At 35.7% G+C, this 72,089-nt stretch overlaps 4 protein-coding genes and 1 non-coding gene across 6 annotated transcripts in view; 2 read left to right on the top strand and 3 right to left on the bottom strand.

Moving 5' to 3' along the window:
* The first annotated feature begins 3,638 nt into the window (after nt 1-3,638).
* LOC128990442 (uncharacterized) lies at nt 3,639-7,228 on the top strand. Its single transcript, XM_054412806.1, has 4 exons — nt 3,639-4,069; nt 4,501-4,687; nt 5,716-5,844; nt 6,504-7,228. Exons 1-4 carry the CDS (start codon nt 3,643-3,645, stop codon nt 6,808-6,810), a joined length of 1,050 nt encoding a protein of 349 aa, XP_054268781.1. The 5' UTR covers nt 3,639-3,642; the 3' UTR covers nt 6,811-7,228.
* Nucleotides 7,229-29,799: 22,571 nt separating this feature from the next.
* Nucleotides 29,800-29,883, bottom strand: Trnal-cag (transfer RNA leucine (anticodon CAG)). Its single transcript has one exon. It is a non-coding gene; the product is annotated as a tRNA-Leu (tRNA).
* A 4,322-nt stretch (nt 29,884-34,205) lies between these two features.
* On the bottom strand, nt 34,206-48,526 carry LOC128990527 (uncharacterized). The gene is made up of 2 exons (XM_054412925.1): nt 48,281-48,526; nt 34,206-34,827 (listed from the first exon to the last, which is right to left on the bottom strand). Exons 1-2 carry the CDS (start codon nt 48,456-48,458, stop codon nt 34,343-34,345), a joined length of 663 nt encoding a protein of 220 aa, XP_054268900.1. The 5' UTR covers nt 48,459-48,526; the 3' UTR covers nt 34,206-34,342.
* A 5,985-nt stretch (nt 48,527-54,511) lies between these two features.
* On the bottom strand, nt 54,512-55,858 carry LOC128989301 (uncharacterized). Its single transcript, XM_054411179.1, has one exon. The coding sequence runs from the start codon at nt 55,856-55,858 to the stop codon at nt 54,512-54,514; it is 1,347 nt and encodes a 448-aa protein (XP_054267154.1).
* An 8,202-nt stretch (nt 55,859-64,060) lies between these two features.
* LOC128989763 (fatty-acid amide hydrolase 2-A-like) overlaps nt 64,061-72,089 on the top strand; it is a 17,028-nt gene continuing 8,999 nt past the window's right edge. The window contains exons 1-3 of one of the 2 annotated variants that reach the window (XM_054411800.1): nt 64,061-64,163; nt 70,777-70,953; nt 71,426-71,645. In XM_054411800.1, the coding sequence (XP_054267775.1) occupies nt 64,128-64,163; nt 70,777-70,953; nt 71,426-71,645 (433 nt within the window). In that variant the 5' untranslated portion in view covers nt 64,061-64,127. Of the gene's footprint in view, nt 64,164-67,740; nt 67,824-70,776; nt 70,954-71,425; nt 71,646-72,089 lie in introns of those variants that run through there. The other variant, XM_054411799.1, reaches the window with a different exon arrangement.

Below are 72,089 nucleotides of genomic sequence, written 5' to 3'. Positions count from 1 at the left end.
AAATAATTTAAGACGATGATAAGAGTGTTGTGTAGTACTATGTGTGTATTAACATTGTATAGTATCAGTATTTATTACGCGTTTATTCATAACAACTAAATAAATTAGATTCTTCATAATTTTTTCCAAATTATAGTTGGCCAGAGACAATTTATTTTCAAGCGAGGAATTCAACGTCGACCTTTGAATAAGGTCAAAGGTCGTCTTCATTTCAACTTCGTTGTAATCCTGATAAATTCAATCTCTAACTATGTAATCTTCTTAATAACATAAAGTATAAAGTGTAATAAAACAATCAATTAATGTGTAACATTACTTAGTTCTTATTTCAGATATATAAAATACCTGTGGGTAATTGATTTCATATAATTTTGAAAAGACTTTTATTTTCCAGGAGTAACAGGTAATTTTATGTAATTACATCTTTTAATACAACATTTGTCATTCTAGAGTACAGTATTTTGGTTTCGGATCACAAGGATTTTACAACATATGTACTCTAACAACTTAAAGGACTATTATTTTATATTTGTATTAGACGTTGTACCTGTCGATCTGTGATTATCTGTACACTTTTAATATCAAACGAGAACCCTTGCTGGCAAAATGTTTCTTTTAAAATACCCCTGCCGCAACAAACCTGCTGACTAAGTCAATTCCCATTTGCCTGATCGGAATTTCTCTAAAATATTCCCTTAGACAGGCTAGATTTATTCTCCATTTACGTAACATTAGGCTTAGTGAGTTGCTGTTACAAGGAATGTCATGAAAAGAGTTTTTTATTTAAATGTTAATGTCTTGTACTTAGATAAATAAATTGATAAAATTGTTAACTTAGACCATAAATAATTTATTTTTCATAAGATTATCACTCAAAATACTAAATAAGGTCTATTTGGTGTTTAAGCTATTCAAAATATTCTAAAATACTGTGAAATTGAATATTTCTAGGGTTAAAATGGAAAACAAATTTGTATTACATAAAACCCCAAATACAAATAAAACCCCGTTCAAATTGTCAGATCATGCTGGTTCGCGAAGTAGTGACGGGTCTAAGTCTTACCATGACACCAATGTAAAAGGTTATTCCATATGTGAGATATTCGCTAAAATATCGTGTTATTTCTTTATTTTCCTTGTCTCGAAGAGCCACGGATAGAGCCTTATAGCTCGCATAAATGTAATTCCTTCTTTACATTGAGTTTACCACACTTGTGTTACAATGTTCAAGTTAACTGTTATTTTGGCTTTGTTAATGTAAAGTGTATATAGGTCTATGCCCTATGATTAGGAACAGGATAACTTTTTATAATATAAGTGATAAACAACAGGATGTCAACAAATATACGCAATCAAACCACAAGCTCACCCAATTACCATTGGTTACATGATGGTGGTCGGCTGATCTTCGGAATTAAATTATGATTAACTAACATTACAATTACTAAGAATTAATTATGCAGTAACATTTATTGGATCAGAAAGTTTTAAAATGAACAACCCGGAATTAACTAATCTGTTTAACCAATCAAAATAAAATATTTGAGTTTTGTGTCAATAACCTACACCCCTTAAAACTCTAGTTAGTAGAGCTTTAATAGTTACGTAAGTTACGTAAGATATAGTCACTAAAAATAGTAAAAAAAAAAACTAAAATAAAAACAAATAAATTAAAAATATATACCCCACCACAGCCTGTAGACTAAGCGAGTTTCCACTTTCCTGCTTGGATTTCCACTAAGATATTTTATGTAAAAAAGATCTATTTCTATTTAAAAGCTTATTATTTAATGAGTGTAAATCATAATAATATCCATAAACAAGCAAACTAAAACTTGCTGACTCTCCATAAAACACCATACCAATTTCTAATGTACAGTTTTAATTCTAATTTGTTTTATAATATTCTCCGTTACCATTATGCGAACAACAACGATTCAATATACTGTACAGTACTTGTTTCTAAACTCCAAAAAATCGCCAAGCAAGAAGTTGCTTAACTTTGTGGGCGAAGAATGGGAATATATTTCTGAAATAATTCAATTGTATTTGAATGATTACCCCATAAAACCTCATTCTCACAGTGCGATCATGTTGGTTCACGAATTCGTCCGAAAACAAATTTACACCATTGGTGTTTAACCATATTTTGTAGAGTTAAAAGGACCATATCATATTAAATTTTAATGAAAATAGTTTGAGCTGGTTTTGTGAAAATAGTATATTCCGTGATTTTATGGGTTGTTATGGGTAAATCAGCACTAAATATTTAAGTGAAAAAATGAAAAAGAACGTCTGGATATACTATGGTTACCCACATACCAAATTAAATATAAATTGGACAGCTTTACACATCAGCACACCGACACCATCCTGAAAATACTTTTTGGTGTTCTGGAGGACCCATTGAATATTTTGACAAAATATTATGCTACTTTCTCCATTATAGGGGGAAAGTAAAATTCTTGTCACAGTTATTTTATATTTATTTCTATTCCGGAATAAAACTGCTCTAACGCAAGATAATGTTATAAATGATCTAAAATCAATATCGAATGACAAACTAACCGACCAATCACAATAGCTTACCGCCCTCACTAGCACGTAAGTCAGTAGATATTTCCATGTAGCTGTGTACAGATTATACAACAATGTGGTTGCCATGACGACGCGGAGACACGTCCCACCTTGACGACGGATTTACATCACATCTGTACCTACCTTGCCTGCTTCACTGCTCTACTCTGCTCTGCATTTTGATACATCTACAAGCCATTCCACACAAAACTGCGAAGGGATGAGATTATTTTATCTTTTTGCAAGGGTAGAACTTATGTTTGTGTTAGTAAAAGAGATGTGATCTCTATGTGAATATAATGGTGTTAATGTCCTACCTTCACATCCCACGACGCTAAGTCCTTGTCCAAAAACGTTCGTACTTCAAGGCTTAGAGAACATAGGTTATATCCAGTGGTGGTTGGTGTGATTTAAACCTAGAAACTCGGGACCATGATGCTAAAGTATATTCACGTTAATGGAAACAGTAATGTTTGGACGTTAAGTGAAGCCCGTGAAATATAGTTACGATTTTTATACATCTTAATTATTTCATAGTATCAGTTGTTTTGTTATATATTGCGTACAGAAACATTGGACAAATTGCGACTATTTCATGTTACAAACAGCTTGTTTAATGATAACGATTATGGGCGCATTGGTGCTGATACCCAAATGAAAAACAATTTTTTGAACATAATTCTAACTGAAATTTCAATTAGTTTGATTACAGAAAACAATTCAATCTGTAGATATTCTAGTTGGCACTGATTTAAATTTTTTTGAATACGCCACGATTTATGCAATTTCATAGTGACATAGCTGATCACAGTCAACATGATTTAGATAAAGATGTTCACACTGATAAATTGATTTCACCTCTCTCCATCGTTGACATTTTCCCTCTAGGATTACCGACTCGAGCAACACGTTTACTAAATAAACAATAAATCCATAACACGTAACTGGGTTAATCCGATTCGTTAAATTCCCGAGGCTCAATCACAGAATCCTCTTGACTCGAGTGGCTTACGTAATCAAACAATACAAGATAAATCAGTGCTGTAACAAGCTGTGTGAGTTACAATGGTACATCGCCCAGGAGTGTCAGTCAAGTTTGTGGCTGTGTGTGCTGCAGTGATCGTCTACGCTACGGTGATTACCGTGCGTCTATTCACCGCAGACTTGTACTGTAGAAAGACCTGTGTGAGCGAACCACGAAATGAAGCTGTGGTGACTACTCCGCCAAGATCTGAAGCTCTGGTCACTATTCCACCATGGGAAAGACACATGGACTTCGAGGGCTTCAACAACGAAAGCGGCACCGCGGACGGTCACTATATAGTTCCCAACCATGTACACTTCATCAGGTTCGGCCAGCCAGAGTTCAGTTTTGTACACGCATTTTGTGTCATGGCAGCCTTCAAGAATCAGAGGCCGGAGAAACTGTATATCCACACGGATCTGGACGGGTTTCACGGTTACTACTGGGAGGTCATGATGAATTTGACAGGTAATGGAAAATACCGGGATAGAGAATTCGAGGCTAAGTTTACTTTTAGTAAAGTGCATTTGCATAAATTGCCTGTCAAACATTATTTGCAGCAAAGCTTTTTATGTTTTACGTCATTTTTACGTTCTTGATCAACAATCCAATACAACGACAGTAGGTAGAATGCTGCCCCCTTCAAGGTTTGGGTTGCATTAAAGAAGTTTCACAAAAATGCCTTGCATACTGCCATTGATCTCTTTGACATTTTGGCCAAGACAACTAATGAGTTAGATGTAACGACACCAAAATGTTTGTTGTTTATACCAGGCGAAAGGGAATACAGCAATCAAAATATGGTTACTATTCATGAAAGTACCACTGAAACATTAAAGCTTGAATATGAATACACCAAGTTTGTATTGATATTGAATACATTAGACATGATCTTTCAGGCTTCAAGGATGTACTTATCATCAACAAGATGAAGGTCCCAACGGAGATCTTCGGTCAGCAGTTGAGGTCAAAGTGGAAGAACTACCACGGAGGTGACGTTGCTCGGCTAGAAGTGCTGAGGAAGTACGGAGGCATCTACTTGGACAGTGATTCATACATTGTCAGGAGTCTGGATGACTTTCGTAGGTTAGTATATATTGGACATTGGTCTTGGCCAATTCCATAGCTTGTAGAATGAATTGGTTTTTAACTACCAATAAGATGACGTAACCAGAATAGAAGTCCCGAAGAAGTACGGAGGCATCTACTGGATTCTACTCATTCATTATCAGGAGTCTGTATGACTTTAGTAGCCTATGTCATTATTCTAAACATTAGTCTTGCGTAGTTCCTCCACTTACAGTATGATACCTACTATGGGGATAACGTATACTCGGAGTCCAGACAAACGTACGGATACCTCTGGACGGTTACGCTGTAGCTACTGTAATGAACATCTAAGTTTCTGAAGCTGTCTTGGAATTGGACATTACCTACGCTAATTACTAATAATGTTAACAAAACATGGTTGCATAGTTGTCTTGGCAGACCCCCTTCCATTCCTATCTGTCTTTCTCCTCAGCCAGCGTAGGCATCTATTGGACAGTAATGCGTAATTTGTCTTGAAGATATTTTACTGTAGGCGAGGCTTGGCTCCGGGAGTGATCTTGCTGGATACCATCCATTCAGTAAAATATATTCTACGGGGAAGACGTATTGACGTATCCATACTGTATGAGCTTAAGGCATCTACCAGGATATTATTTTGTCCCACCTTCACAACCTAGGAAGAAGGCTTTGGCCCGGAACCATTTGTTTGTAACGTTATCCCTTGTACAAAAAAAGTGTTTTTTTTTTATTTAACCCCGAAGTACCGCGCTCTATCAATAGACACTTTCACACACATGTGTAGTAATTAGAACATATAAATACATTCGATCACCAAAATTTGAGTTACGTATTATTATCGCTGTAATATCCAAGAAATAGGATACCATGGAGGTATTAGGACTGAAATGTAGCCAACGAGTAACTTATGTACAGTGTTACTAATAGGGTAGGTTAGGACAAGTAGTCTTGATGCTTTACTAGTTAAAAGCTCAGATAATTGAGGACATCGGAATAGACTAAACAATGGCCAAACTAGTAAACTATAAGTTTCTTGTTTGTTTCAGATACGAGATCGCGCTGGGTTGGTTCCCTGGGAAGGACATGGGCAACCAAATCCTTGTGGCTCATAAGGACGCAAGGTTTCTCAGGATATGGTACGAGTCGTACAAAGACAACTACGACCCTTCATCATGGTATGTGAAATGCATGTTTTTGTTTAGGTTAATTAAGAAACACTCAGTACACAGACAGCGAAATGTAGTTATAGCCGGTCAGGTTATGTTGAGCCAGGCACCCTGACCGGATTTTAGAAGCAGCATTTTCTTTCTTAGCCATATTTTGAAAGCTATTTAGGCAAGTAAATGGTTATACCGGATTCAACCATTTTAGTTTCCTTAGAGCTGTGAAACAGCTTACATAGAAATACATTTATATTTGTAATCCCACAACGAAGAATGTACTATAATGGCAAATTCAATCTTCCTCAAATCCTTGAATTAAGATATCAATTATTTTAGATTGGGAAGCCACCTGGGTGCGTATTTGAACCCAAATATGAGTCAAGGATGTGTGTAATATTTTCTCTGTAGCTTTGTTACTGGCTGAGATCAGTTGTTTCATCTGTCAAGATCATTTATTTAAATCCCAATGATCAGGAACAGCTGGGTCCAATTTCCAACCATCAAAAAGCTACTGATTTTTTCAGGATCCAACTGGCATCCTTTTGTTTGTCAAGCGAACACTTTAACCACTCAGACACCCAGCCTTGATGTTTTTTTTATGTTTCTTGATGTTTCTGCTATCTCGCCTTGTCATATTCCACCATAATCTTCAAATTTCACTCTCTTCCCAGGTATTACAACGCCGGAACTTACCCCACTCATCATATACTAGACTACCAGCCTCATCTGGTCCACAGAGTAGAGAAGCTCTTCGGCAACTACGGCGTCAAGTGGAAAATATACATGACTGACTTTCCCGAGTGGCACGACTACTACACCTTCCATCTTCTCAGCTCCCGGCTAAACCGTGGTCTCAAGAATCTCTCCCCCAAGCTTAGGTATCCCGTGGAGTTCGATCACACAAATGTCCTGGAGTACCCGGTGGCTTTCCGGGAGATGTGCCTTGAAGTGTATCCTTATCCCGAGAAGAAAACGTGATAACATTTTTTTCAATAGCTCAAAAAGTCTTTTGTACCTTGACGAATACTTGATTATTAGTGTTGTCGAAACGCTTTAAGACAATATTACTGATTGGAAGGTTATTTTACGAAGGAGAATTGGTTTTGGACTAGAGAAGAAAACTTGAAAGCAACCTTGGGGGTTACTACGAGCGCGTTTGTCTAAATTAATTTCATAAATTGAAAGGTGTTCTTTTTTAAGAAAGGCTGGTAATAAAACCACGATCATATTTATTGACTTAAATCTTCATTGCGTAAAAGTTGTTGTATTAATAGTCAAAGGTAAAAGATACAAAACCAAAACACACAACTTTTGCAACCATGGAAAAGGAAATAGGTTCCAATTTCTAAGCTGCTTTGTAGGGTTTAGATACCCTGTTAATTTCTAAATCAATACAGAACTAGTGTACCTGTTGCTCGAATTCGAGCAATTGCGAAGCATTACAGGCGACTCAAAGATTATGGAAATACTCACGATCTACACAACAGTTAGATACAATCAAAATCCTTTGTAAATATCTTATCTTTTTTCAAAAAGCTTATCTTGTTTTTTTAGTGTTTTCTACAAATTTTTCCCTCTCATAGCCGCATTAGGTTGTCTATGACAACGATTATAAATGAAACAAAAAATTATTTGTATTTCTTCTACTTGGTTGTGTTCTATGACTTTTTCTATGTTTCCATTGTTTGCAAATCGATTATTTCAATGATTGCTCAAGAAATGTGTTGATTCAGTTTTATTTTTAGCCCATATCAAATTGTCCAGGATTTCTCGCTTTTTTCCATTGTAATAATTACACCAACCTAAGTTTCGTCTACAGATGCAATATGCCAACGAATATCACCTACGTACAATCTCCAAGAAGAAGTAAAAAAGGCAGAAACCAACCCATACAATAGATATAAGTTAACTCCAAATGAAATAATTTTAAGAGTTACTGTGATATTAGGATTTTCCACTGATTTGGTAATAGAATAGAACATTATATTGCAAAACATGACACGATGCAGAAGAAAATCCAATTTAAAATCAGAAAAACCCATTGCAAATACTGTACTTCATTTTGACAAATTCAACAAATCACAATTTAAATATTAACAGCTGTTTCATTAAAAAGTAGTGTAGAATTATACATATGGTCGTAATGTAAACAAATCTGAAGAGGCAACTTTAAAGGCTTCTGGGGCAGAGCCCCAAGGGAATTTACCTCATTCGTCTTTTGATGGCTCATCTACAGACCAAGACCTTTCTTTAGAGACCCCTTCCAAGTTTCTACGCCCAGCCGTTCTCTCAAATTAGCTGTGACAAAAACCCCGTTTTCCTCCATAAGAATAACATGGGATGGGAATTTAAAGGCCACTGGGGCAGAGCCCCAAGGGAATTCACCATGTTTCTCTTTTGATGGCTCATCTACAGACCAAGGCCTTTCTTTAGACACCTCTACCGAGTTTCTACACCCAGCCATTCTCTCTAAATAGCTATGACAAAGAAAAACAGTTTCAAATTAATATATAGATTATTTACCATTCCCTAGTTGTAAAAAAATTTAACAATGAATTAACAAAAATTTTTTATGTTAAAGTTATTGTTATATCTTATGCAACTATTAATTTAAAACAAACATAAAGTACCAACTAAATGTCGAAAGGTTAAAAACTTCTTATCTGTTTTTAGACATCTGAATAAGAAAAGTTGGTCTGTGTAAATCATGACGGTTATACTAAGTAACTCTTATAATAATCAATAAACATGCAGATTAACACTACCATGTATTATCTTCTGATGTTTACCTTTTAAGTTAAGTATCAATATTGTTATAAAACAATCCATGTGAGAGGAAGTTATGAGAATTGGGTAAAACCATTCATCTCATCTATTTGTAAAGTATGTTAAGTACTTACGTCTTCGCTGTTTTCTACGTATTTTGTGCAATGAGAACAATTAAAATACATGTCACAAGAAAAGTATTCTTCGACTAGTAGGAAATTCAATACTTTTTTAAGACACTATTACCATATTACTTAGTGCACAGTAAATTAATGGTTTCATCACGGATTTCATTCCCTTTTTTTACCTAAAATGAACAATTAAAATATATATTTAGTACATATATGGTAGTTTGGTTAATTAATCAATGGATTAATACAAATGACGGCTATATTACTAAAACAAACTTGTTTCCCATTCCATTAAAGTATCATCATTATGAATCTTTATACGCTAACATGTTACAATAAAAACATATACAAAATTAAATAGTCAAATACGAAACCTTTTACAAACAATATATAAACTTAAATTTAAGATAACCTAGTTATTCTGTAATTCAATCATGATCAAACTTTTACTTTCTCCATACATAGTATAATGAAGAAAGTATTGTTTTTAGTCAACATTTTCTTGTTTGAGTTTTGGGTGCGAATATACATTTCGGGCCTCTCTGAAAATAAAATTGGGTTTGTAAGTGATGTCCGTGTGTGTCTGTATATTGTGTGTGTAAATGTGTACAGAGCTACTGACTACACTTGTGGTCCGATTTTGAAGATTTTGAAGAACCTTTTTGTATTTGGATACTAATCCATGGTATATATAGGAATTTATTTATTTTTTAAGAAATTATGAGGTCCAATTGTGATTTTCCATAAAACTCCATAAAATAATTGTAATATCAATTTTTTTAAATATCGGCTTGAATATTATTTATTACAATTATGGATGTTTAACTTTAAACAAAATAGTACAGCACCCAATTCTATAAAATTCGGGTTCAAAGGTTATTGAATATTTTGTGATTCATCGTTACTTACACCACTTATCTATCTATTATAAGGGTTGTTGACAAGGTATTGGAAGAAAATACTGATGCCGTTTATTTTTTTAAGAGGACACTCTTAACTAGCTAAAATTTTAACGGTAAAACTACTTAGTAAATGGGGTTGTTACACAATAAAAAGGCAAGACAATTAATTAAAGTTGAAGAATTGTAGAAGTGTTTGTAAATTTAAAATTACTCCTACATAGTATTGTTTTGTGTTCTTGTTGTTGCCCTCAAGGATTCATTTAGCTTCTCTCCTTCTGAAAACAAGATATTTTAGTCTCTCCTCTAAAAAGGTCTGTTTCCAAACAACTAGCTAAATTAGGACTCCAGATTCCAGGACTACGTCCAACTACGTACGGTCTTGGCACGACAGTGGAATCTCAAAACCATAATTTTATACACGAATGCAAAGAGATTAAATTCCTTAAATGCAATATTAGTCAAGTTTACGTAACCTACTATATAAATAGACTCAAGAGTTTGGAGAAATTTGCCTTAATTCTTTTGTATTCGAAGAAAACTACTGCTTAAAAGGGATATTCAAGTGGGGAAGATAATGGTTTAGTCTTATTTTTGACTACTGAGTATGTAGCTGTAGCGGATCTTTATATCCAAGTAGAATTGATTTAGTTGTGCTAGTAGCAAAATATCTTTACTATTGAAAACACTTTTTCCCTTTACTAGAACCATTGACGTAGCCAGGGGTGGTCCTGGGGGTCCGGGCCCCCGCTTCCGGTCTTAAATATAATATTTTTTTGTTAAATTTAATGTAAAATTATATAATCATACTGTATTGACGTTGGGGTAGATTATTTTCAATGCCAAGAGAGCTAAAAAGACCGTTTTAGGGCTTATATTTTAAAAAATTTCCCGGACCCCAATTTTACCTGGGGTATGGAATACCCCCAGCCCCCCCCCCCACCGGTAAGTCGACCCTCCTATTTTGAAATCCTGGCTACGTCACTGCTAGAACAAATTGGTTTGCCAGTCGTTTATATTTTCTCACTAGAAAATAAAACGACTGGCAAAACAATTTATTCTAGTTCTATCCTAGTTTGAACACACTCCCTCATAAAACTACGATATTTCAATCGGTTGGAGACAGCAGCTTTATTGACTGGTATAGTATGCAAAAAGTGAACCCCACACTTTTACTCTAAATATTTACTCGATTTAAGTAGAAAAGTACATCATATCTGACATTTACGTACAGGGTGTCCCAAAAAGAATGAATCAAATCTACAGCTTAATATAGTGTTACCAAGGGTCGTTGAAAAGTCAACTATGACTAGTTTTAAATCTTGCGTCTCTACAGTTTTCTTATTACCCTTCAACAGTAATCAGCTGTTCCATTGTTGTTAGCACGTTTGAATTTTCAAAACAAAAAGTTGTAATATGGTGCACTTGAAAGCGCAGTTATTGAATGGGTTATAGAGACGAAATCTGTGGTCTGATTTGTTTCTCTGGGGGATTTCTGAAGGATCAAGTGTATCTATTGTTAACCAATTTGATACTGTAACCTAAATCAAAGATAAAGTAATCCTTTGGAGAATGAAATGCTCCACAATGTGTGGTCGGAGCTGGAACACCGATTTGACTTTCTTCGGGCAAATAACGGAGAACATGAAGTGGTTAGGCGGTGAATGGAAGTTAAAGACTTAAGAAGTTGAAAATTGTATTATAAATTTAACTTGTGTTCTTAAATAATAAAGTGTTTATGCCAGTTCACGTTTGGTCCATTCTTTTTGGGACACTCTATATACGTATTTAATAATAGCGTGTTCAAGCGTTACTCGAAACATACTAAACAATCTTGAGATTTAACTATATGTTAAGAAGTTAACTAGCAATAACCAAAGTGAATACTTATGCAATTTTAAATTTATTGTATGGATATAGTAACATCTATGAGTTAACTTAAATTTTCAATCTAAAACTTGTAGTTAGCCATCGTAGGCTATGTCATTTTGTTTTACTTAGCTGATTTGATTTATTTCATGTCAATAGGTGAAGAGATATGACCCAATATATTTGCGTCTACTATCAAATGAATCGCCAGGTTAGGGTAGACAGTGAAATTTCACCTTCATATTGAAGCCATAACAAACAACTGTAGCTCAATTTTATGGGAGCCAATTGCTTAAGACCCAGGTGGCGAAGAGTTCAGTATTGCGATGTAATAGCTTTTCCGATATTTTAATACCTCTACTGGAATTAGACTTAGGATTGTTAGTCTTCTAGAGAAGGTGTTAAGTTAGTGTAGTAGTTTAGTAGAGTAGTTAACGGTTATTTCTGCTATTATACTCGTTTGAAAATATGTCACATGCAATGGAAAGGCTTAAAAATGCTATAGAATAATTTACTTAAATACTATATAACTTATATTGGCAATCTCAGGGATTAGGTCATTTTAATTCGTGATTGTACCAAAGAAATGTTAAGTAGTTTAACAGTTTACTACGGATAGAACTTTATGTAGCGCATTTATGTTGGTTTTGTTTCTAAAAGATCATTTAGAAATAGATGACTTGTCTCATGTAGTATTTAAAAGTCAATCACATAAATAGGTTATCTCATAAATCAGGTGTAAAATACCTTCATAACATTTCCCCATTGTAGAAAGTAAATTCTTCCCATCTCATTATCATGGTTATATTTTTATATTGATCTACAAATTCCCCGAAACATTTTCCTTTAGTCCATGATTATGTACAATGAAAGCAACAATACTTCTAAAGACATCTCTGAGAGTAAACATGTTGTGTTCGTAGGCAGAGCTCGTGTGGGTGAAGTTTTTCATGCAACAATGCATGCAAAGTGTTACTCATATTTTGAGTTGAGTTTCCGCCCCAACTAGAGTGTAAGAGCAAACTGTTATTTTATTCCGACTCGAGCCCAAATCTTCCGACCATTTTTCTCCGCCATCAACGTTTTCACTTCTATGTTTCACGCTTCGAGAATATTCTCCGATTGTCTGAGCATTTTAGAAATTCGAATTTTTGCTAAGTCGCATGCTTTGATAAACCTTTACTTATTTGAAGAACCTAATGTAATTTATTTGCCTTTAACATGGATTTATAAACATTTTAGAGTTTGTTCACTCACCAATTTGAGGAGAATGTAAACTTCTACCATTGTCTTTATATTCTACTCTCATTGGAGTTAGTTCTTCTTTTTTGTCGGATTATTTATAAACTGTAACAAATCATAAATATCTTGGGTTACACAGTTATGCAACAAAATGTGGTTTTGGAGCGGTGTTTTTATTGAAAATGTCACACTCTGATTGTGCATAACCCAAATCGAGTTAAAACTACAATCAAAACAAACCAAGTTTGAAATGAGTACGGCTTCCCTCTGTACTTCACTAAAAAGTATAAACATTCCTATTACAAATATATAAAAGGTTTAATGTAACGGTGTGTTTATCTAAAAGTTTATCAATATTTCTTTAATGGTATTTAACACGATTTTTTCGTACAAGGTTCATAAAAGTGGCCACATTTATTAATCCGTTCTACTGTACTATGTTGTTTAAAAAAGGTGTTTTAACTTTTAAATTATATACAATCGATTTCGCAATGTCCTAAAGTTATTCCAAAATCAATATTTTCAGCCTACATATCCCAATATTTGCACTGTAATCCCTAGATACAGTTGCCGAAGGAGAGGCCGGTGACCGGTGACTGCTCGGCGCATGCGTGATGGTATCTTCTGCTCCGGCAACGCGCAGGCGCAGTCGACATATTCATAAATACAGCGGCGCCTCTCCACTAAGTGGCGCAGTTCCCACACTGCTCTGGCCTACCTGACCTGAGCCCTACAAAGTGTCAGGTCAAATCTACCAAGTTTGAGGCCAGTATGTTGGGTCAATCTAAAATATCAGTGGTAAATCTAACATTGTACTGGGTTGATGTTCAACTCATTTATCGCTTTGAGTTCGACTTGAAATGACCAGGTAGTCCTTATGCTCACCCCAGCTTTTTTAATCTGTATAGCCTCAAATATTGCATTTATTATGTTTTTATCGGTACGAAGGGAATTTGACATGGAACTTAATATTTACAGTAAGGGCGTAATATTGCTACATTAAACGTTTCAATTTGCTCGTGTGTTTTCGCCAAATTTCGTCCATTTTTTCTTTTGGCTTCAAAGAAATGTTTGACGTTTTTGGAAATGATTGATAAATTGACCACACTACTTACTGTATCAACCAATGTTTTTTCAACGCAACCCGATCTTTAAATAGCATTAATTGGTACAACAATTCGCAACATTCATTGTAATCAAGACACTGTGGTGGAATCTTACTAGATTGTCAAATCAATGCTTTGCTAAATAAAAAAAACTGACTTCTCTTAGCGTCGTATTGCCTCTGAAAAGTCAATAAAACTATAAGAGCTTGTCAAGAGTTGAGTGACTATTTACTGATAACGATTGAAACTCTAGAACGAAAACAAAGTGGCATCTAGTAACTGTAGATCAACTATCTTGTTATATTCCATCTTTATCAGTAATAGCATAGAACTTCATCTATGGTAATAGTATAATACGTTCTAGTCCTGGACGAGTGTGGTCGTTTCCGTGCGAGACGAAGTCGAGTGCGGGATTACCATACGAGTCCGGTAAACACATTTTGGACGAGTGGCGTACGATATGTTACGCCATCCTACTGGAATTACTAAAACATATTTGGTATCAAATTAAAGCTCCGACTTCCTAGATATGTTTCTCTGTGTTAAGAAGAAAATTCATTACTCGATGTTCCGACCAATTACCTTTTAAATGTTATGTCAGTGCAATGGAATGATTTTTTTACAACTAACCGGTTGCTATTTTATATAATGCAAATTTGTTTTTAAATCAACAAAGTTAAAAAAATATATTATTTATCTCTTGATTTCAGGTTCTTGCAAATTTAATGAAAATTTAATATTGTAAAGTTCAAAGCACTATCCTGGTATCGATTACCATCCTTACTAATTTGTATTGTTAAAAAAAATATAGTCACACGTTTTATGAACTACAGTAAATAAGCTTTTGCCTCGAAGATGTACAACACCAACAAAAACAAAACCTTCATTCCTCTATGTTTTCATTTCTCTATAAAACTGTAAACACTGCGAACTAGATATCCTTATAAGTTGAATCGACCAATTCAGCTGAAGTAACATAACGAGGATGTTAACAGTATTGTTAACGCCGACTTCTGGGAAAGCAGCAAGTCAAGTCGTTATGTCTGACGGTAGGTGGCGACACTTCTGAAGGCGTTAGGCGTCCCATGTGTTAAAAGTGATACGTTTATTAAATGAATATCATTCAGTTATTTGTTCGTGTCGTGTATATGTATTTTGAATAATTTTATTTGTTGATTTAAAGTAATTTACGCAACGATCGTGCAAAGACTATTTATGCGAGTTTCGTACACTACTTTACCTACGACCGTTTTTTAATTACTTACAATCACTACTCATAACGTCTAAGATAATTATGTTTTAGTTTGTAACATCTAATTGCGACTGATTTTGATGCAACAAATCATTTACCCAACCGTGTCTTAACAGCTGTTAAGTTGGCCTTTGAAGTAATTATTAAATTGTTTTATTATTTTCTCTCAATCCTTAAACCTATTTAGTCCAAACTTGAACTGTGAAGTAAAAAAAAATGTTGTTAAGTAAGCAAACAATACTGTTAAGTGTATCTTTTCTAAGAACTGACTTGAAAAAGGCCAGTTTAAAAAAACTTTTGATGGCAAACGTTTTTTTATATATTTAAAATAGCGGAATAGAATTTTTACATTAATTATTATCTCTATGGTTTGTTAATTTGACTGACCAATTTACAATTAGTTTTTGCTTGACGTTTAAATGGAGAATTTCCAAGTATTTTGCGTCATTTTTTGTTGCTGGCTTAATTAACATTAAGCTTTGTTACTTGTTACCAAGTTTGTTTGAATAAGTCATGTTCTGGATATTTAAATTAACTAGCTTTAGAAAGTCTTTTATCTCGTTATAAAACTATCCGAGAATAAAAATTAATTCAAACAATCGAATACCACTCCTACACACACAGGTAATTATGTTTGACTGAAGTTTATCCTAAATCATCAACTTATTATTTCTGTATGGGTGATATCAATTAGCATATAAAGCTAATCGCATTATGTTGTGTGGGTCGGATGGGAATCCTACATTGTTGAATTTCCCAATATCGATGATTTATTTACTGATGTCGAGCTGAGTAGGCGTAACTTCAAGAAGCGATATATCGATATGAATTGTAATCGATATAAATCGATTATAAAAGCTCCCGGTACAGTTGTGAGATTAACTAATGAACAATTTTAATCACTTTCAAAGGTGTTTTAAATGTTTCACGTATTTTCTCTGTTATATTGCATAGATTTTTTTCATAAGACGTGTTTCTAGTTTTTGTACAATTAATTTTAATTCTTCGGTTAATGTTTTAAAGGTATGATATATGTATTTAAATTGCACACGATCAAAAAGGATTTTCACTTGCCTACCGTTGTGTAAATCCATATATAAATCCAAAAGTGCCCATGAACTTTTGAGAAAACTACAAGTCACACCCCCAAAAACCATATACTTAAAATGTTCGTCATGACGAGAAACCTTGCGCAAAACTACCCATTATTTCATAAATTGCCCTTTTAGGTCGTTATTCCTTTGTAAAGGGAACTTTCCATGTACCTATTGTTAAAAATACCTCAGCTGTACTTATTTGTTTGTTATTATTTAAATGTATTACCGAGTTAAAATCAGGTGTGATTATTTGTTTGTATTACTGTATTATGTTTTGTTTATTTAAGCTTCTGTGTATAGTCAATGGCTTAACAATCAATAGTTTTATTAATACAGTACTTATGAAGTCAAATGGGGTGAAGCCCGTGGGTAGCAGCATAGATAAAAGGAAAGGGTTATTACTCTCTCCCCCTATACATAGTACATACAGTATATGTAGAATGTATTGTTTTCTAACCTAACCTAACCTAACCCATAAGGCCAATGTTGATAGGTTTGGACTTTCAACTTCATTTTTTCCACGTAAGTAGATTTTTCTTGGCAGTTTAAACTGCAGTAAACAAGTTTTTATGCCAGATATAGTTTACAACATTTGAAGGAAATCTTTGAAGCCTTTTTCGAGGTCTTTGTGCAAGCATACAAACATACAAGCAAACATTGCTCATTTAAGAGTATAGGATGACACATCTACCGTATATTGGAGCTCCTTCTTTATATTCTTATTCTTCTTAAATCAATGCAAAGGCCAAACTTAAGTTTAATAAGGTAATGTAGCCAAACTCGGCTCAAGCTGAGTACATCTATAATGCAGCTAGTAACACGGGTTGGCTATCTGTTGTCATAGCAACACACAATCTCCCTCTCTCTCTCTCTCTTCCCCCCTCACTCACTCTCTCTCTCCCTCTCTCTTACAGATCTCATATCGCGCCCTCTCTCTTCTTCTCGTGCACATTGTCAGCCCTAATTTGTTTACACAATTCCGGATTCATGGAAGGTTTTAACAGCTCTGAATATCATTAGGACAAAACGTTTACTCTGTAGCTTTGGTTTGAGTTGGAAAATCATTTTAATTGTTGTGCACAATAATTGAAATTGGGTAAATTAATGAAAATGTTCACTTTTTATTTGAAATTTAATTGAGATGAAAGAAGCGGTATGTATATAGTGTTCTGTGGAATATAATAAATAGGATGTATAGGAGTCAACACCAACAGCAGAAGCGAAAACTGAATACGGTAATTATACATGATTAAAATTAATATATAATAGCTTATTCCCCATATGGGAAATTCGATAAATATGAACTCTCACGACCTAAATGAAACCAAACTTTACCGAGTGGCTGAAAAGTAACTTGCACCCTCCTTAACTTTTTAACCATTTGTGATATTTGGAAACGGTTTGCTGCAACCTTCTTATGAGGGAATACAATAACGATGGTTTATTTGAAAATTTTTGCCCTTAAGGGTAGGAGTAGGGGTTAGCTCAAAGTTTTCAATAGAAAATTATAGTTGAGTTTGGTATCATTTTACAGGACTTGATAAAAATACACAATTTACATAAAGAAAATAAGAATCGGCTTTCTAATAACGCATTAATCTATTCAGTATAAGTAATAAAATTCAGAGAAGATTAAAAGATATTATGTCTTTGTAAAGTAATATTATTAAAGTCATACAACAATTCTGGAGCCGTTTTAGTTTATAAATTACATTTAACACAGTAAATATAGCTTAGGGAAGTCTTATGCGCAAAATAAACTTATTTAACAATTCCAATTAGTCATTCTAGGTAAAAGGTGTAACGTTACAACCTTAAGCTATTTTATTACATTCAATAATAAAAATAAATTGTCTACACTTTCTCGCAATGATAAAGGTAAATACTGTAGAGGAAAATTATTTAAAAGCTTGTTTACCATCAGGTAAACCTGAGGATAACAGTAATAAGGATTTGGGAAAGACCTTTAGTGCGAAACCTTTACTGATAAACTAATGCAATAAGGAAATTCTACAGAGGAAATTTATTTTAATTCCTGAGTAACTTTTAATATTAACACAGATTTTGTCAATAATTCAATAAATTATAGTTATTTATGTGTGAAAATATGTAATGTAACACGTAAAACTTGTTACACCAGCTTATTAACCGATTCTATATTGTGTTGTTTAAAGTAATTTAACACATTACAAAACTGTATATACATTATGAAAAATTTATTATATCGTGAGATATTTAAATATATTTAAGATAGTATTTTCTTCAATCACTTAAAGAACATTTATTTTAAATGTTTCTAGAACATTCGGAAAGCTTTGTAATCCCTAAAAATATTTTTTTACCAAACAAATTTGTCTTTTACAAATCTTTTACTAAGAAATAAAATAAGAATGAAATTACCCTTTAAATAGTATTTCTTAAGGATACTACATTTTAAAGGTTATACTGATATAAGTTGTCTTTAAAATGTGTAGGCTATACATTTTTACCATTTTAAAATACACATTTTCAATTAGGCATTAAATTTTAATTAACTGCTTAGAGTTTCAATAACAAAAACTTGTTTCAACCATTAAATTATTTAGCAAAAATTCACAAGTTTATATTAAATGAACACAAATAAAGAAAGTTTGCAATAAGATAAGCTACTGGGTTCAAGATATTTTTAAATTATTTAAATAAATTATTAAAAAATAAAATAATAATAAAACTACCTTTTTAATAGTAGTTCTTTTGATATTACTACTTTTGAAATACTATAGCGATATAAGTAGTCTTTAAAATGTGTATACAATATAACACAACATAACTCCCATAAATTTCCGTTGCCACAGTCCGATCATGATGGTTCGCGAAGTTTGTACCAAATTTCATAAAAATTGTACCATATATTACTATAATGCTAACGGACATTTGAATTGATGGTGTTTTTGGCCTCTGGGTACCTCAAAACCAAAAAGTAAATCGCTCCCGGGGCAAAGTCTTACTACGGACCAACGTTAATAGCTTATTCCTTATTAGGGAAATTCGCTAAGACCAACAATAAAGTTGTCTAGCAATTTCCTCAGAGTAGACAGAATCAAACCAGATGTTTCAAGAGTTTATTTCAAGAGCTATGAAGCCGCCGGTCACATTCATAATGCAACAGTGCCGACTTTGGTCGTCATGGATACAGTTCTGTCTCACTCTCTCCTGTTAAAACCCGCATAACACCCTTTTTGTCGCACACCAGAAGAAAGATTACAAAATATCGTGTCTACGGTGTCTACAGCTTACTTTGTGTAGGAATACCGATTTAGGTTTTAAATGTATAACGGGCGATTGGGTAGTATATTAAACGTTGAAGAATTGCCGAGGATTTGAGAAAGGTAGTGTGTGTACATAGCATAATCTGAGAAAGGTAGTGTGTGTACATAGCATAATCTGAGACAGGTAGTGTGTGTACATAGCATAATCTGAGACAGGTAGTGTGTGTACATAGCATAATCTGAGACAGGTAGTAGCACTTAGTACAATAACGGTTTTCTGCAACATTCCTTTTCACAGATTTTTAAGCTTATGATTCAGTGGAGGGACATTTGGTAAGTAGAAAAGATAATTTAGGTAGGGCTTAGGCCCTTCGACTTTCATCTTTTTAAAAACGAGTGCTGTCGAAGACCCAATGATGCGGACTAATTTTTGTCCAACGTTTTGAAACCTTGGTTGTATTTTAACAGCTGACCATACAGTTGAATATTTAACCACAGTCAAATAACAAAAGTTTATGAAAACGGATTTCAAAAAGACTAATGTTATTAATAATTGTGACCTGATGGAGGTAAAGCAAAACATAAGCGGTAAAAGAAATTTTAATCAAAATCATTTGGGCCATTTTTGTGAAAATCACGTTTTATCACTATTTTATGGGTTTTATAGAAAAATCACAGTTAAAAATGAAAATTTCAGAAAATGTTTGTTATACCCTTCGTGGTACGTACTATAAATACCTTATACATTATATCTATATAAATAAAATTAGAGTTTTGTCTGTACATTGCTCAGAATCATACATTTTTAGGTTATTTTTACGTTTTATACATTAAAGAAGCCGAAACAAGTCTCATCTAAATTTCTGTCTGTCTGTCTGTCTGACACACTCAAGATGGCATTTTACGCAATCTTCTCCAGGAAAACGAGAGTACCTATCAAGACCCAAGTCATTGTAATGTATTCACTGGATTGGCGAGAGTGTCTTTAGCCATTAAAATATGGTCTCACTACTTTGTAATTAAAATTACGGCCGTTCAAAAATGCAGTTTTGTGCGATTTTTGTCAAGTTTTCTTCCAATTTGTATCACATAATCATCTATGAAACAACGAACAGCTGTTCGGATCAAGATTATTTTTTCTAGCTGTCACTGAAATGTTTACAAATGTTGTTTACAAACACCACAACCATTTCCGATCACGTTTTGAAGGCAAATCCCATCCAAGTGAGATTAAAAACGTTAAAAACGGATTTAATTAATCGCATGTGGAATAATATAGTGTAACCGTAAATTAAATAACTAGGCATCATCCAGGTCAGGAACCAGAAATATGTGTATAAAATTGTTTTGGAGTTTTGATAACCAGAAAGAAGACATTGAATCAAGATTGAATCAGTGTTGTATACGGCTGAGAAACTTAAATTTACTAATGACCGTCGCCAATAGCTTAGAAACAATGTTCCACTCATTGACGGCTCTTCAATGGCGGTTGTGTAAAGTGTAAAGCAAAAAATTACAACTGCAGTGGGTGATTGTAACAGAGGTTTACGGATGATGCTGAACTCGATTTTCCAATGTGTCACTTTCTGTTCTTACCATTGACTATATAAAGTCAATAGTTCCTACTCACCGTGTGATGCAATCGCTGGACCATACAGACAATAGGCCCATAGCCCTTCTCTTGGGTACGTGTGGTACGTATGCTTACCCAATTATTTATAACAACACTTACGACAACGATCCTTGATACCGGTACTTTTCCATAGAATACATGGCCTACCTAGGTACTTAAGAAATAAAATTATAAACGTCCAAAAACCCAACGTTGTGTGATTTTTGTCACATTTCCTTATAATGTTAATATATATACCAGCAACCATTGTTTAGAGAATACGTAATCTATTAAATAACAGAAAGTTATGTTGTATAAGGTTTTTTTTTCAAACTGACACCGATAAGTTTACATTAAGAGTTGTGTACAAATAAAGCAATTAATGGGAAATAACTTTGATTGCCGATAACTTTTTACGAGAAAATCCAAAACCAAGAGATCAATAACCTTGATTAACGCATATAATTGGTCGGCTGTACTACAGTTCTTAACTGTAAACGTTGGTTTTTGGTACGGTACTGGTTCTTTTCCTTTTAACCTTTAGTAGCAGCAAGAATCATTTTTACGTACCAACACATCACAGTAATTTACAAATTAGTTATCGTTGGTGTTGCACCTTATTTATTACAGGCGTAGGCCTATTCAATTTAATTGATGTCTTAACTGTATAATTTTTGCTTTTTCTGTCTGGATTCCAAAATGTTATGCTAAGAAAACTATAACGCATTTTAGTAAAACATTTATTCAGCAAACCATCATGAATTGTTCAAACACTTTGAACGTTGTTTATGTATCAATAGTTCGTGGCCTATTTTGGTAATTTTTATTACAAATTACCAATCTAAATCGTCTATAAAGGCCTACTGTACTTCATTTCATATAGCAAACCGATTCAGATAGCATTTCAACAGAATTTCGAGTCATCTCCGGTCCAAGCAAATATAAATTGTTATGATCAAATTTTATGGCATTAACAAAGATTTCAAGTACTAATTTTATATGTACCTTTTTATGCTTAAAGCGTAGCAGATTCCCTAATTAAGTTCGGTATTTTTGTGTGTATGTATGATGGTAACGCATTAATGTCCTTGTTTCTCAATGTTTCACGGAAAGGACAAGAGCGCCTTGATAATGAAAATGTCAACCCGAATAAAGTGTTAAATTAAGAGGTTGAGGTAGTACCTTAAATACTTTTAACCATTATGTTATAGTCCTTTAAATTCTGAACAAAATTGTACAAATCCCATTTCCGTATATTTACTCTCACCGCTTACACATGATAAAGGTTTTTGACAAACTTATGGGAGAAAGTATGTGTCAGAATGCTGATACCGTTTATTTAGTCATTGGATATAACATATGGACCAACAAGATCCGGGTGACATTTAATTGCGAAGCATTAGTTTTGGCTTGAAACTGTCAGATACTGTATTTGCGAAGGAATAGTTTTGTCAGCATATCTGAAAGTATGCAAACCAACTGCTGTGCTTTATATAGGAAGGTTTTAACTGACTATGATAAGATCCCCGTGCGTAGAACGGGCACACAGCTAGTATTATATAAATACCTATAAATACCTTATAAATGCCTTTAAAATCGGACCACAGGTGTAGCAAGTAGCTCTGTGCACAAACACACACATAGCCATAGCTTCGAAACCACATTTTGGGGTTCAGTGGGTCCTAAAACGCATTTTTCATTCAAAACTCGAAAATTTTTACGAAAATGATACTTTTCTCATATATACACTACGTGTTTAGGAAGAAAGTAATAAAATATCGCCATGTTTGCGTGTAACAAAAAATAGCATGTCCCACACTTCCCTTATTTGTTCTTCAACGCATTATACAGTACTTGGCTGGACGAGATGATTTACCAGCATTTTTTGTGGTGGTGATTAAAAAGATAAATGAAAAACACTCCATTCTAAATTAAGTTAAGGTTTATTCATAAAAATTAAAATAAAATGTTTAGAGTAAATCTTTTCCTTACGATCGAGTATAGACCTAGTTTAGTAACAATATTGTTTTTCTCCATATCATTATAGGAATACTAATAGGTCATTTAACTTTTCCATTTCCAATCCAGCATTGTTTTTATGATTCAACGATTATAATTAATTAATGGCCATATACTGTACATCTTGTGGACGTGTGTGGTAAACTACGTGGCCTCCTCAAATACTAGGCCGGGGAGTCGGCGTGTGGCAACGTTGCTTCGGCCAGCCTATTGCCATGGTAATAACAATAATAATAAACAGTATACATACAAATTTCGCAAATGCAAGATTATATAATTAGTGCCACAGTCGTTTCGGTAGGCCGGGACTGCGGCGTTGCCACTTTTGTCTCGCTAAGGCCTTTTAGCAATGAATATAAAACCTTATTAGGTTCTATATTCATGGCTTTTAAGAGGCCATGCCTGAACTCTTCACAATAGGGCTGACCATTTTGAAATTTTGGCGGAAACAACTCCACGTAAATAGTATTCAATGGCACCAAAACATTAAGTTCTGAACTAAATAAGTTTAATCACAAAAAAGACCACAGTGAATTAAATAGGTGGGACTATTAAGCGGGTTGTACAATGTCTGCAAACTTATAGTTCGTTACATTGATATCAAACCAGAATCAGTGTGACAAAGTTGTCATGGCAACTACATGTAAATGTTTAAACAATCAGTTCAATGTTCTGGATAAAAGGTCAATAATACAACAGAGGTCAATAATAAATGTTAAGTAACGTGCGTTCAATGACTTAAAATAAATTCTGTACAACTTTTCTTCATAATATAGGGTAGTGAGTGGTTGCCATGGCAACTACATATGTTCATGTGTAAACAATCAGTCCAATGCCCAGGTACAAATGTCAATAATACAACTGAGGTCAATAATGAATGTTAACGTGCGTTCAATGACTTTAAATCAATTATGTACAAGTTTTCTTCATAATATAGGATAGTGAGTGGTTGCCATGGCAACTGCATATGTGAATGTGTAAACAATCAGTCCAATGCTAAGGTGCAAAGGTCAACGATGTATGTTGACTAAAAATATCCGTCACTAAGTAGTAAGTTGTGTATTTACAACTCAATCACAAAGTGATGTTTCCGTGAAAACTAAACCGGATGGGTAATCAACCAATTCATGAAACTTAGTCAAAGGTCGGTACATCTTAAGTCAATATTATCAGAATGTTTACATTAGGTTTACATCAGCCATCATCCTAGCATTATTGTTTGTTATAAAACAGATTAAACTCAGCAAAACGTATAACAAATATAAACATATAACAAGTACATAACAAGAAGATACTTGCCGACTCCACTGGAGACTATTCTGGCACACATAAGGCATTGTCAATCAGCTGTTTCCTTTGATGTTAATTGTGTAAGACAACTCATGTCTAAGTGCATCCCATGAAGCTCAAGATGCATTAGTGATACAGATCAGAGCAATTAATGCCCCAGAGTACTACAGCTAAGTCGTGCATTAATTGCGCCAAGCCCACAAAGGGTTTTAAAATGTTCCTTAGTTGCGCCAAGCCCAAGCCAGGTAGGTGTGAGTTGCCGGCAGAAGGAAGTCCTTGTTTACGTGTCATCCTAACCTATCCTATCCTAAACTAACCTAACCTAGCTTAACCTAACCTAGCCTAACTTTAACTAACCTAACTTAACCTAACGTGACCTACTTTGTTATACAGTCAAAGAGGGCTGCCACTTGGCGTGGTTAATGACGTATCTGATGGCTCCCTGGAGTAGTTGGCGCAATTCAGGAATACATGACTACCTGACTCAGGTCAGATGGCGCAATTTTATGCCCACCTTATCTTCTGCCTCTTCCAATGTTGCTCCCACTTCTATGATTTCCTTGGTTCTATCCCTTCTTGGGCCTTCCTATACTGGCTTGCCCATACTTGTTTCTTTTAATAGTGAGCCCATTTTCTCCGTAGTACGGGTCCTGCCAACCTTAATCTCATTGCTTGCACGTGTGCAACTACATCAATCTTTATACATAGGTATTCCTTATCTCCATACTACGCATTTTTCTCCTGCGTTGGGTCATATATCAATCCAAAAGTTTTCAAAAACAATAATTTTGCGTTCATTTGAACATTACTATTTAAAATTATATTTGATCGAAGATTATCTATGACTATATTATGCTTTATCAATTTTATATGCGTAATAATATTTTATATGATTAAACCCCAAAATACCTGGACTGAGATGAAAGTGTACGGTAAATGAGTAAGTGATTTTAATATGTTTTGGAAATTTACTAAAACCAGCTTATTCTTCATGTCCTGTAGCATATTTATAAAGAACAATACAAAAGAACCTCTGAATGTTTAAACCATTAAAGGTGTGTAAAAAGGCCCTTTCTTAGATTAAACAACATTGAAATACTAATAAAAGAGTCTCGTCGATTGCACCAAGTACTGTGTTTTAAACTAGCATTGAGTAAAATTTTAGAAATATAGCCTAAACATCTTTCACCTATTCATATACATTACAATACATATCATCGATAGTTTAACTGTTTAACACATATGGCCAAATTAATTGATTGCCCAAACTATGATCAGAGGCTGGTTGCCATGGTTACCATGCAGGAGAGCAGCCAATTCCAATACATCAACATAAACAGTTGCGTCCAATGTCTGCGAATAAGGCAATATTACATTTACTTGCACTCCGTTATTTCCTTGTGCATTTCATTGGCTGTGAACTATGGTTTGTGTGTCATGTATTCTTTCACACAAAACGTTCCTACAGGGTTTCTGAACATCTTTTGGAGAGTAATGATGAAATTTATCTATTTTTACAGGGCCAGTTGTGATCACATGGCCACTCTCTTACACTTAACCCACTTAACCACTTAAAATTAAACATCACAATCTTAATGGTGGTGTCATTATAAACTTTTTGACACAGTATAACATATTTACTCCGATTTATTATCCATCGCACGCAGAGATAAAATAAGTAAAGCATTGTGGGCAAGTGTAAAATTGTTAAATCGAAATTTTAAACATTTAAGTGATTGTACTGCCTTATAGAAAGTGGAATGTAAAGACCTTGTATTTGGCTTACGACTTAATCGTACACAAGAAAATAAAGTACTACATCAAATCCTCCCATAAAGAGTTAATGCTAGTGAATAGTTTAATTCAGCGTAAGCAAACAAGCTAAGCATTAAAAGTCAAAGATATGATTGTGGAAAAAGGTTAAACAACTACTTGATAGTTAAGGAGCAAGACTATTGGCGGAAAGTAGTTGTAAGGGTTGCCATGGCAACGACCGCAGTAGATGCATTATAGATGGCACTACTGTTTCTGTTACATCCATCTTAGGTTCCTCTATGGAAAATCACAATTAGTGATTACTTTGCTGATGTGTCTTAAAAATTAGTTGTAAATTATGATTGCAAAACGGTTACCTACCGTTCTACTGATGAAAATAAATAGACGGCCCACAAACAGTTGGACTTAATGCTGTATGCATCACTTGCTACGTCTACGAGAAAGATTTTCTTGCATTTCATTGGTTGGAACTGTTAGGTACACTTTAGGTACAACGGAATAAGTATATTAAATCATTATTGCATTGGCGATTTCCTTCGGTTGAACCAGCTACGAAACTTATATCCCAACCTAAGTGTAGCAACAACGCATGAGATAACACAAAAGCTGTTAAAAGTGAACAAATATACTTGCGCATAAAGGTTAATGAATTTCTGGATTTAAATAAACTTATCAAATTAAAGTACATTATGCTTAGTTTACTACTATTGTTGGTGTAAAAGCAATGACACCATCGAATCCAAACAACGTCGCACCACGTCACCAAGTCGTGGTCTGGTGCGACGTCAACAATCTATTACACGCGACACAACAGATAAACACCTCTCTCTCTTCTCTCTCTCTCTCCCCCTCTCTCATCCCCTCCATTGACAGCCATCCTTCCTCACAACGGTAATCCTTCCCTTTCTCACAACTTACTTTGACAGGCACCACGACGTCTACAGTCTATTACACGTGACACAGCATAAATATTTTAAAGAAAAAGTGTTAGTAAATATTTTCATCATCATAGTTTAAAACGATTAATCGCCAGAAAATATTATTTTTATCTCATACCACAGACTAAAAATCCCAGAATAAAGTGTTACTTGCCCCAGTCTACGCTTATAATCATAAAATTTGATATATTTTTCAAGTGTATGGTAGTAAAACAGTTATTCTAACCTCCCCGCATCATCATCCTGTTGGGCTGCGTTGAGTCTTTGGATGAAGGAAAGTAGTATTGTAGAGAGTTGCCCAGCAATAGACCTCCTGTCAGGGACAGTATCAGAACTCGTCCATCCACCCACAAAGATAGTAATCAACTACTTCACCCGATAAAACCGTCCAAATTAACTTGTTCGTAACTTCCATTCTTCAAAATTTCATCTTGCATATGACGTTCACGCTTTTAGCCTTGTTTGTATCCTATATACCTATCGATTGATACTATCTTATATGTTAAAAAACTTTTGCAAAACTAATGACAGCTAGCATGACCATACTACTGGACCGATTTACACACGGGTTGTACCAAAAGAAACGTTATCGGTCCTATACAGTGCACGTTTTATTTGTATTTTGAAAATAGTTATGTTAATTGGGTCAATTATGGAAATTAAACTTTTCTTATGGAGATTTCACATGGGGCCAAATTTGTAAGCTTAGTTACGAAAGCCCTTACACCATACAACTGGACCGATTTACACACGGGTTGTACCAAAAGAAAGGTTATCGGTTCTATATGTGCAGGTTTTATTTGTATTTTGAAAATATGTATGTTAACTTGGTAAAACATGGAAATTTAACTTTTCTTATGGAGATTTAACATGGGACCTATTCTATATATTAATAAAGACAAGCATGTTTATTGAACACATTTTTTCTCAGCTCCTGTGCATCGCAGGGAAATCCGCAAACAGCCAGTTTTTTACTAAGGTAGACCGTTAGAAAGATATTCCTGTAGATTTGCAAATCCCTTTATAAATTAGAACAGGCTCAAAATAACCACAAAAAATCAATTTAAAATTTAAAAAAATATTAACATGAGCTTTATTGGTTGTCATGTCAGTGACGAAATAACAACAAGATATAAACAGAAAATCTAAACAAATGGAAGAAATTCGGGTCTGACTTAGGGGAGGTACGAATGAGGCATTAGTTCAAAATTCCTCCGTGAACAGCGCTGTAGTAGAGAGTACTTTGGCAAAGAAGGTTTACTAATCGCAAAAATAGTTCTGTTCATAAAATAAAATAATTATAAATGCCTCAAATTCAATTTTATTATTTTTTAATTATAAAATTAAACTATCATAACCTAACCGAACTAACCAAACTTGCTGATAATGAAATAATATAACAAAAGTTTATTAATAGAAAAAAATAATTCTGTTTATTAAATAAAACTAGAAATTGCTCTACTAAAATTTTATAATGACTTAATAATAAAATTAAACTGTCATAACCGAACCAAACCAACCAAACTTGCTGATAATAAAAAAATCTTGGACAAAAAGATTATATCACGAGCGGGATTTGAACCCGGGACCTTCAGCATATCAGCCCGGCACGCTAACCATTAGACCACCGAGGCCGATGACCACTGATCGTTTTGTTACGGTAATGGCGTTCCCTCAGCTAATAAGAAGCCCACAGCTGTCATCGTAGCCTCTTCTATACCTCCCCTGAGTAAATACCAAGAAATTCCTGTCACTTATTTTATTTACAGTGTGGTATTAAAATGAAGTTTTCACAATTTAAACGAGTTTTCGACCATGTTTTAGTCCTAGTTATATTTAAGTGTGTTTATTGAAAATTTCTTAAGTGCAGCCAAAGTATTAGTTCATATAGCAATGACAAAATTATATGTTTCAGTGCCTTACAATTGTGAAACACTCCAGTTTATACATAGGTGTGTTGCGTTGTGCCTTTTCGATGGTAAGGCACTAGTGAAAACATTATTCGCCGGCCAAAAATAACTTTGGACATAGAAACCATTATATGCTGTAACATAATTACCTGCCATCTAACGACACAGCCTGCTTTCTAAATGTCATAAAGTTGTAACTGTGTGTTAATATTCGCCTAAATGAAGGATAAATAAATTGAACTACCAAACATTGTGCGGTCAATGTTGTCAGTTGAATATTTTTTAGATCATTGTAAATTAAAACAACCATCCTTGAATAGGCTTGTGATGTTTATCTCACATTCACTATTGTTTTAAACGGCTTTTACATGTTTGACTTACGGTTAGAATAAATAAAAAAGGGGTATTTTTAAGGGAATTTATTACATAACTTAATTAGTGCTGTGATAAAAAAAAGTTCGGTTGAGTAGGTAAATACATTTAAAAACATGGTCTTAGTGGTGATATTTTCAATATAAAAAAAAGTATACATTGTAGTTCGTGCTATAGTATGTATATAATATTGACATATAAAATCAGAATGAATCATAGACCTAGAAATATGTTCTGCGTGATTTCATCTTCTTTACAACTTTATGTACTTATAAAAGTAGTTTTGTTGTATATGAAAAAGGAGTTGCACACAATACAAAAACAATAATTTTATCAGTAATGTTTGTTCTTCAAAAAGGCTCTATTTGGTCAAATTGATAATTTTATACCGTATAGTGCGGAAAGTATGCTAAAATGACCAACGCACTGCAAAATATTAGTGTCAGAAGTGGGATTCGAACCCACGCCCACAGAAGTGGACTGCGACCTGAACGCAGCGCCTTAGACCGCTCGGCCATCCTGACTTGTAGTTGGAAACTATTATCTGTCGTCAGCGCACAAACGACAAGGCAAAACTATTATTCATGGGAGTGACCATTTTTCTGTACCAAAGAGAGTGAGTTGAAAACTTAGAGTAATTGTTGAAAAGATGTAACCAACCAGCATTTACTACAACCTTCAACAATGGGTTCTTGGAGGAATTCTATAAGTTGTGGACAATTGATTACGCTACTAGAAGTAGTGACACATAACTTGGGTATATTTGATTAGACCATGTAACCTGCCCTGTTTAGTTGTTCAGTTTTTTTACTGGAAGTTCAGAATAAGGTTCTAGCTCATGAAGTGAGAAAGCCAATATAACGAATAAAGTGTATAAATAATTTATTCTGTTTGTTTAGAGTTTACACCGCTTGACAAACGATTGCAGACATTTCCCATCACATTTAGTGAAAAACTTGTGAAAAATTTTATTTATAACTCGTGATGGGATGTTTTCGAAATAATTTCTTTAAGAAATGTCCGTTTCTTAAGTTACTTTTTGGCATAAATGCAACAAATGTCTTGAATAATTTGATGGTTAAGGTTACACAATGCAACAAGAAACCCCAAAACCCAAACACTAGACAAAACAAATCATTCAGCACAAAACGCGATTCAAATCCTAATCACGGCGAAAGAGCGGCGGCGACAGCGGGAAGAAAAGAAGAACAAAGCCGCATTGTTGCCAACAATGAGCTAGACTTCTCGTAGCTGTGAGCGGTTGTACACCGACGAAATATAAATGGCAGCGAACCCCCGGAGAAATAACATTCATTTGTCAAACGACCACGTGACCCAGCGAGCCAATGGGAGGCGCTCACCCCCGGTCGATAGTGGTATCGGCACACGATACGCGACGATGGCACATTTTGATTTACCCCCACTCCACTCCACAGTGCTTATCTTACTTACACATGTATTAATAAAGTGTTATGCAGGAACTAACCTCTTTCTACACCCCTAATCAGGTGTGTCATTTACTACGAGTCTGTATTGACGCGTCTCCAAATCCCCCTCCCGCTCCCACAACCCTCAGACGGCTTCTTGATACTGATCCCTCCCCCCGGCACTTCCTTGTTTTCATTAAATTGACCTTCTTTCAACGTTTTACTTAGTTTTAACTAGGTTATATGATAATATTTTTGTTTTAGAGAATTTCAGGGATTAAGCTATTACCGTAGGTCTCATGGTAAGACCTGGATCCAGGACCGATGTATTTTCTGTTTCTATGTCCCCAGAGGCCAAAAACACCATCCGTTCAAATTCATAAATATTTGTTACGTGTGTGTGTGTCTGTTAGCACGATAACTCGAGCAAAAATATGGTACAAACGTGTAATATTACGTTTATTCGAACGAGTTCGCGAACCAGCATGATCGGACCATGGGAATGGGGTTTTATGGGGGAATTTATGGGGTAAAAGTTGGTTATTATCGTTTTTGGGCCTCAAAACATAAAATTTTCCAATTTCTCTGTAGAGCATTTTGATGAACTTAAAAAACAAATAATTCAGTATATTGAAGTGTTTTTCTATGGTTATTGATTACGGCGAAAATTCAAATTATTGTAAATTTAAAATTCCTATGTTGTTCTTATGGAGAATAAGTAAACTGTTATAGTCTGCTTGTTTATGGATATATTTTGATCAAATATGGCAAATATTTTTATTTTATTCTAAGCTATTAATCTTTTAGTAAAAAAAAAAAAAAAAAACAATTTATTACCCTCCCTGTAGCAGCAAACCTAGGTACTCGTTATAAACCTATTGTTATGTAAATAGATTAAATTGAAAATCAAATCAGGAAATGGAAATTTGCTTAGTCTGCAGGTTTGCTGCGGCGGCAGTATTTTTATTTGTTTGATTTTGGAGTATTTTTGTTGAAAACGAGTGTTATATTTTCCTTCCACCTTCCAAGGTAATTAAAATTTATAATTAGGAGTGGTTAATTTATTCTTTTCCTCAGATTGGCTGCACTATTCATAGGCCTGTTTTAACGCACTCTCTACGCTCTCTGTGTTTGGCGCACTCTCTACGCATACTCTTGGTTTTAGAGGGCATGTGCGTGCATCTCGGCCGGCGGCAGGGGAGCAACAAGTCCTGAATTACTCGAATGCCAATCTCTGTGTTTGGAGGAAATTTTCTAGGTTTTCCTACTCGACAATGTTGTTCTGAGAAAGGCTAATATATACAAATACATCTTATATTGCTCAAGATTTGTTCACGATGGACTCAAGACATTGAACCTATCCAACATCCAGTTGGCAATGATCCTAAATAGGATAGTGTTTTGTACAGGGTTAGGCAACTGCTTGTGTGCAGACATCGAATTTTAACCGACTACCGTTTTCCAATCGGCACCAGGACGAACCTTTTATCGAGAAACAAGGACCGAATCCTAATATTCACAAATGGTCAGTTTGTAAAAATATTTTATCCACATTTTCTTATTTAAGTACTTTTGGAACGAAGGGAACTGACTGTTAGAAAGATCTCCCTATCTTTCATCATACGGTTGCGCTATATTCTTTGCACGGGCCTGGTGCTCTCTTTCGCTGGATAAATTGCAAGAGTGGTAACATAAATTTGCAATAGTCAAAATTACCTACAATTGTGCTGAGTTTTTGACTATCAGATAACCTCGAAAATCAAATATTGTATTTATAACCCACGCAAAAATACTAAAGATACCTATATACATTGATATATTGTCCAAACCACTTACTCGACCTTCTAATTCCTTCATAGAGGGTTGCTTCTACAGGGAGGGATTTACATTGTTGTCCCCAACATCACAAAATCATCTCAAGAGTGGAGAACCCTTCTCCGACCCTTCCTTCACTTTTGGTTTTAGGGTCTTGATAAATACGCGGGATTTTGGGGGAGTGTCCGCGCCACGATCCATTACCATTCTGATTTGCGATTCCATTTGGTTGTTGTCCCTCACCCTCGTTTCCCCGAGTCGAATTTATTTCAATATCCATCAGTTCCAAACGTCCTCAGGGCGAGTTTTACATATTGCTTGGTGACGCGGTTCGCGAAATTCCAGTTCACTTGATCAGCGGGAGAAACGATGTTTCGCTGTAGAAAAACGCGGGACTTACAGAATAATAAACTGTACCAGCTAACTTACCCTAGCTTTCTCCCTAGCTTGTCAACATAACGGGTAAGTGGCGAAAGTAACAATAACATTATGGGTAAAATCACAAATATTACAATACATTTTAAAACTGTAATACCGTAGGACGTAGATTAAACATACTCCCTTGTGTTGGTTAGTCTGTGATAATATTTACAGCATTTTTGGTTTACCATTTTGCTTGAGTTGAAAGGACGACAACATACTATCTTTTAATCAAAATTCTTAGCCTTTTATGAGGAAATCCTTTTTTTCAGTCATATTATGAGTTTTTATGGAAAAATCGCATATAAACTTGAAATAAAAAATAACACCTAGAAGTAACCTGAGTAGGCCTACACACTTACAAAATTTCATTAAAATATTCACCCATTTTCGCCCAAAACTCGAAAATTAGCATTACTTTCTGCATATGCCCTATGCATAGAGAAAGAAAGTAAAATGCCGAAACACTGTCAGAAGACACCTCCCTCGCCCAGATTGGGGTTACAACAATTCCAAGGACTGGCGAGGAAGGGCCATCGAAGTAAATAATACAACGATGGGAAGGGCCCGTCCTTTCGCAGAAGGACTATGTTTAGGACTCTGTATTGGTGCTAAGCCGTTAAGTGGCCCTAGTAGCAGAATGCACGAAACTCAACATTTTTAAATACCGAACTAAATATGAAAACTGGCTATCCTATACTATTTTCTTACAGCATTAATATACTAAGAAGAAATTAAATGGAATAAATAAAAGATATAAGTTAAGAAAGGATTTCATAATACGTAACTAACTAGGCCTTTGAACAATTAAAATTTTTTTCACCCCCCCCCCCCCCCCCAAAGTTCATTTGGATTAATTATAATAATTTCGAATTACATGCCTTGCAGATTGCTTTGACTTGTTTTGTGGTATTTAATTTCATATTTACATCTGGCTTTCCTTGATTAAGACCAATTGCATCTTAATTTTATTCTCCAAACGACCAATAACTGGCTTATACCTACCTCAAGTCGTATATACAATTCTTGACTATGCTTAGATATTTTGTCTTACAGAATGTATGTTTTGAAAAGTTAAAAGTTTTGAGAAAAGGGTAAAAAAAATGAATCATAAGTGGTTGCATTATTTTTTTAATTTGTTACGGTACATAATATCAAATAATGTATTAACTGTAAAACAGGACTAATAAGAAAATTTAATTAACCTCTGAACATTTACCAATAATTTCTGATTGTGGACACTGGCTATATATATACAAAGGGGTGGATTTGATTAAGGTTGTGGCTAAACCCTGTCAAGTAAACCAGGAACATATTTGGGTTAAGTAAATTCAATTAGGGCATTTAAAACATCCCTTCGAAACTTTAATTTGTCTTGAAACGGCATCGCCCTTAACATAGGCAATAGAGATTTGAAGAAGTCCATGTCGTCAGAGTCACAGTCTTGGATGGTCATTATCCTGGGCCTGACTTCGTTCACAGAGTTTTCCTCGACGTTTTCATCCTCAGCTTTTCTTTTCCTGTCGACCGTACTCGAAGAACACTGTAAAGGATCTTCTATTTGTGGTTTCGCATTGATGTGTTCATCAAAAATTTCCTGGACAAAGTCTGCCGCATCGAAATCACTGTCGTCTGCAGATGGAGACGGGGGCCGTTGTGAATGATTCGGGTTCGATAAAAACTCGAGTTGTTTCGCGTAAATGTAAGGCTTCACAGCCCTTTTCTTACTTGTCTTTTTATCCTTTAACCGCATGAATCGTACGTAGGCGTCTCGTATACTCCGCCATTTTGCCATGACTTCTTTGTCTGGAAAAGAAACAAAATGTATTAATGGTTGTTTTTTGTTTGGTATATTGCAGGTAGCCTAAATTGAATACACTTAATTGTTATCCCTTAAGGCCTACGGCTGAATGCAAACATCATCAGATGCGCTATTAACTGTTCTTGCATTGGGTCGATGAATTTAATACAATGTACAAAGACGGGTGATATAGATAGTAAGCCTTCTTTAGATCCAACGCTAATACGAGGCCACGGCGTTGGTGAGTGACAACGTCGCACCGATCGGTAATAACAAACGTGTAAACATAAACATTGTGCAGAATATCCATTATCCTTTATTACGAGATCTTAGTGCACCACCGTGTGCTTTCACTCACATCGCGGGGAGCCGCTTTTGACCTTTTACTGCTCTTCAAGAGCGTCAATGGTCTGGGTAGACAATCCTCTGGTAACCTCCATGGTGTCGTGCTTCGAGCGCCTAAATTAGTGGTGCGAGCGCCGAAGCCATAATTTTTGTAAGGGTCTGCTCAATGAAGCAGAAGTGACGAGCTTAACATGAGCCTCCGTGGAAGGGCTTATCCTCTCCGCGCGGTGGTCACTTCGGGTTCCCCGTGGCACATGTCCAAGTTCGGAGAGCCAGCTGTTATGTTAGGTTTGGTTAGGTTAGGTTAGGGTAGTAGCAAACGTTTATGCTATTATAATGAGGTATAAGAACGCTCTAAAAACACAAAGTTTTAAAAGGTTTTAAAAGCTCGCATATACGGACACAATTTATCTACAACATGGATAATTTGACGATTAAGTGTACAGTACCTATATACTTGATTAGCGCTGTCAAATCAGTCACAGCTTAGCAGGTAGTCCACGCGGCGCTCGCGCCACCCGGCGCTCGGACCGTTCGGCGCTCGCGCCACGTACAACCACTTCCATGTCCCAGTCGCCCGTCTCCACCCGGAGATCTCACCCCTTCTCCAAGCATCACCACGAGGTAGCGGATTTTTATCCCCCTGGAATTTTACCCCCTGGGCAAACGTGACGTCACAAACCAGGGTGTAAAATTCCGGCCGCGAACTTTTGAGTTTCATTTTTGCAATTATGATAACAGCTAATTTAAAGAACTGTCAAAGTGGCGTGTGCTCCCGCTATCTCCGCGTTCCGCCATCTCCGAACCCAAATCTGTCCCGCCACCTCCGAATTCTTGAGTGACCCTTATAATCCCGTCACTGCCTGCGTTGTTAGCTGTCATTGCATCGGAAGATTTAATGAAAATTTAGCCCGTGGGTTAGGTTAGGTTAGGTCAGGTTAGGTTAGGTTAGGTTAGGTTAGGTTAGGTTAGGTTGGGTTAAGTTAAGTTAGGTTAGGTTAGGTTTGGACGGAATGTCTTAACGCAGGAAGTAACAGAGGATTATAGGTGTCACTCTGAAATTCGAAGATAGCGGTACACGGAGGTGGCGGGACGCGGAGATAGCGGGAGGTAACCAAAGTAGGGTTGTTTACAGTAATTTTTATGTTTTTATTTTAATACATTATTTGTGATATTGTGTGAATGTGTGATAATTTACTTTTAGCGAATTTCCCATATAGGGAATAAACTATTACCGTAGTACTCATGGTAACACCTGGACCTCGGCCCGATTTACTTTTTCGTTTTGAGGTCCCTATTGGCCAAAAACACCATCTGTTATATATAAATATATATATTTATATATTCCTTTATATATTTAATGATTAGGGAGGAAATTCAAAAAAAAAAATAAATTTAAAATTCCCATGTTATTCTGATGAAGAATAAGTCAACTGTTAGTTGTAGTTTACTTGTTTATGAACATATTTTAATCAAATTTGGAAAATACATTTTTTCTTACTAAACTACAGTATTAACATAAAAAAAAACTATTTTTTATCCTCCCTGTTTCAGCAAACCAAATTACTCGTTAAACTAATTATACTTAATAGGGATTAAATATGATATTTTTAATGAAAATCCAATCAGGCAAATGGAACTTCGCTAAGTCTGCAGGTTTGCTGCGGCGGGGGTATTTTATATTGTTTAGGTGCAGTGGTAGAATATAATGGCTATGGTAGATGTGTTATTAATACTATACTGTATATCAAATCAAATCAAATCAAATCAAAATCTGTTTTATTTCAAAAATTTTTTGTTTACAATAGATAGATACAAGATACGAAAAAATAGTCCCGCATAGGCCGTGCAAGACCTGTGCGCGGGACGAGTTCTATTTAAAATTTAAAAAAATCTAAAAATTAAAGCTAAATTAATCAAAATATTATTTACAACTAAGCTATGAGACAGCTACAGGAACATTTAATTCTAAGTAACAAGTAGTCGAGTGAATGGAGTTGCATTTACTGATGTCTGTACGCTAAATATTGTTTGGTGTTCTTGTGTACTAATTATTGTTAGGTATTGTATACTGAGCTGATAAGTGTCTCAGACTGATCGAGCCCAATCTCCGACAGCCAACTGCTTATCGAACGTTTGTAAACTGGAAGAGATGCCTGTAGATCTCTAATCTCTGATGGTATATTCCTATACAAAAAATTCGCAATATAAAAGGCATTGGTGAGGTTTGCAGATTTGAAAACTCTGGGTACCTGCATACCTACATTAACAGCTCCTCTGGTGGGATAATTATGCGTGATTGGCGTCACTATCAAATCTTGATTGGAATAGGTATATATAAGTAAAGTTTTTATAAAAAGTTGACGCACCGAAAGTAATTGAGTATTTTTGAACAATAAATTTGTAGAGAAACGCCTGTTGAATTGGAAAGCTATTTTAATAATTAGTTTTTGTATGACGAACAATGGATTTAAAATATTATTACTAGCTCCTCCCCATACTATAATTCCATATTGAAGTATTGATTGGACAAATGCATAGTATACAGTTTTTATCTCATCAATGTTTAAAATGTCGCATACGTTTCTAAAAACATAAATTAATTTTCTAAGTTTTGTCTTCAAATATTCAATATGGGGTTCCCATCTTAACCTACTATCCAATATCACTCCCAAGTACTTGTAATGATCTACTCTCTCCAAATGTAAACAACCACAGGTAGAGTTACCTGAATCTCCACAAACGTGCATCACTAGCCTGAGGTTGGCGGGAGGCTCACTACTTTGTCTGAGGAAAATCGGCATATATTTAGTTTTTAAAACATTCATTGATAATACATTTTGGGAGAACCATTTTTGCATAAGGAACATATCTGTTTGCGCTGCATTGAATGTTTGGTCCCAAGTATTACCTTTGAATATAATTGCAGTATCGTCAGCAAATAGAAAGAGCTTTCCTGTGATTGGAAGTTTGTCTAAATTGTTTATATAAATCAAAAAAAGGGATGGTCCCAGCGTACTGCCCTGGACAACTCCGTAGTCTATTTCACGTATATCACTAAAATTGTTGTTAATTGAAACTAACTGGCTACGTTTATTTAAATAACTACTAAACCATTTTTGGGCCGTACCACGAATTCCAATGCAGTCCATTTTATTTAAAAGAATATTTCTATCAATGGAATCAAATGCCTTTGCAAGGTCAATGAACACAGTCAATGCTTTTTCATTTCCGTTAATACACTCAGAAATATATTTATTCATAGCGAAGAGAGCATCACTGGTATTTTTACTCTTCCTAAAACCATACTGACATTCTGATAACAAATTATTTTCTTCCAAATAACAGTGCAATTGTATTTTGACACATTTTTCTAAAATCTTTGACATAACATTCAGCAGGGATATTGGGCGATAATTATTTAATTCTTGTTTTAACCCCGATTTATACAAAGGGACTACTTTCGCTATCTTAAAACCGTCAGGAAATTGTCCAGAGAGAATGCTTAGATTAACTAGGTGTTTGAGCGGAGGTATTAGTGCTGGAATATTATTTTTTAATAAAATCGCCGAAATTCCATCTATCCCAGGAGCAGATCCACCACGCAAATCCCTAATGCACCACTCAAGTTGGCTGTCGGTGACCGGCTCCAGCCGGAACTCATGTCTGACTCTGAACGCTGAATCGTCAACCAGCGGAGGTCCTGCCAGTTGCGGTATGCTTTGGGCAAGATTCCTACCTACATTTGTAAAAAAGTCATTAAACGAATTTGCTACTTTTTTAATACCATCTCTATCAGATTTCTCATAAAAAAGACTTAATGGGAATTTTTCACGAATTTTCTTTATACCACTTATTTCATTTACTATATTCCAAAATTCTTTTGGCCGTCCAGTTGATTCGAGAATTTTGTGTTTGTAATAGGAGATTTTTGCTGACTTGATTTCACGGTTCAACCAATTACGATAATTACGGTAGTTGACTTTTAAGTTTTCGTCGAAAGGATGCCTTTTTACACGTTTACTTAATCTATCACGTTCACGTATCCCACGAATTAGATTGGTTGTGATCCAAGGCTTTAGTTTCTTATGCCTACTGGTTTTATATTTAGACTTCATCGCTTGGCATTTAAGATGGTCAAAAGTACCAAGAAATGCATCGCAACAGAGATTGACATCCTGCAGAGCCAGAACATGGTCCCATGACTGACGCTCCATCAGCTCTTGTAGCAATTTCTGGTCTATGTAAGTGATAGTTTCGTTGTCGTCTGTTTTTGTTTGTAGTTTTTTAAATGAACAGTATTCAAGTTTAGCAGCAATAGCATAGTGGTCAGTAACATCTGTTTTAAGTATACATGAACTTACTGAGGAATAATCAAAGTGATTTACAAATAAATGGTCAATACAGGTCTCAGATAGTTCAGTTACTCTTGTCGGTTTGTTTATGTAATCGGTAAAGCCAACACTGTAAAGTATGTTTAAGTAATAGTCTTTTTCAAAAACATTTTGACAGCTATGTAAAATGTCTATATTGATGTCACCAACATAAAAGTAAGTAGTGTGTTTATTAACATTGCTATAGTAGTTGTTTAGATCAGTTACGAATGAATGATAGTTCATAGATGGACTACGGTATATAGCTACTACATTAAAGTGCCTATTATCAGTATAAAAGTCTAATTGTAATCCCGTCGCCTCACCCATTGATATCTGTTTTGATGTTACTCCAAGTTCCGCTTTACAATACACAATTACCCCGTCGTTTCTGTTCCAGTGTATTTCAGTTGAGTACACATCATATCCCTCCAAATCTGTCAAATTGATTCCACACTCCAACCACGCTTCAGTAAGTACAATTAAGTCAAATTTGACCTTTAAGTCTTCAAGAAGAATTAATACATTGTCTATATTTTTATTATAACTGCGAATATTAAAATGTATAACTTTGAAAAACTCCTCTGGGGGCTTAAAGGTAAAAAAATCCGAAAATTGTCCATAAGTATCAAACTGTATACAATCATTGTTCCTGTAGCTGTCAATACCAAGTATGTCATCGTCTCCGTCCATGTTAGCCGTCTGACACGCGCCAAGCCGTTATACATTATTACACACAAGGGAGAAAAATAAAGCTAGAAATAAACGTTGATAGCAAAATATTTAAAAATAAATCTAACAGAAAGTCTACTCTATTCAATTTTAACAATCTATTGCAAAGATAAAACTTATCAATCACATAAAATAGTTTTGAAATATTTCGAATACGGAATTAGAAATACGCTATCAACGGAATGTCTTAATTATTTGAGGTATGCACAACCGCGGACGATTGCATTAATATCTACATATTTTACTCATAGAGAAAGCTATGGATAAATTCACAAAATCCAAAAAATGTGAAGTGAGATAGTACTGTGCACATTAAAAATAAAATCTGACTAAACTATATATTTATGAATGTTTGAAAATAATTCTTAACGGTCTTATTAATTTTCAACTGAAATGCTAGACAGTGATAACCGCTTAAATATAATACTTAAAAGATTAAAATATTCATATACCGTTATGCTGCTAACAACAAAATATCCAAGATCGTTATAGAGAAAAAGAAGAGACTGCCTACTTAATTTTATTGATTCCAAATTATTTGTATTATTATCAATATCGAAACAAAATTGTACTAACCTAATGGTAAAAATGTCTATTAATACTTCAGTAATGGTTATACTTTTTATACTAAGTATACAGCAAAAAAGAAACAAATTTCATCACACCCACTATTATGATTAATATTATTCTCAACATTTATTACAAACGAACCCAATCACTACAACATAACCAAACTTTTAAAGGATATAACTTAGCTCGTTTAGTCTGGAGAAGCCATAAAATGTGACATGAAATCAGTACCTCTATAGACGACTATAATGTTCACTTTTCACTTGCTTCATCCTCGGATTCTGAGAGGTCACCGCTGTACAGTGCGTCTAGGTCAGCCATCGTGTTGAGGAGTGTGGTACGACATCCGGGGTCTTCAGACTGTCTTGCGAACACTCTGCCATCTCTGGTCCAGGCGCGGGCGATTTTCTTGTGACGCACCAGCTTCCTGGCTCTGCTGAGGATTACTTTGTAGTGGAGAGTCAGGTGATCGTTTATATAAAAGGGTTTTGATGTCCAAGTGCTGCAGAGATTGGTATTATTCAAACGGTTTCTATGTTTACGAGCCTCCGTAACCCACAGTTGCTTGTAGTCACGGCACACGAACTTAATTATAATAGATGGGTTCGGCCGATCTCTTGTCACTCGAAGTCTGTGCGCAGTTGAAATCTCTGCCCGTGAGAATCTGACGTTGATGAGTCCGGCGATATCTTCAATAAGTTTGTATATATTCTCGTTGTCTTTGAATGTTACACCCACGATCTCGATGTTGTCTTTCCGAGAATACTGTTCTAATTCACACACACGCGTTTGCAAAGTACTTATAATTTTATCACTTTCCTCTTGTTTTTTCCCAATTGCCTTTACATCGTCCTTTAGTTTTACACTATCGACCGTTAGAGAGTTTAGAGAATCTTGCATATTTTTTATCGTATCATTGACTTCCATCAGTTGATCCCTAACAGTTTCAACATTGTCACTAACCTTAGACATTTGGTCGCTTATCTTTGTGTCCATGTTTTGTAGCATTGCCGCGAGAGTAGAGTTGTCAACTTCAGCACGAGAGGGAGTAACGCAGGTGTCGCACTTCCACGTTGATTTCCGCTGTACACTAAACTTTTTAAAATTGTCAGCTCCAGCACGAGTACAAGATGGATGAAAGCTCAATTTACAGTCCACACACACCAACACTTCCTTGGAGTTCACAATTTCCACGGAGCACTTGTCACACGATGGCATATTTAAATTGAATATTATACCAAATTATACAAGAACGAATAAAATACTATGTGCCGACAATAAAATATTGTGAAGTTATTTACATAACAAAATTACACGGCACGACGATGCCCGGTAGCTAGACGGAGCGACACAGGAAGCACACGTCCGTCCTCATCACTATATATGTATATACTATATCTGTAATACTATGGCATACCTTAAATATAAAGAACCAAATTCTCTCAAGCCTAATACTCCCCCATTGCAAACGCAAAGCTAGAATATAACTGCAATAAGCGATTTATACTTATACGCCAACCCCGTACGAAGAACGGGCACTGTGCTAGTAGTTGAATAATTGAACCAAGAGATTGCACCGATACAAATTACTGATGGAATACAACAACCATTTTAACAAAGTCAAACTAATTGTTTTCTTAGTTCTTAGTTTCTTAACTAAGAGTTTAAAATTAATGAATGATGTGTTTAATAACTAGAACATGTCCATTATATTGTGACGACTTAGTGCAAGCAATGGCATCTTTTATGTAACATAAACTATTTAAATAACAAAAACTAAAGGGCTAAATATAATATTAGATTGTAGCGTGCTCTTTGTGAGTGGCTCATCATTCAAATGTATGTTCGTTGTTACGTTATTATAGCGTTAAATCATTTGTACCAAAAATGGCAGTGGCGCCGGACAAGCGTGTGTCTTCACACTAGTACGGTTACGTCCGGCGCGCGCCGTACGGCACTCCTGAATATTTATTATGTTCTGTTCAGTTGTGGCTCAGTAGTTGCGATAACACCACGGCAAAAGAAGGTTTTAGCCATGTACCTAGTATGGAGGCTAAGAAAAAGAAGAAGAAATATTAGGCGATTTGGGTTCACCCAATACTTAATAAACGGCACGAGTTTGGGGCATCAGGGTGTTATTTGATTCCTTACGCAACGATCAAGCAAGATTCTTTTCTTATTTTTGTATGTGCAATACGAACTTAACTTACGAACCCTCCGAGTAAATCTCATTAACCACGCCTCAGTGAATACTCTACTTAAAAGCTCAAATAAAATGAATAGGCTAATTTAAAATATAATAAATGCGTCATATCTGGAAATATTGTATTCTAGAAGTCTCAAAAAAATTTTACAACGTATAAATTAGTAATTTAATACTAAATATTCTCAGCTAGTTATGAAAGGAAACTTTGTTTTAATACTTTATGTTGGCCGATTTGCATGGGATGAACATAAAAATATATGTTTTGTGATAACTTTAAATAGGCTACCGTATATTATTTGCTGATAAAATATAAAATTTCTTAATAACTGTTGCACCCTCTTGGTCAGGTAGTTTGCCTAAATTGAGACAGCATAGGGGTTGGTCCGTGCGGCGCGCGCCGCACCGTGCCCTTCACCAAGTTGTCCGGCGTGGACGCCGCGGGGCGCTGTTGTCCGGCGTAGATGCATCCGGCGGTAACTCGAGAGCCGTGCGGCGATTTCACCGCACGCATCGTGTGAAGGCTCCCATAAGAACCAATGCACCTTCACCGAGTTGTCCGGCGTGGACGCCGCGGGGCGCTGTTGTCCGGCGTAGGTGCATCCGGTGGTAACTCGAGAGCCGTGCGGCGATTTCACCGCACGCATCGTGTGAAGGCTCCCATAAGAACCAATGCACCTTCACCGAGGTGTCCGACGTGGACGCCGCGCGGCGCTGTTGTCCGGCGTAGGTGCATCCGGCGGTAACTCGAGAGCCTTGCGGCGATTTCTCCGCACGCATCGTGTGAAGGCTCCCATAAGAACCAATGCACCTTCACCGAGGTGTCCGACGTGGACGCCGCGCGGCGCTGTTGTCCGGCGTAGGTGCATCCGGTGGTAACTCGAGAGCCTTGCGGCGATTTCACCGCACGCATCGTGTGAAGGCTCCCATAAGAACCAATGCACCTTCACCGAGGTGTCCGACGTGGACGCCGCGCGGCGCTGTTGTCCGGCGTAGGTGCATCCGGCGGGAACTCGAGAGCCTTGCGGTGATTTCACCGCACGGCGCGCGCCGCATTGTGTGAAAGAGGGGTAAATGTTTTCTTGTCCACTGCCCTAATGTTATACTTGTGATACCTAAACAAATGACTATCTTGGTAAACTAATCAAAACTTCCCAAACTGTAAAATCTATTTTCAAACAAAAATTAGCTTTGGAAAAAAACTAGCTGCAAATCTTACAATGGTGACGGGAGTTCACTTCAGAATCCAAACTCAGTCAATGGATTCAGAAAACTGGGATATTCCTAAAAGCGGGGTAGAACATCAACAATACATAACTACAACTGTTCATTGATGGTTAGCGTTAGCTTTCTAGCCATTGGGTTTTTACGGATACAATGGAGTACGTGTTTAACAATATGGGGTTTACTTAGTATGTATGACGCGTGTGTAACGCTCCTTTCACACTATACGTTTTCGCTCGTACGAGTGTTAATCGTGCGGGCAGACGGTCGTGGGTCTGTTGCTTTCACGCTATACGATTTGTAATCGTACGAGTATCGAAACCTCCCACTCCACCAGTACAGAGTTTATTGATACTTCAGTGGAAAGTTTTGTGGAGAATGGATCGGGAGCAAATTATTGCTGCGCTAATTATTTACAGACACAGGAAAAGAAATAAACGCGGCCGTCTGCACTGGGTACATCCCATAAATGTAAGACGTGAGGAAGTGGGTGTGTTTAATACATTATTCGAAGATTTGAGGAACGATGAAGCCAAGTTTGTTTAACTATTTTCGTATGTCGAAAGAATCGTTCGACGAATTGCACAATAAGTGATCTTAAAAGAAATAATATGACGTTCAGGAACTGCATTCAAACAGTTGAAATGCTGGCTGTGACTATATGAAGACAACTGAAACTAATTACAACAACTGAATAATACTATACAGTGCGCACAGGTAATTAAACTCAATAACCAAACAATCAAACTGAAAAACGAAATAAAAACTATATAGCAAAAACGCTGCGAACTGCACTCGGGGAGGGCTCCCGCACGACTAACAACCGTGTAGTGTGAAAAGGGCCATATGGTTACATGGTACACTAGCAGTAGACACGAATATTACTCGTGCGGGAGTCGGATACCAACCGTGTGCACCTACGGTCGCTACGCGGGTGAAAATCGTACACGGTTGGTAATCGTATAATGTGAAAGGGGTCATAAGCTCCATTGCGTTACAACAAATACGACTAATAACCGCACGAGCGAAAACGTATAGTGTGAAAGGAGCGTTAAGGTAGCGTGTATGATGAGACGCAGGTGACGCAAGTTCTGCGCCGCGCCGCTCTCCGCTGCGTCCGGGCGTCGCATGTTTGTGCGGCGGCCATGGCATCAGTCGGGCTATCAGGGCTACTAACTTATAGGGATTTTTATATTTACTTCAATCGTAGTAGGATAAATACACAAAACTAGCAAAAAAATGTTCATAAACGAAAAACCAAAGCACCTACCAGTCCTACCACACCGGCAACAGAAAGTAAATGGGGGAGGCAAAGCAGTACCGTGCTGGGCTGAGTTTGTTTTAATCAGTTGGCAGCACTTGACAGCGCCGCTGTGGCGTGCCGTAGAGTATAGTATAAAAGCTTCCATATAACGCAATGCACCTAGAGGCTGCACGTTTCTGCGGCTCGTATGTGCACCGTCGTGCATCTAGCTAGCCGCAGCGGCCTACTCTGCTGTGTAACGGTAATGTTACCGTTACACAGCAGAGTAGGCCGGTATCCACAGTGCGAGGCAGCTCGCTGCGAATGCCTCGTTGCGAATGCTCGCCTTTGCCTCGGACTGTGGATACCGGGGTTGCTCACTGCGAGCACCTGTGCGTCGCTCGCGTCGCACAATGTGAGGCGAGCCGTGTACTTGTCGGTCTCAAAGCAGTGCTCAAAGGTGCCTCACCCCGAGCTGTGCGTTAAGTGGATACCTGCACTGTCTGCCTCGCACCGTACCAGACTGTTCTCTGCAAACCATTTCACGCGAAACTGTCATCATGTATACTCATGATAGAATAAGAGATTAGTGAAGTGTTACGAAAGTAAACGTTTGCTTTGCGACTCTAAACACCGAGAGTATTATAATAAGTTTAAGAGAGAAGACTTGTGGCGCGAAATATCGCAGTCAATGAATGTTCCGGTGAAAGATCTGAAAAAGAATATTACGTCTCTGTTGGGGTCTTACCGACGTAAAAGGTCGAGGCTATAGTAATCAAGAATCTCAGATTACTATCTCAGAGTATAAGAATTTAAGAATCTCAGAATCTCAGAATCTCAGAATATAAGAATCTCAGAGTAACAGCTAATCTTTCCTTGGTCGTAATAGCACTTCGCATGTAGGTATCGCGTTTTTTCACGGCAGGCTCTATCAATGTAATTAAATGTTCAAAATCTTCCTTGGACATTCGCAAGAAATTTGTCACGTCTTCTTCGAACCTCACGTCTTCTAGGAGTCTGTTCCCATATTCAAACCGATTTCGATAAATCTTTTTGACCCACCAACGATGTTTACGTCGCTTTTTCTGTTGCTTTTTATTAATAATCGTTGCCATCACAATAAAAGCAGCAGCAGAAACTTGCACTTTTCTATGGAAAAACACCATTGTACCGACTGTCTTACGAATGCGGGTGGCTCGCGCCATGTTCGCGTGCTCGCAGTGAGCATTCGTGGTTACAAACTAGCTGCCAGCTAAAGAGCTCACCCTGAGGCAGATGGCACGAGGCATTCGCAGCGAGCAGCCTCGCACTGTGGATACCCGGCTTAAGCACCCATGCACCTCAATGCACTTAAGGGCCGACAAACGCAGCGGCGTGCGGTTACGCATGCAAGGCAAGTTTCGCGGCGCAAGCCACGCAGGTAGCAAGTACACGAATGTTATGATCAGCAGATCAGCGCATGTTGGGGTGCAGGACACGCACTACGCCAAGGTCGACGCTATTTTATTCTATAGGCCATAGAATAAAATATTTAATCGGTAGCATATGATTGTTTCCAGTAACAATAAAGGACTACAACGTTTACCACATAAACCCTCAGTTGTGGAACGCGACTACAAATCAAGTATACTTTTGACTCGGCAAGACATTATTTTTATCAATCTATCAGCGCTTTGTACCGAGGTACAAGGCACAAGAATGGCGTAAGAAGGACCCTTTTTGCGACAGTTTAGTTTTCCACACGATGAAAATAATAACGGTAAAATTAAGTCATCCCCTACACTGGAGTACTTGAGGTAGGTTGGCAGCACTGCAGCAGATGACTAGGTTCAGGTTGGCAACAGTGCGTGGGAGTGCCGTCCCTCGTTCCTTCCGCGATCGTGATATTCCATTGTTCCACCCCACACCCCACATAGAGAGCTGAAACCCTACTGTACTGAAGTGTATAAGTATAAGTGAAGTGTGTAAGTGTGAGGCCCTCTCTTCCTCGTGCGTACTTTTTTGATATAAAAACGTTCTGGAAATATTGAATTGAAACATCTATGTTTAGAACGTTCAGAATATCGGTATTTATAATCAACAGACACCGAAACTTAACCAATGTTAATGTTCTCCGCCTACATCGACATAACTTTATAAATGTTTTAGAATACCGATATAACCAAATCGGGGTTACTGCTCCACAGAATTAGAATGATTTTCATTAAAATTGTTCTTCTGAAATTATCTATAGCAGATTAGTCATAAAATAAATGCTCTTACTCCCGGAAAGTAGTTTTCGTATCTTTCATTACCGGTTTAAACGGAAAAGCTTTGTTTAAAAAACAGTTAGAATAATCGGTGGATATCGTTCTACACCTATCGATATATTGGAAGCAATTATACTATCAATATTCAAAATATAAACATCAATATTTAGCATAGTGAATGTGTTCTGTATGGCGTAATCACGACTATTCAACAAACCGTAGACTACTTAAGTTACTCAACCATTCGACTTTTATACCATTCGTATCTCCATCACATAGACGCATCTAGGTGTAATGCATGAACGCACAAATATGAACGTTTAAACTTATTTGAAACGCACGACGAGAAACACAACAAAATGGCAACCATTCACACAAACCCGCCAACAAAACATATACAACTACCCCTACTTGCTGGAATTTGTACTTGTAGGTTTTGTCATACAAAACCTACAATAGGATTTTTCAAGAAGATAGCACATGAAAGAAATTTTAAAGAAACAATAACTGTTAACTTACACACAACGTCCTGTTCGGCTGGCGTCCTTTCCTCAAAATCCATACAGAAAAGGGAGCACATTTCATACCACTGATTCTGTCGGACACTTTTGTCTTTGTAAGAGTCAAAAGTCTGGTCCCAAAGTGCTGGTCTCTTCTTAATCTCCGCGATGAACAACTCCGGATCAACGTTGTTCATCTTGTCGTATCTGCAATGTCGACAACGCAAACGAAACTTCTGATCGAAGGAACGCAACGCACGCTGATGCTCGACGCGACAACACTGCGCGCCGCGCGCACTGCGGACTGCGTACGTACTAGTGCCACGTGTCTACTTGACGTGCACTCCCTTCGACTGTCAACACTCGACTCGCACTTAAATTCGCACAGGGCCTGATTAGGCAGGAGTGCGATTTAAGTAGGGCGCCAAGTGTTTTAGGGGGGTGCCAGACGACTAAAAGTTGGGACCGGGGGCGTAAAGATGTTTTATTCCAAAAAAAGATTCGCGCAGATGGGGAATGAGGCGGGGAAGGGTGGTTCAGCAGATTTTCATAATCATTATATTTATAGTAATAATTGATTTGTAAAAACATTTAACGATACTTTTTGTTACATATAAATACAGATAAATGCTGTAAACTAATTAATTCCATCTAAAAGCCCTAATTGAATTGTTTTAGGCCTAGGTGATTAACAGAGTTAATTTAGAAAGTACGCATATTATTGTTTGGTATTGGTTTTTTGATATTTACTTTTGATTCAATACAATCATATGTTTAATAAAATGTGAAATAAATACATTATCTATACTATTATATAAAAATCTAGTGGTGTCTGTCTTTATGTTTGTTACTAATAGGCGCATAAACTACTGAAACTGACTGGGCTTAAATTATACAAAAATATAGCTACCATACCAAGGACCTTTATAGGACTATTCACACTTTAGATAAATATTGTTCACACCATTTGCCTTTTCACAAATTTTTAAATCGTAATTTCATATTACTATCCATAGATTAGTTATGATGTTTTCTAATCTAGAGGTAGCTACTACCTATCTATATTATGACTTTTGACACTTCCTGTGGATTTCACATTCTATTCTAATAATGAATAACTTTTTACGAGCGTCATGGTCATCGCATGTATATTTTCAACCAAGTTCCTCTTAACTAAAACCTACCTTCGACATAAAAATTTATTTATTTATTGCTCTTTACAATTGTTACATTGTGTAGCATTTTTACATTGTGTGATTCTAATATTTATAATTACATAGGGGTTATTTTATAAAATTACACTTTAAATTAATTTTAATTTAATTTTAATTTAAACATTAACATTGTTTAAATGCCGTTAAATTTCCTAATTCTAAGCTGATATAAGATTTCAAAAAGCACCATTTAAACATACATCAACCCCGGACGAAGGACGGGTACTCTGCTAGTTTTAAATACAGTAAAAAAGTTTTACATTCCTTGGACAACCGATTTGTTACTATTTTTAAAAGTTCCTAATCAAACCATGCATTAATTTATTATCAGTTTTCTTTTGTTTTTAAATAAACTGAATATTAGTATAATGCCTTTGGCCATTTTTAATTTTAGAATTCAGTAAGTTATTAGTATTCATACTTTGAAATTTTGAAAGTGGTGGCAGAGAGGAGGGGTAGTGGTAGGGAGGAGGGGGCGCGAAAAAACGTCAGCCTGCTGGCGACTAGACCCTGGATTGGATTCGCACTCGCACTCGCAGTTCACTAGTTCACACTTCACAGTTGGCAATGGTAGTCACTTACTAGTCAGTCAGGTAACAAGAGAGAAAGTAGTTAGAGGTTGGTATCAGTGCGTTGCCTGAAAGACGTTTGTTGTGTCCGTTGTGCCGTGCGACTAGACAGTGTTGCCACTACCACTACACCAACTCTCTCCGTCGTCCGTTACCTCTCCGTCGAGACCGAGTTTATTGGGAATGGGCACACGGAAGGGACTAAGGCTAAAGGTGTAGTGACGTCATATCTCTAGTGGTTAATGTCTTCTCTTGAGGCGACACGATTACCGTAACGAAACGATATGATTTCAGCGGCGTTCGTGGCATAGTTGGTAGCGTTTCGGATTGATGTTCAGGAGGTCCGGGGTTCGAAACCCGCCGGTGGCACTAACTTTTTATCAACAAATTTTTCATATCAGCAAGTTTGGTTGGTTAGGTTAGGTTATGACAGTTTAATTTTATAATACTAAATTTTAAAATTAATTTTATAATTAATTAAAAATTATAAGTTATAATTAATTAGATTTTTACCTTATATAGTTTTTATATTATCAGCAAGTCTGGTTGGTTAGGTTATGTTATGACAATTTAATTTTAAAAATTAAAAATTTATTTTGTAATTTTAATTTAATAATTACAAAGTTAATTTTATAACAAAATATTAAAAATTAATTTAAATTTTTTCAACTTAGCAGTCCTAGCGGCGAACGCTGACACTACAATGTTAGCCTTAGTCCCTCCCGTGTGCCCCACCGGAGTTTATTGTCCTATACGGCGTTTAGCCACCGACAACTACTGTATAGGGTTTCTCGTCAGTCTACGGTCGAAGACACCACGACACGACAGGAAACAATAGATTCGCAGTAAGTTATGGCGATGGCACAACTGTCTGAAAATCAGGACATCTGAGCTGACCCAGCTGACTTGTCAATGTGATGCGTTGCGTTGCGTTCACTACTCTATGATCAATTTTCTCGACAAAAGAGTGTCGGATGATTTTAGCCAGCCATTTAGTGTGCTAGGGTGTTATGAAAATCTATCTATATATTTAATACGCGACATGAAACTTTGTGAACAATAAGGCTTTTTTGTTTTAAGATTTAACCCCACATATTATATACCAAAATGTTCGTCTAGGTGTGTAGATGTGCAAACTGGTTTTAGATTTTCGAAATATATCATTTTAAGGGCGTGGGGTGCCCTCAAAGTTCCTTCCATAAGGATAACGTTGTGATTGATTTGAATGTTATTAAATTCTGAAACAGATGTCAATACATTACTGAAAAAAATTAAATCCCAGCTATTTTGTTTTATTTTGAAATGTAAACAGTTTGCATGTTTTCAAAAATAATTAGATACCCGGCAAAGAAATGTTACCTATTATAGAGAAAGGTTTTACATCATATTTTCTTTTAAACATGCCAAGGACCCGACGACAAAGAAATATTGCTGGTCGGACACGACAATACGGCAAGCAATGCAAAACGTAAGGAGCCCAGACGAGGAGCTGAAACAACAGTTATAGTGGCAAAGTTTACTTAAAAAATTACACTGACAAATACAAGAATTCACCAGCATTCACTTGGCGAGATGACATTAAAATGTCAGAAATGTGCTGCGCTACATTTTAAAGAAGAACAAAGAGGACGATGCGAAGGATTTTAATCCTGCTGCCATAAAGAAAAAGTGAATCTACAACCATACCGAGAAATCTATAATATCCAGAGCCTACTTAAATGGAGCAAATCATTTGAGCAGAAACTACAAAGAGAACATTAGATCGTACAACTCTGCGCTCGCAATGGTCAGCACTCGAGGTAAAATTGAAGAACATAACGGTGGAGGGCCTTTCATGTATAAGGTGCACGACACAATTTATCACTCAATTGGCACCTTTCAACCGTCAGAAGGGGAGCATCCCACATACATCGAAACCGCTGTTTAAGGAAGAATGCTAAACAAAGCTAATGGCTCTTGCAGCACTGAACTCATGCACATTTTGACTCATCATTTGGTTGATATTAATCCATACGCGCAAGTTTTCAGCATTATGAGCTCCGTCCAGCAAAATACTCTTACTGAACAACAAAAAGAACTTAGAATGCATATAGCCAACGATCGAGCTCAAGACCAACGTCGATACAACGACGCAACTTTTAACGACGTTGTTATAATATCCTAATTTATTATTCGTGCGAATTCGCAAGGTTCACCTAGTGATATTTACTATCGTATGTTGTTCCGTATGACCAAGGAATGGAGTACAATTTATTAATTTCCTTAATTTTGAAAGTATTTATAACAAGTTTACAACTTTGACTTTGAATTAACGTTTAATTTTTGTTCAATAATTGTTGTTTATAATGTAATGGTAGTTTACGCAACGATCGCGTAAAGATAGTGTTTACGACACGGGTAGAAATTTAAGGCACGCTCCTTGGTGAGTGCCTTAAAACTTCTACGAGTGTCGTTTTACGCGAGTTGCGTTCACTACTTTACATACGACAGTTTTTTAATCAATCACTTCACTACTCTTAATTTAAGAGAGGTTATGTTTTCGTCTATTCTCAGTGCCAGTGACGCAGCGAATCATTGAGCGCGTTCTGGGAACATGTACCGGTGCAAAAACTGTGTCGTTCTGGGAGACCGGTGAGTTAACCTAGCAGACAGCTATTTCCTCTTTTTCCTCCACGGAAATTGGTACGGTGCATAATACACCGGCGGATTCTGATTGGTCAGTTTCTTTGACAACAGCTTGCAGCCACGGCAAGATGGCGGGTCCACCGAATAATGTTCATTAGTTTTATAGGTTATGTTGCGTAATGAGTGATTATAATTTATTCTATGAGGGGGTTAAATTACGTATTAAGTGAATAATTATCAAATAATTTATTCTGTGAGGACAAGTTTGTTTGGTTTAATATTATAAAGTAAATAATAGGTGAATGTGTAAATTATAATCCAATGTGTACCGTAAACCGGTGAATAACCGTTCTGGGATACCAAGACTCTTGCCCCGGGGCGGTACCGGTGAGTTATAGTTGTGGACAGGGTAACTCCGGACCAGGAAAAGGAGACCTACCTGCCTCGGCTATTGTAGAGTCGCCCGACCAACCGACCCTAATTAGTGTCGCTTGGCTGCGCTCAACGAAAACAACAACTAGATACCCAATACCATAAACTTAAGTTAATTTATTTACAAAAATTATTAATATTTATTATCATATAATGTTTTGTTTTAAAATGTCGATCATTTTGATACTAAATTTGATGTAAATCGGCCAATTTTGACCATTTGTGCCGCCAAACTAGTTTTTCTTTTAAAAAATAATTTTTAACAAACAAAGAAAATTGAATATAATTTACATCAAAGCGTGAGCAAATGGAGGAATAACAAAATGCGTATGTATGAATGTATTAACATTTTATTATATCATAACCAAAATAAATAGATCGTTTGAATACAAATTTGAAAACATAATTTTAATCAGTAACTTGATTAACTGTACAATATTTCTACTGATTCTAAATTTATAAAAATGCAAAGGCACAAAGTACGAAAAAAACAACACGACATAAATTAAAACATATAACACAGTGTGAAAGTTGTAGCTAAAATTTAACTAATACTAAATAGGCATGCCGCATGTGAAATATAATATAAAATTAAGCAACATAGAAAACATGATTACGACAAAAATCAACACGACATAAATCAAAACATAGATAGAGCACAGTGTTAAAGTTGTAGCTAAAATTTAACTAATACTAAATAGGCATACTGCATGTGAAATATAATATAAAATTAAGCAACATAGAAAACGTGATTTTAAAATGATTACGACAAAAATCAACACGACATAAATTAAAACAGAGAGCATAGTGTGAAACATTTATTGACATTTTATTTACAGCAAGTCACTCCTTTGGTATAAACAAAAAAAGTACAAAAAATCAATTTAATCTATTTATACGAGAACTTTATATGAGCTATTATGGACACTTATATATAAATTATAAAAAATTAAAACGCTCTCCTGTAAAAAGTTGGTTTTTTTACTTGTGTCGTTTTTCTTCTGCATTATAAGAAAATAACAACTAAATATGAACAGAAAAATAAAAATAAATTGTAGAAATTCCAATTACATGTTTTATTTACAGTGTTTTGCTTATTAATATATAGGGTAGGCCTACTCTGTAACTTAGTTTACTGTAAAATATTCACAAAATATACAAAATTACGGTTTAATGCACGTGCATTTCGAATTAATAGTCCTTGGATGCTAGCGGTCATCTTTGATGATTTCAAACAGCGGTCGAAAGGTTATTTATAATCAAAAAATATTTTTTTTCAAATACCAAAGTGTTTGTAATTTTAATATCCAATGCACTGTGAGACCAGAAATTAAATTTTATTTTTTAATTGTTGTATGAGTTATAAAGTCTAGGCTCCAAGGACAATAAGAGAATGTTTTATACAACACCTTATAAAGGACGGGCCAGTTCATCATCCGAGTATTCTGCACTGTCCTCGCTGCAGCTGATTTCTTCAAAGTCAGTTGTTGAGTCGTCTCCGTCCGCCAAGCTGATTACCAGTCGGTCTTGGACGTCGTCGATGATGGCGTCCACCTCCCACATAAACTCTTCTACCTTCTTGACGTGGTTGACGAATGATTTCCAATCATTAGCGGTCACATTGTTTAACGCGTCATCCAACAAAGTCTCGACGGATTTTAAGCTGTAGTCAGTGTTGGTTCTTGCGACTTCATTCTTCACCTTCGCCCACACCAGTTCAATAGGGTTCAGCTCACAGTGGTAAGGTGGAAGTCGCAGGACTGTATGGCCACAATCTTCAGCTATTTTATCTATTTTATAGGTTTTAGCAGCTAAGCGCAAGTGAGCTGGAATCCGAGTTAAAAGTTCTGCTTTGACATCACTTAAATTGAAAAACACCCCATGGCTTGTAAGAAAGTTCTGGATATCCTTTTTTTTCCAACTCATGTTTGGTATCTTAAATAGAGTTTCACTATGATAGGAGGCATTGTCCATTACTATGACACTGTCGGGGGGCAGCAAGTGAATGATGCCCTCGAACCAATCCTGAAAGGCTTTTCCGTTCATTTCATCGTGGTGATTTGCGTTTTCTATCTTGGCTGTTTTTTTCGCTTTGAAAACCCATCGAGCGTCAATGTCGCCTGACGGGTTGGTCGGATCTTTTAAAAACCCATCTTCACTGCCAATATGAACCATTATAAGGCGCCCCCCTCGTCCCGGCAAGTCTCGCAGCCCTGTTGTCTCGCCGTTCATGTGCGCTTGTCTTGCTGATTTTATATATTTAGGTGTCCACGCCTTTTTTGTAGTGTGGCCAGCATTGCACCAAGACTCATCCAGGTAAAATATTTGTTTCCCTTCCTCTCTAAATCGTTTAACTTCTATCAAATATTTCCTCCTCCACTGCACGATGTCTTCACGCTCAATAAGATAAGACTGTCTTTGTCGCCTTTCAAACTTGAAGCCCAAGTCGTTGAGAAGTCGTCTTGTGGTTCGATCAGTCACATGTGGTAGGTCTGGATCTTCATTTATCATTTGCGCGACAGTCTTTGATGTAGGTGGAATATTTTTCCTGTACAGCTCATGCACCTTCCTTCTGATGGCAGTTTTTTGGAAGTCAGTGTAGACTTTCATGCGTGTTTTTCGTCCCTGCCGATTTGGTCGTTTTTTCCCCGGGGTAACCAATGGTCCGTTGTCGAATTCCTTTTTAAGCTGTTCGATGGTTGATCTGCTGGCACCAGTTAAAGCTCGAACTCTATCCACGATGTTCCTCTTGCTCATTTCCGGATTTTCCATGCGAAGCACTCCGTAAACGTGTAAAATAATTCGCCGTTCACCACTTGAATACGAATTATGAGTTCGACTCGTTACATACTTTTCGGGAGACGCGGGTGTCGGTTCTGCCATAGTTGTTCACACCACAAATGGAAACCACTAACTAACCAAAAAGGAGTTCGTCGCCAAAGATAAGGGTTGTTTGGTTCAATCGCTATAATGAGTCCCGTTACAATGAGTCATCACAAGCATCGGTTACATTACAAAGTGTCAAGATTCGTTACTCATCCCTAGTCCAAATACTCTACATGTCGAACAATGAATCCACCACAAGCATTCGAATGAATCATCACAAACCTGAGTCACGTTACAAAGTGTCAAAATTCGTTACTCATCCCAAGTCCAAATACTGTCTAAGTCGTTAATATATTACGATACGTTAATCCGGAAATGAGCGAGAGCAACATAGTGGATACAGTTTGAGTTTTAATTTTAAATGGTGCGAGCAAATGGAAAGTACACGAGCTTTATTTTAACAACAAAACCGCAATTTTAGATTCTTTTGTAAATATAGTACAATAATAAAAGTTACATAGTATAAAAGAAAAACTAGTTTGGCGGCACAAATGGTCAAAATTGGCCGATTTACATCAAATTTAGTATCAAAATGATCGACATTTTAAAACAAAACATTATATGATAATCAATATTAATAATTTTTGTAAATAAATTAACTTATGTTTATGGTATTGGGTATCTAGTTGTTGTTTTCGTTGAGCGCAGCCAAGCGACATTAATTAGGGTCGGTCGGTCGGGCAACTCCACAATAGCCGAGGCAGGTAGGTCTCCTTTTCCTGGTCCGGAGTTACCCTGTCCACAACTATAGTCACCGGTTAATCTGCACCGGTGCACCGGTACATGTTCCCAGAACGCGCCCATTGTTACCAACACTAGCAGAACTTATTAACAATTAAATTGGTCTAAACAGATGATTAGTTGACATTCGAAACATTACAATTTTACTTCTTCTCTCTCAATCCTTGTACCTCATTGGTCCGATACCCGTGTTGTTATGTAAAATACCATGCTGTTATGTGAATCTTTTCAATTCTGAGAACTGAACTGAATCGGCTACTTAAAAAAACGACCGTAAGTAAAAATATATGCAAATGCATTACAATCTGTAATACCCTGGTAGGTAATACCTCACAAATACATAGGCCTACACCTAGGAACCTATTTCCCCACGACTGTAGTTAGCTACGAAGGTGAAAACTAAAGAACCACTTTAAAACTATCCAGATTTGATACTTCGAATACTTTGAACAGTGGCGTCATTTCACAAGTTCCTTGGGTGGGGGGGCAAACACCGGGGGCTATGGAATATCCCCCAGGAACCAAGGGGGGTCCGGGGTCCTCCCCCTGAAAATTGTGCAGTTTTGAAACAAAAAAAGAGGGGGTTATGCTTATTTTAGTTGTCAAAAGCACTTCAAATTAAAAAAAATTATGAGTAAAATTTATTTAAATTTAGACAGAAAGTTAATGAAACTAAAGAATTATTGACAACTAACAGACAAAAACACAATAATTTTTTGTTGGTAAGTTAGTCATCTAAGAAAAATTCCATGATGTATTAATATTATGTTTGTTATAAGATTCATGACCAATTTCTCTTAAAGTACAACATTTAGCAATAAATACGGTTGTTCATAGCCTATGATTACAACAGTTTATTTTGGTTTTTAAATCAAATACAAGTATTTAAGAACTTAAAAGCAAATCAAATTTAATCACCAATAAAATAATTTGACACAAAAGTACAAAAGGTTCTATTTAACTATATTAAATTGGTAGTCTACAATGTTCAAAATAAATTACATAAAATGTATACACATGTATAATTTTAATGCTTGAATAATTCATAAAAGTAAATGACAAAGCAATGCTTCTAAAATATCTGAATTTTTATGTATATATATATAAACTAGAAGTAAGTGGTTTATCGTACAGCACCAAACAGAAAAAGTAAATGAATAACAAAATTACTAATTTATGTAAACTCAAAATGAGCTATATCTAAGACAATAAAACAAATATAATTTTTGTTTCAAATTACTGTGCAAGAGTATAAAGATTTTTGTCTGCTGTGCATTTTAGGATTTGACAGGAGAAAATATTTTTTTATTGGCTAGTACAGCATATTTTTTTCTCTAGCCCAGGATCCAGGGGGGGGGGGCAAATGACCCCCTGCCTGCCCCCCCCACAATGACGCCCCTGACTTTGAATACTTCGCGGCAGCTATATACCTAAATCAAATCATATTAAAATTGTTGAAGTGATAAAAATATTATTACGTGTATTCTGAGTAATACACACAATATCTATAACATTCACTTACTCAACCAAGAACCAACAATTACAATATTTCGAATTTTCTAATGTCGGTCTCGACCTGAGTTTCCTAAATTTTTGAAACAACAATAGTGATGTCGTCATCGTTAATTAATGTAAATTTTAAATTATTTTCCCATGATTTCAAAAGGGCCGATAGTTGTACCCGGGACCAATTTTCTTTTTCGTATTAATGCCCCCAGAGGTCAAATGCACCATTCATAAAAATGTATGCATAATAGGTTGGGTAAAAGTATAGATACCCTCTTAACTTTTCAACGGGCTACACCATGAAAATGAAACTCTGCCAACCTATGGGTTAAAAGTGCGATTTTTGGTAATTATGGGAATTTCACCCTGGACCTAACAAAACAGGGTACTTAAAAGGGGCTACTTCTAGAGTATTTTGATTTATTTCAAAATATTAAAAAAGTGTCACAGCTGTGTTATTTTTCAAGCGATTTTGATCAGGTGTCATTAAAGTCCCGTAAAAATAAAAATGGTTGAAACGATTTTTTTTTAGTTAAAAATAGTTAATCCCTCCGATTTAAATTATCTATACAACTCTCAAATAATTATTAAAGATATTATAAAATCAATTTACAGGCAAGTAAATACAGTACAAAAAATACTACTTAACTGAAATATGAATTGGAGATTTGATAATAGAGCCGTTCGTTTTATACAATAATCAGCCTCAGTATACAATAATTAATTGTCGTAGTCTACACAGCTTTGACAATGACAAGTCACAAATAAATGCAATCAAGTTATTTTCGAAACAAACAGTAAACGCATGGCCAATAAACACCAGAAAAACAACATAGCAAAAAATAACAATGTAGCAGCAACTTTCCAACACCTGTGTGGTAAATACTTTAATTTCAAACATACTTGAGCTGTTTACTAATGGTAGTTTGCACAATCGCCGCTTGTGTCGCTAGCGCCCAGGCTCGCAACAGTTCGGAGACTCGCCGCCAGGTGTCTCTTGTATCGACTTTGCAAACCACTGTCGTTTGTTTATTTATCAATCAATTAAATTGCATAAAGCAAATAGTACAACAACCAAACTTGTTTTTAGTTAGACAAATAAACATGCAATTTGTTTTAAAAAGCAAACCCTTTTACATTTGAAGCCGTTGTGGTTAAGTGAGAAACTTCTGTATCTGTTGACACTCGCAGCGATTTGTGGTACTTGATACATAGACTAACCCCACTTAACTCTAATCCTAATAGGAGTTGACGGTAGAACGTAGAATTTAGGCATTAAGTAATGCCGTAATTTAAAACTCTTTGAAAAGCCGAGAGTCGTTTCTCTGACCTGAGTTCGATGATTGGCTTGCAAGTCAAGTATAGCAGTATAGCAAGCGTGTGTCGGATTCAAAGGAATACAATCACAGTCTAACAATCCTATATATAATATGAGTAAAGTTTGAATAATTGTTACTTCGATCTGGGAATCGGCTCTAGCAAAATAGTTTATACTTACGGAGTTACTAATTTCTATGTAAAAAAAAGTTCTAGACCAGTAGTATAGCCAGGAAAAATCTATTTTCACCATAATACGAGTACAAACTTTTGAAAATTTAACATGGGCCTTATGAGAAAACATTCCGCCAGTGTTGTCATTTTGTTTACATTTTAAGATATAACTCGACGTTCTGTACGCACGGGCACCTCAGCTTGCGCATGCGCGGAAAGCTCTTGAAGCACTTTCCTAGGTAACTGTTACTTCTGATGTGTCTTAGCTTCTAACATACAATTTTATCAACTTGAGACAGTGAGAAAGAGAACGACTCGACTTTGCGTTCATTAAATCGTTTGATGTATAAGGATTTGTTCCAGGGTAATGAGTTTCTAATCCATTCTTATAAATCTATTCTTATATTATCCACAGCTTTATTAACTGTTTATTAAATACTTTTGCCAATATAAACGAGCTATATATCTTATTTTTTATATTTTTAATGGTTTTAATTATAATTATCTGCACTGAATTATGCCTACTCTTTTCGTTGGCTGTCGTGTCGTGTCGTTGTCAATAAAGTCGTCTGATTCTGACTGATGTCAGATGTTACACTGAATCAGTCACAGGGATAATAATTAATTGTAACTTACCACTAGCTTACCTCCTGAAGATCAATCTTATAATATGTTATTATATATTTATAATATGCAATGGTTCAAAAACATTCATAAATAATACAAATATTTTTTAATTGAAGAACAGCTAAATTGCATATTTCACAGTTTCATGCAGCTTTTTCCATAACTATGAGGTAGGTTTATTTTAATCTAAAGTTTTATCATGGATTATTTATTCTAAAACTATGTCAATGATTACAGAAATAAAAAAGAGATTCAATAACCGTTGCTGTATCATTGCGGCTCTGCTTTGGATTTTTTAAAGCGTCATGTGTGTTATTGATATATTTTCATGGAAACAGTATGAAAATTACGATATATGGATGGTTTTTATGAATTCGGAGGCTATTTTTTATAAATTCGAACTGTTGAACATGTGTTGGATAAACTTAAAATAACTTGCACTTTTTTTATATTTAGGTCAATTTAGTAATAATTGCGTCTTCTACATCACTGATTAAATAAAACTAAGAAAAATATAATACAACTTAGATGTACGCAGTATTTTTTTGTTTCTAAAATCAATTAAATATATGTTACTATGTTTACTTAATTATTTTAAAATCCCTATAATCTTATTAAATGTTTTCGAAAATCGCCGCTTGTGTCGCTAGCGCAGACAAGCAGAAAAGAAACCTCCAACCAAAAATCTTACTAATAATTGGGCTTTAAATGAGTTATCCTGACTTATGAAAGCGCTGATCTTAGTCAGTAACAAAGCTACACAGATCATCTCACAACAATCTACGCTCATCCTTCACTCGTTGTTATATGGGTTGAAATACACACATGGGTAGCTCGCAATCCTTAATGAATATGAATAAAATATCCTTTACAAAAATTAATATGGTATAAAACGGGCATTTCCTGACTCGAAAAGCGGATTTTTTTTAGTCGTATGGGCTGGACACACCGTAACTACATGCGGCATAATACATTATTGATTAATAACAAATTCATGACATAACGTAAATGTATACAGGGTGTCCCGGAAGACTCTGGATAGTTTTGTATATTTGTTCCTCAGGTCAAAACAATGCAAAACACCACATAAACATGGGTCTAAAATGCCTGGTTTTCTGTCTGTGTGTAATTTTCACAAATGTATCCATAACTTTCGAAATCCTTAATTTAGCGATTGACGATTGACTTGAAACTTTGTACGTAACTAGTGACAGATAGACTAATCTTTGCATAAAGTATGAGATTTGTAAATTGTACCAATTCAAAATAGCGATAATTTAAAACGGTATTTCTTAAAGGCGAGTGATGATACATAAAACTATCAAGAGTATATTGTGTTTTTAGGACATTTTATGGCAAATCCAACACATTTTTTACAAAAATGCTTTCTCTTGATTGTTTTTGTATCATCATCATCACTTATTTCAAAAATATTTAAAGAGAGAAAATTTAAAATGACCGCTATTTTAGATTGGTACAATTTATAAATCCGATACCTTTGCAAAGGTTATACTTACCTGTCACTACTTACGTACTAAGTTTCAAGTCAATCTTATGGAGTTCAAATGTTTGTGAAAATCACATAGACAGAAAACCAGGCATTTTAGACACATGTTTATGTTATGTTTTCCCATACAAGGGGTTCCAGAGAGTTCTGGGACACCCTGTGGCATGTATCGTGCTTAATTTTAAAATATTAGTTTTAGAGGTAGGCCTATATCAATGCAATATACATAAGAATATGCAAGCCAATCGTCGAACTCAAGTAAGAGATTGACTCTCGGCTTTTCAAACAATGATTTATTATTATTAGTGCTAGAAACACATCTTATCTTTGGTCAATTCAATTGTCATTGGAAATTGGGTACCTCTATGTATCAAGTACTAACAATCGCTGCGAGTGTCAAAAGATACAGAGGTTTCTCAACCACAACGGCTTCAGATGGAAAAATTCATTATTTTGTAAATAAAAAAACTTGTTTATTTATGTAACGAAAGCAAATTTTGGTTGTTGTACTTTTAACTTTATCCAATTGATAATTAAACAAACGAGAAAGGATTAAAAGTCTGTGGAGGAGACACCTGGCGGTGAGTCTCCGAACTGTTGCGAGCCTGGGCGCTAGCGACACAAGCGGCGATTGTGCAAACTACCATCACTAAACTGCTTTTAGAGAAGGTAAGTTCGGATCGGTCGGTACTTGTCAGGGCTACAGATATACATGTATATCTGTATATATCTGTAGTATATGTATATTTAGTATATGTATATTTAGTATATGTATATATGTATATATATGTATATCTGTAGCCCTGGGTACTTGTTCCCAGTAGGGAAACACTAATAATACAGTAGGTATGTTCCTATGTACGTTCGTAATCATATAGAGCAATCTATTGATAAACCTATGTTGTATTTTGCTGTCGATTAAAAATACACAAAAAAGATCAAAATAAACAAAGTAATACTCCACAACCAGTGAGACTATTTTAATCGTTAAATCATAGTTTTTCTGTTTTTCACACTCAATTACAAATTAATCTTCAGCAATAGAAAAACGAATCTACATTATTCTGTGCTTTAACACCAAATTCAATGTTTATTACAACTTCCTAATAACCTCAATGCTTTTAACATTTATGTAAATTGTTCTTCTCTGCCACAAAAGTTCACTAGATGCAATCTCTCGTCTTTTTAAGGGATGTGTTATTAGTTGTATTTTGGTAATCATTGATTTAAATGAATGCAGTTATGGTAAAACTAAAACCTATGAGGTCAAGGAAACTAATTTTGTTTAAGTCAATGTCAGAGCACACTTTACAAGGATTTATAGCTACTGAGGAATTTTGTTCTGGCTTATGTAATGTGGTTAAAATCAGAAATCGACTAATTTCCAATCCATTTACTTGGCAGAAATTGTTATAAAAACCTGGATCGATAAACTAGCATATTTGTATTTTTTAGTGAGCGTAAACACCTCGATAATATTGGTAGTTGGATCTTTTAACTACTTTTTTCCTGAAAGTTTTATATTTTTTAATTTTTAACTGTTTACTAATGTTTATTTTATAGCACAGTGAAAACATAGCACTCGCTCTACAGGCTAAAGCGGCTTATGAACTCTCGATAGATTCAAATAACACCTTTTTGAGCCTGTAATACCTTAATACCGACCTGCGGCAATATTAAATCGATCCTTTAGTGAATTTCCCATAGCGTACAGCAATGCGTTATTACCGTATGTATCATGGTAAGATCTGGGACATGAGGGAAAATCCTTTAGAATAATGAAATATATTATGTATATGTTTGGGTTAAGTTAGGTTAGGTTAGTTTACTTTATATTATATAAATTAATTGACAAGGGTAAACCAGTTTTATTAATGGACCTTTTTTCCTACAACAGCGTATTTTATACTCTGCCTACAGTGGCAACAGGAATTCTGTAGAATGATTAGGCAAAGTATATAATGAGCTGTATTTCATACTTTGCCTGGTTCATTTTATGCATTGAATATAGGCCTACTTCACCTGTAACATTATACAATATTGTAAGGTTCCGAAGACGAGTCGCGAGTTCCAAGGAAGAAAACAAACAGGATAAGGATAACAAGGACAAGATGAGTGTTATTCTTGATCGTCGTCGTCGGCCAGCCAGTGAGTTTCCTTGACAGTGACCAAGGTGGACTAGTGCTACAACGGTACTTGCACCTGAGACTGTCAGTTGTACAGACACTGTTGTAGGTTGTAGTGGTGTTGCTAGGTACTTCACGACAAATGGAGGACGAACACACACAGAGGCGGAGTAGACCAGTGAGTTATACGAGAGGTCGTCCAGTGGTCGAAACTCGACCAAAAATATGTAATGTACTCACTTATCTATTTTCACCCCACACTGTAAATAAAACATGTTATTGGAGTTTCCTCCATTTGTTTTGATTTTCTGTTTATATTTCGTTGTTATTTCGTAACCAGCATAGCAACGCATAAGATCCATGTTAATTTTTTCAAATTTTTAAACTCATTTTTTGTGCTTATCTTTGAGCCTATTTAAATTTATAAAGGGATTCTGCACACCTACAGGAAAATAGCTTTCCAACGGTATGCGTAGATTTTCCCTACGATTCACACGAGCTGAGAAAAAAGGTTTTAAAGAAACATGCTTGCCTATTAATATATAGATAGATACTTAGTTATTGATAGTTAATGAAATAACTAAGGATAAATTAGGGATGGCATGGATTGGTTCGACAAGTTGATACCGGAGACTACATATTTCACTTTCTCTAGTGAACTTACCAGCTCGTCATACTATATGTTCATGCCAGTAGGCTTTGTATATGGACCACCTTTAGCGTATTTTTATTCGAATAGTAGGTAGTTTGTACTGGATTGAGCTTGTGTCCAAATCATATTTTCTCTCTTATTTTTTTATATGCGATAATTTTTCTATAGTTCTCAACAAGTTTATCTTTCAGTTTCTTTTTTTAATTTAGTGTATGACAGAAATCAGAAATCGAAAAAGCACACTGTTAGATACTTGTTTAAAGTAATTATTAAACCTTTTAGGCTTAATTGTTGCAAGGAAGTTGACAAAGTTAAAGTAATGTATTGAATTCAATCGAAGTAATCCCAAACTATAGAAAATTTGTATACTTATTGAATCTTTTTATATGAGAACTCAACCGAAACCCAAACACTTTGAAATAAACTGCATCAGCAAACTGACACATACTTTTCTCCCATCAGCTTGTCAAAACCCCTGAAATGGGTAAGCCGTGGGATCTTTTAAGAGGAAAATCATAAAACATGCAATAAATTGTGAACAGTAATTAATTATTGTTAGGGTACATCATTCCATACATTGTTGGTACTTGGTAGATAAAAGGACCATGAATACATAACGTACTAAATTTGAATCAAAAAGGTTCGAGCCATTTGGTAAACATCCGATTTCCCGTTATGGGATGGACTTCAAAATTAAAAAAAAATATATAACTTCCAGAGATATTGTTAATTAGTACTCCCATAGAAAAATGTAATCAAAATCGCACCACAACAGGTGTGGTCTGTAGTTCTGTTCACATCCGGCTGTATCACTTTTGATCCGTGGTTTAAGGCAAATTTCTTTACATTTAAAGGGCTGTTTTCTTTACATCACTTTTGTTCCGGGGGTCAGCAAGTAGATTTCGGGACCAGCCGAAACATCACTTTTGATCCGCGGACATCTCTCTTGTTCCGCAAGAGAGGGGGCTGTACTCTCCCTCACCCAAATAAATACTCTCTTACGCATTCCTAATTCTTTCATGCATGCGGACTTTAAAACTCGTTAAATTATCATTTCCTCCTTAACAAAAATATCAATAATTATAATAATTTAACCTGACTAACCTACCTAACATATGAAAGAAAGAATTGAGGATAGCGAAAGAAAGGATTTAGGGGAGGGAGAGTGCAGTCCCATCTCTCGCGGAACAAGAGAGATGTCCGCGGAACAAAAGCGATGTTTCGGCCGGCCCCGAAATCTACCTGCTGACCCCCGGAACAAAAGTGATGTAAAGAAAATAGCCTTTAACTGTGGAAAAAAGCTACACACGCTCACATCCACACAACGACATCATTTCGAAAACAACTTTTTTGAGTTCATGGGACCTAAAACTCAAACTCGTACATTTTGACAAAAATAATAATTACTCTACATGGAATAAAAATAAAAATTGATGTGATTTTATTTCTCTCGAATTAACAAACACTAGCTTATATACACAGTATTGTAAACTTAACAAAGAAAGTGATTATTATTACTAGCCTTTATACTAATGTCCGTTGGTATCCAGAATTATGTATTTATCATTTATTGATAAAGTAACTACGCTTGAAATCGAGAAACAGACATGCCAGTTTGTGGTTAACATTGACTTTAGCTAGTTTCATCAAAGGCATTGCTTAAGATGGTTACCAGACAGAAAGTCGTACAATTGACTATAATGACTAAACAGACATTAGTAACATCCGTTGAAACCTCAAGGTAAAAGTAATATTCTGTTTACTTACCTACTTTGAATTATTTACAAGTTGTGAATCGTTATCTTTCGATCGTCAAATGTCGTCAAGAACTAATTATTGATGCTTAATCTGATCCTTCCTGTATTCTAAGTCATAAACAAGCTCTCAGGATATTCTGATGTGTCTCATTCTAAGAAACAGAATGGTAATATTTCTTGGTTAATTTCTCTTGTAAGAACATTTATCTAAATTGCATTCTTCTTTATTTTGCATGTTTAACGTTGCATGTTTGTCTATCGGTCATAAAAACTTGAAAAATTAATACGGTTATGTGTACTGTACACAATGTGTATGATAAAATGAAGACGAAAAACTTACATAAAACACCCCCGCCACAGCAAACCTTAGAGCGGACTTCCATTTGTCTGATTATATTTTCAACTTATTATATTCCTCATTTATTCCCTATTTAAATAACATTATGATTAAAGAGTGCTTAGGTTTGCTGTTACAGAGAAGGGAAAAGGTGCGTTTTTATGTCAATAATAAGTTATTGTATGAAATAAATACATTTGCCAAATTAGATAAAATATATCCATAAACAAAAAAGCAAACTAAACCAGTTAACTATTTCTCTGTAACATAGCATTTTTTTACAGGGTTTTAAATGTTTTCGGTCTAATTTTTATCGTACCGTACAAAAACGTTTCTATGTAAAATATTTACGATGACTGTAATAAAAATGTCACATTATTACGTTTTAAGAGTGAAATAAAAAAACCATTTTTGAAAAATCTCAAAGCCCCATAATATTTCGTTCTTGTTACCCGCATTAATTAAATCACGCTATAGGGTACTAGGCTATGAAATAAAACAGGAAGTTGAAAACATCGTTGATTATGTGTAGGTTGTCTGAGATTAACCTTAAAGGTATTTTAATCCTTTAAAAGGTTATTTAGTTTATTTATTTATCAGTCCTAATTACCTATCAATGTTAACTCTCCATAGTTTTATTTAACTGCATATAAAATCAACAAAACAGACCAATTTATTTACCTCAATAAATCTCCAATATCAAAACAACTTCGCAAAATGAAGCATGTTTAATAAACATCAAACACTAGAAACAAACTACCTTAATGTTTTACAAACAAAGCACGTACAGTTTAGGCAACACAAAGCGCAGAGCACAGTGTCGCCAACCTTAAATACGTGACCACCGAATTAACCTCTGCCACAGCTTATACAGCAGGGTCTCATAATGTTTGTCAACAATTAGCTTCATTGTTGAACCATATGATTGAGAAGGGGAGAAGAGGTGGTACATCGTGGGGGGGGGGTTATCTATCAGCTGTTCCAAGGCCAGGGAATCCCCACAACTGTTGTGACTGTATGAGTGCATGAGTGAGATCTACTATGAAAACAGCTGTGCAGGGAGTGCTCCAGCTAGCTCTACGAGAACAGCTGGTATTTGTTATCATTGTTGTATTTTTTGTAGTTCCTGATCTTAGCATAATTCACTTGAATTACCGGTACTCGTATGATATTAATGTAGTTTTTAAAGTAGTTTAGAAATTGTTTGGAATGAGTGTTCTTTTGGGGGGTTAGCTACCTACACATTTTCAAAAAATTTTAGAAATTTTTAAACATTTATTTTAGTACCTATTTAGGAAATAATAACTACAAAAGTACTACTGGTGGAATAAGTTGTCTTCGGTTAGGTTTTTGATCAGGAACTAACCCTTCCAATATTTGAGGCTTCACTTATAAATACACAATAAATATTAACATTTTACTCTGAAATATGTCACCTATACATTTCCAAATTTACTTACCTTGGCTTTTCTGTATCCAATTAGTTGCATCATCTACTCAAACTAACAGGATTTAGCTGTCAATTCCTCTCTCCTACTCTTTAAGTTTATTTTAGTAGAAACCTAAAAATACTAACTAATTTACATTTATGTTGATTATATTTTAGGAATTTTTTATTTATCAGAAATTAATTTTCAGAAATTAATTTTTTACTTAAGAGTGTTTTTAGAAGACTAAATATTTATACATTTCACAGTCCAATTATTCTTTTGAAACATGTATTTTGTGGTCAACTTATGGTATACATGGAGGTTTTTCATACAATTATCTGTTTACGATTTTAAAATGTACCTAAAAAAATGTATTCTATATCCTAATATACAGTGGTAGAAATGGTATTCATCAACCACAAAAATGACGAGATGTCTCAAGCTATGCACATTGCAAAACAAATTCAATTAACTTCTGGATTACATGTATTTGAAACCTTTATATCTTTAGTAAGATCATTAAAAATGAGGGTTAGCAATTTAAGAAATTTTTAGTTGATTTTTAAAGTAAGTCTCATTTTCATGCTGCCTCAAAATCCATTAAATTAAATATCAACTAATAAACCTCTAATGAAAATACATTTTGATCATAAGCCAGCATACTGAATAGTACTAAGAAGCAAATGAGTCTAATAACATTTGAAAAGAACATCTGTTTCCCAAATGCCACAGTAAACATAGGCCTAAATGTAATGTTCACTTCCACAATCAATGAAAATAAAATTCTATGAAAATAAAAGGCCTACTGTAGTTTCAGAAGGAAAAAACTCTACACAATGTGTTTTTTTTGCTACATAGTATATCAGAAATCACAAAGCAGAAACAATAAAAGGCCAAAAAGCAATGACCCAAAGCCTTATCAGTCAGCTGTTATCAGAGGTCTATTGTTGCAGCTGAACTTTTACCTTTGTTGTCTGTGGTTCAGCAAAATCTTATCACAATTTTAACATTAAACTTTTATTTTTAAATAAAAGTAATAATGGGACATTTTCAAATTGTGGAATTGTTTTTACCAGCATTCTAGAATATTTTCTGCAATGTAAAAAATATAGATTTTTTATACATACTACCGATGTTACTTATGATTTAACTTTAGACATACAGGTACTTTAATATTGTTCTAATGGGTGGTAATAATGTTGACTATTTTACATTAATATAAAAATAAATATTTCATGTTGTGACTAGTTTGGAGTGGTTTTGTCGTAATGACGAATAAGAATAATTGTATGACAGCAAAAGCACCTTAAAAATAAACATACTGTATTTTATTTCGATAAACTTTTTTCCGGTAAAGATATAGGTATACAGACTGTCCCAAAAGTCCCGGACCGGTTTAATATTTTCTAAACGACAACAGATAAATCAATAAGATTTTGCACAACAACACCACACCTAAAAATCTACTTTTTTTAAGGAAATATCAATTTTCTGTCACATCATGGAGACGTCCCACAAGGAGTCAGAAGGAAATCTTAAATAGAAGCATAGGTTGAAATGTACATCAAATTAAAGGTCTTTGCTAGCAGAATATAATGCCGCAAATTTGAACTCAAACGGACAACCGAATCAAGAATGACAGTGGTTCAAAGATTCATCTAATTTGCATTGCTATTATACGCTTACTCCTCGGGGGGCACAGCCCTAGAATCGGAAGAAAATTGTTAACGTAAGCATAGGTCGATATGCACATCAAATTAAAGGTCTTCCCTTGTAGATTACAATGCCGTAAATTCAAGCTCAATAGAAGGCCTGAATAAAAAATGGCAGTCGTTCAAGGATTCAAAATGGCAGATTCAAGAAATCTTTGAACGGCTGCCATTTTTTACTCAGTTATCCGTTTGAGTTCAAATTTGCAGCATTATATTCTGCTAGTAAAGACCTTTAATTTGATGTACATGTCAACCTATGCTTCTATTTAAGATTTCCTTCTGACTCCTTGTGGGACGTCTCCATGGTGTGACAGAAAATTGATATTTCCTAAAAAAAGTAGATTTTTAGGTGTGGTGTTGATGTACCAAATCTTATTGATTTATCTGTTGTCGTTTAGAAAATATTAAACCGGTCCGGAACTTTTGGGTCAGTCTGTATATATTTATATCACACATTATTAAAACTGAGCAATTAACTTGCTGATAAACAACATTTTTAAAACATGAATTTGTAATTTTTAAATAGTCAACGTTTCGAGGGGTGTATTGGAGTGGGAACGGATGGGAATGGCGTTCCTACTCCAACTTTTCAAATAGTCCTATATATTGAGCCTATTAGAGAGTTCTTAGAGAATGAAAGCTCCCTCTCTGGACATTTTACGACCATCCCTCTGAACGTTCTAACAATTTTTTTTTTAGTTTATCACCATAAAATCAGGTATTGCCTGTGATCAGGTAACAATACTGACTTGGAAAAAGTTGCACCAACACATCCCTACCTGTTACATACCTTATACCTTTCAAATCCCAAAACAGGGTTTATTTACTGCAATACCGTTAAGACATTGGACGAGACTTGTTTTTCCCGTTACCATGGTTCTAAAGGTGTGCTACATTCTCCAGCTGTTCTCATGGGTTGCTCGCAATGTGACCGGGATGTCCGTGGGTGCGCTACGCTGCGTAGTGTGGCCCGTGACGGCTGTGAGCGCACTCAAAGAGCGCAAGACTGTTTCTCCTGTCACGAACCCTCTCCTGCTGCTGACTGCTGGGGAGCTGGCACGTCGAATCAGGACCAAACAGGTAAAGTAATAGTCAATGGTATAAGTTTAGTTGTGGGATCTTTGTGCTGCTAGGCAGTGTTGGACTGATGGGCGGAGTTGCGACTATGGTGGTGAATTCAAGGTGGTGAATTTTTGAGTCTAAATTAGGTTGGAAATTTTCTTTTTTTCTACAGGATGATGGCTTTATGAAACTTGACTATGAAAAATATATATAGATTTGTAATAAAGAAGCTAGATAACTTTGGACGTGGGGACAGTAGGCAGTGGAGTACGCCTACAGAGGTTAACCGTCAGTAAAATATACTAAATTGTTATATTCTAAGCTACCTACCACTCCCTACAACTCCTTTTATATGACTAACATAGGTCAGTTAATTGAGTGTATTAACAAATTCCTTGCCTCCTAGTTTAGTTAGGAAATAATTCTTGGTAAAAAGACATCATTATATTCAACTAGAGAAACAAATTATCAAAGTTCTCATAATTTTCAGGTATCCTGCTCAGAAGTGGTGGCTGCTTACATAGCTAGAGTACAGGAGGTCAACCCGTTGGTCAACGCGGTTGTGCAGGACAGGTTCGAGGCTGCTCTCAAAGACGCGGCACTGGTCGATGCTCTTCTAGCCTCGGGCCAATATTCTGAGGCTGAGCTCGAGGCTAACAAACCTCTTCTGGGCGTGCCATTAACAGTAAAGGAGACTATCGCTGTTAAAGGTAAATGTTGAGTTTTGATTTACTAAAAGTGTTACCTTTGGACGGGATGTTAGAAACTAATTGAGCTGACAAACGCCGCAGTCTGTGATAACATTGAAATAAAAGGGTCTTTTAAAACCCAATTAAGTAAAAGCTCTGACTGTTGATACAACTAGACATTCCATCCATCATTAATTTTGTCACCGTGATTTTAATAAAAACCATCATAATTGATGTGAGCCACCAACAGATTGTACTGACTCATTGTTCTTAAATTATTGTGGACGGACTCATCAGTTTTGATGTTTGTTAGTTTTCACGTCCAGTGCCTTTGGACCACTGAAATCTGTCATCGCTTGCTGATTGGTTCCTGGAATCTGGTACCCAACTTCAGCTGCCTCTTATTAGGTATCTTAGGATCTGAAGTAAATTACAAAATCTTAAATATATAAAATGAAGTAGGTG

Source organism: Macrosteles quadrilineatus, unplaced genomic scaffold, assembly GCF_028750875.1.
Source record: "Macrosteles quadrilineatus isolate MER2022 unplaced genomic scaffold, UCM_ALF_1.0 Scaffold_3__2_contigs__length_128488019, whole genome shotgun sequence".
NCBI lineage: Eukaryota > Metazoa > Arthropoda > Insecta > Hemiptera > Cicadellidae > Macrosteles > Macrosteles quadrilineatus.
Note: the sequence above shows the minus strand (reverse complement) of the source record. Positions and strands in the feature narration are given on the sequence as shown.

What these genes read in the sequence shown, in the direction of transcription:
- LOC128989301 (XM_054411179.1), bottom strand. Translation starts at nt 55,858, where the DNA reads ATGAGCAAGAGGAACATCGTGGATAGAGTTCGAGCTTTAACTGGTGCC.
- LOC128990527 (XM_054412925.1), bottom strand. Translation starts at nt 48,458, where the DNA reads ATGAACAACGTTGATCCGGAGTTGTTCATCGCGGAGATTAAGAAGAGA. An exon ending in AGCCGAACAGGACGTTGTGT is followed by an intron (nt 34,828 to 48,280) that starts GTAAGTTAACAG and finishes TTTCTTTTCCAG; the next exon opens with ACAAAGAAGTCATGGCAAAA.
- LOC128990442 (XM_054412806.1), top strand. Translation starts at nt 3,643, where the DNA reads ATGGTACATCGCCCAGGAGTGTCAGTCAAGTTTGTGGCTGTGTGTGCT. An exon ending in GGTCATGATGAATTTGACAG is followed by an intron (nt 4,070 to 4,500) that starts GTAATGGAAAAT and finishes ATGATCTTTCAG; the next exon opens with GCTTCAAGGATGTACTTATC. An exon ending in AGTCTGGATGACTTTCGTAG is followed by an intron (nt 4,688 to 5,715) that starts GTTAGTATATAT and finishes TGTTTGTTTCAG; the next exon opens with ATACGAGATCGCGCTGGGTT.